General features: G+C 52.1%; 2 protein-coding genes across 2 annotated transcripts in view; both read right to left on the bottom strand.

Annotated features, from left to right (window-relative positions):
• Positions 1-14832, bottom strand: part of ATP8B3 (ATPase phospholipid transporting 8B3) — a 25649-nt gene extending 10817 nt beyond the window's left edge. Inside the window, exons 1-14 of the mRNA XM_041467143.1 lie at positions 14640-14832; positions 14143-14328; positions 9799-9873; positions 9234-9325; positions 7631-7744; positions 6936-7034; positions 6463-6524; positions 5837-5909; positions 5678-5748; positions 4505-4587; positions 3127-3291; positions 2442-2530; positions 1678-1871; positions 771-979 (exon numbers count right to left, since the gene is read on the bottom strand). Coding sequence (XP_041323077.1) covers positions 771-979; positions 1678-1871; positions 2442-2530; positions 3127-3291; positions 4505-4587; positions 5678-5748; positions 5837-5909; positions 6463-6524; positions 6936-7034; positions 7631-7744; positions 9234-9325; positions 9799-9873; positions 14143-14328; positions 14640-14832 — 1705 coding nt within the window. The remainder of the gene's footprint in view (positions 1-770; positions 980-1677; positions 1872-2441; positions 2531-3126; positions 3292-4504; positions 4588-5677; positions 5749-5836; positions 5910-6462; positions 6525-6935; positions 7035-7630; positions 7745-9233; positions 9326-9798; positions 9874-14142; positions 14329-14639) is intronic.
• Positions 14833-20035: 5203 nt separating this feature from the next.
• Positions 20036-64925, bottom strand: REXO1 (RNA exonuclease 1 homolog). The gene is made up of 16 exons (XM_041467120.1): positions 64352-64925; positions 47560-49316; positions 43900-44001; positions 41394-41595; positions 40561-40724; positions 38557-38694; positions 37002-37125; positions 35812-35925; positions 33810-33947; positions 31710-31823; positions 31045-31118; positions 27354-27464; positions 26913-27028; positions 26584-26722; positions 23228-23348; positions 20036-22502 (listed from the first exon to the last, which is right to left on the bottom strand). The coding sequence occupies exons 1-16, from the start codon at positions 64539-64541 to the stop codon at positions 22414-22416; spliced, it is 3693 nt and encodes a 1230-aa protein (XP_041323054.1). The 5' UTR covers positions 64542-64925; the 3' UTR covers positions 20036-22413.
• Between the last annotated feature and the right edge of the window lie 4979 nt (positions 64926-69904).

Below are 69904 nucleotides of genomic sequence, written 5' to 3'. Positions count from 1 at the left end.
ATACAAATATTAAACAAAAATCATTAACATATAGTTCTATAATTATGAGTAAAAATACCTTAAATTAATAAAAACTTATACTAATAAAATGATTAAAATTATTATAAAATATAATTATATTAAATAAAATAAAATAAAAATTAAAAATAAAAACTAAAACTAAAACTAAAAATTATAATAAAAACATATATAAACATATAACAAAAACACATTAAACAAAAACATCTACAGTACAACAAAATTAAATAAATATAATAAAATAATAAAATAAACCTCATAACAACTATTAAATTAAAAAATTACATATTTTCTTATAACAAAAAACTTATAACTACTTTAAACTATAACCAACTACTTACTCCTTTAAAATCTAACAACCACTAAAACTAATATTTATCTATTCAATAAATGATTCTTAACCCAACAATAATCCCATTCCTTCATTAAAGACAACAACAGCCTTAGGTTGAAAGATGTTAGCATATCTTTGCCTGAGAGCCTTTTAATTTCAAAATGATAACAATTCAGAGGGAGGGGGTTTACATTTTCCATTTCAGGGGAGACTCCTGCCTTCCTCAGCACACACGTGTCTTGTCAAACCAAGACACAATAATAAATGGAGTGCCTGTAATACCCCAAAAACACGGGGGAATAAGACAAAGAGAATTCCTACCAGCACCAATCCCCCTGTCCCAAGCACTCAGGAGGGGTGGAAAGAACCAGCTCCAGGTTCATCTGAGCCCCTGCAAACCAATCCCAGCCCAGGTTACCATAGATGGTCCCGTTGACACAGCATTTCTTGAAGCTCATGATGTTCTGGGTCAGGGTGCCTGTCTTGTCTGAGAAGATGTACTGGATCTGGCCCAGCTGGTCGCTGAGGCTGGTGCTCCTGGCCTCGGCTGGGATGTCCTTGGCACCATAATACATCTCCAGATCCCAGTTAATGAAACAGCTGTTCACCAGGTAGATGAATTCAAACCTAGGGAGTGCAGGAGGAGACAACAGGGAGAAGGAGGTGGTGTTCCTCACAGCCCAGGGTGCTGGGGACCTGACACAGGAAGGAAAGGCAGGTGGACATCCCCACCTTGATCCTACTGCTCTGGGCTTGGGGGAGGCCAGAGGGTTTTCATCACCCACTGGGTCCCCTCTGGAACTGTAGCCCTTGCTGACCAAATTCACAGGTCTGGAGGTCCAGTGAAGGGCCCAAAAGTTTGGAAACAGCTTTTTCCAGCATGAATTGTGATTGTTGGCTGCACAGACCAGCTGTGCTCTTCTCCTCCCTGCTGCTGTCCATAGGAAACCCAGGAATATCTCAGATCCTGCTCCTAGGGAGCTGTACCTTCCTCAGAGCCATCCTCAGCCTGCCCACGATTCCCAATATCCCATCCATCCCTGCCCTCTGGCAGTGCAAGCCATTCCCTGTGTCCTGTCCCTCCATCCCTTCTCCCAAGACCCTTTTCAGCAATGCCCAGGGCTCACATCCCTGTTCTGCTTTTGCCCTGGGAAGATCTCAATCACATCCTTGGTGTTTGTAGGACACACACCCCATCCACCCTTCCCCTCTGCTGGCTAAGGGAGCCCCTGGGAATGACCTGGGCCACACCTGGACCTTCATTTTGGGGCTGTGACCCCAGTTCCAGGTGAGGAGCGAGGGCAGGGGGGGTGCTGGGCCCTTACGTTATGTACATGGACATGGGGATGATGATGCTCAGGAGGATGGTGAAGCCCCAGAAGTTGAGGAAGGCCTGCTGGGCAGGGCTCGTGTGCTGGTAGAGGGCAGCCAGGTAGCTGTGCTTCTCCTGGAACGTCCTGGCCCAGAACCCAGAGGCCACGGCGAGGCCCAGGGATGTCACCAACAGCAGCAGGAAGATCTGGGGTGGGAAACCAGCATGAGAAGGTCCCAAGATGAGAAAGCCCCAGGATCACAGAGCCCACCAGAATCTTTTCTAGAAGGCTCCAGGGAGAGCTCAGAGCCCCTGGCAGGGCCTGAAGGGGCTCCAGGAGAGCTGCAGAGGGACTGGGAACAAGGCCTGGAGGGACAGGACACAGGGAATGGCTGCCACTGCCAGAGGGCAGGGCTGGATGGGATCTTGGGCAGGAATTGTTCCCTGGCAGGGTGGGCAGGCCCTGGCACAGGGTGCCCAGAGCAGCTGTGGCTGTCTCTGGATCCCTGGCAGTGCCCAAGGCCAGGCTGGGCAGGGCTGGGAGCAGCCTGGGACAGTGGGAGGGGTCCCTGCCATGGCAGGGGTGGCACTGGATGGGCTTTAAGGTCCCTTTCAACCCAAACCATTCTGGGATTCTCTGAAAACGTTAAACACAAGATATTTTGGGCCAAATATTGAAAGATGAAGAAAAGCAGCACCACCCAAGCAAGAGGCCTCTCGTGAGGAGTCTTGTGAGCCACCCCAGGAGCAGAGCAGAGGTGTTGGTCCCACACCCACCACAATCACCAGCCGGTCCATCAGGTGGTCCAGCTTGGTTTTCTTCCTCTTGATTTTCCCAGAGTTCCTCATGATTTTGGAATCAAACCCTGGGCAGGAAACATTTCCAAAGTAAAAATGCAAGTCCCCAGAAGGTTCAGGTGCAGGTCAGTGAGGCTGCTTCCCTCCGTGATGACACCTCCCCTCACCTGAGGAGACCCTCTGTCCCTCAGTGTCCATGGAGCCGTGGTTGCAGGCTCCAAAATGTGATGTTCACAGCAGCTCTCACCCCTCCCTCTCCCCACAGCTCCCCAGAGCCTGAGTTGGGTGGGTTGGATCTGGGATGAGTGGAAGTGTCCCAGGCCAGGTTGGACTTTGGGGCTTGGAGCAGCCTGGGACAGTGGAAGGTGTCCCTGCCATGGCAGGGCTGGCACTGGATGGGCTTTGAGGTCCCTCCCAACCCAAACCATTCTGATTCTCTGAACATGTTAAACCCAACACATTTTGGACCAAATATTGGTGCAGCTGGGGGATAACCCGGGATGAGGAGAGGTTTGGTACCACCTCACCTCCCACCAGGACACACCGCGGCAGCTCCTCCACCCTGTGCCAGCTGGGAACGGCACCTGCCGCTGCTGGAAGCGCTTGGGCAGCCTAAACCCCCCGTGCTGCCGGGGCATTCCTGCCCTTCCCGGCCCGCGGGGACACTCGCCTGCGTAGAGCACCAAGCCGTAGCAGCGGGCGGTGTTGCGGACGCGGCAGCCCCGCAGCAGGATGCGCTCGCCATCCAGAGCGTGGCTGCGGCCCCGCCAGCGCAGGGTGCCCGTGAAGGTGTGCATGCGGCTGTTGGGCTCCTCGCACGTCACTCGCCCTGTTGGGGTACACCAGGTTATTTGGTTGTTCTCTTGCACTGGGTGGTTGGGAATTTGCACAGAGTAGTTTTATATTGCACTTTATAGCTTATGCTGTATCACGTGGTTTGTTTCCCTTTCCCCCATCTCATGGTCTTTCCCCCACCCACCCCAGTACCCCCTGGTGGTCTCTCCCCTGGGTTACCTCTCCCCTCACACTCCTCACTGGTGTCCCATCGGCTGTGGACCTCTCCCTGTGTCCCCATCCCGGGGTATAAAAGTTCCCTGCCACCAGGGAACGCCCTCCTTTTCCCATGGGCTTGTCCAGCTGCTGTGTCTCTTGGAATAAAGGACGTTTCCCACGTGGAGAAGAGCGCTTCTCAATCTTTTACCTCCGTCTGTGAATTACGGTGTGGACAAGGGTCTATAGCTAGCCAGAGTGGACCCCCACGATATCTCATCACCCTGGCACCGGGAAGGGCAGGGCACAGGGAGAGCCCTGCTCCCCTCTCAGCCCCATGAGTCCCCCCCAAAGAAGGGTGCTCGGGTGTGAGAAATGGATTTGTAATGGTAAAAATGTAGGTTATTAGTGTTAAAGGTGTTAGCAGCGTTGTGTGGCAAAAGGTAACAGGCTGAAAAGGTTATAAAGTATTATAAAATGAAAAATTATAAAAATGTGTGGTTTTTTATGAAGCATTATAACCATCTCTTATGTCTCACTCTTCATCGAGACTGATAATGGAATAAAATCTTTTCAAACGCCTCTCAGTTACGCTGTCTGTAAAAAGCTGACAATAATCCAACACTTGGGGCCACTCAGGGAGATCCAGGGATTGTCAGGGCATCTCTAGGTGGGATTTGGATGGCTCAGATTAAGCCTAAGGGAGGTGCTGGGAGGTTGGGCAGTGCAGGAACCTCACTGGAGAAGGTACAAACTCAACCCCCTTCATCCCCAAGGCCTTGGAGAGGGGAGTTCTGCTCCCTGTGGAGGAACAGCAGGGGCTGAGCTCAGGTTTGGGCACCAAGAGCTTGGTTCCAGCTGGAAAATCAAGATCCAGGGCAGGGGGAAGGTGCCCAGCCCTGATGGATCCATCTCAGAAGTGATGGGATGTGCCTCCCCACAAGGCCTTTGGCTGCCTCTTGCTGGACTGATGGGGAGCAGAGAATTCCCAAGGCTGAGTCCATCCCATCCCAGTGGGATTGGCCATGTCCCTCCCCAGGCAGCAGACTCACCATCAAAGGCAGCCATGCTCTCCTCACTCTGCAGCTCCTGGTGGGTGATCAGAAGGGCCTGTCTGAACTTCAGGTTGGTTTCCCTGTGAGCAGGAGCCAGGGAAAGGAAAATAAAACAACCCTGTGGGGTGACAGAGCTGTTCATCCTCCTGTCAGGCCCACAGGACAGAGACAGGTCATTAATTATCAGCTAATTACACAAGTGGTGGCAGTGACATGCCAGAGAGGGACCTGTTGTGCCACACGTGCAGGAAGAGCCCTGGCCCAGGGACCCTGCCCTTAAATCATCCTGCACAGGGAGGATGGGTTGGAGGGAGCTGGGAGATGGAGACACCAGCCTTAGGTGCCAGGGGCTCTGTAGAACCCACACCAGAGCTTCTGGACTCCCACTTTCAACATTTGTGGGTTAAATCTGCATTTCTGGGGTGTCTGCAGGTTTGGGTTTTGGAGGTTCTCCCACATCCTGTGGTTTCCACTGAACCCTCCCAGTGCTGGGGGGATCCCCAAAACCAGGGTCTCTGTCCCCCTGAGACCTTGGGTTTTTAAGTTTTTCTGTTCTGTTTTGGTGTGCAGCTTTTAGCTTTATATTAAGGATATATATAGGGTATATGGTATATAGATAGATATAGATATATCTCCTATATATCCTATATATATCCTAGCTATATCCTAGATATCCTATATATATATAGATCTATCTCCTATCTATATATCCTATATATAGGATATAGGATTTATACTAGGATCTTTTCACAGCATGGTGAAGACAAAACAATTCTATTCTAGTTGGAGACTCAGGGACAATCCCTTCAAACTTCAGGCCCAAAGCACAAACAACGTGAAAAGAAGAGGGCAGGCAAGCAAGCAAGGAGGATGAAACTTCATCATTTGAAGTTGTTAATTGGACAGTTAACTCCTGCATGCAAATGGACTAAAACTTACAAAAATGAGAGATCTTGTGACCAAGCCCTTTTGCTTCCATCTTGGAGCCATCCAGGCAGAGCCACAACTGTGGCTCCGGCACTGCCAGGGTGTGGCCTTGGAAGGCACGGCAATAAATCCACTTTATTCCTCTGAACTCTGTCCAGCCTCTGTTCCAGCTCCTTAAGGCATCACCCCCACAGCCAGAGGGTCCCTGTCCCTGTCCCTGTCCCTGTCCTGTCCTGTCCTCACCCATCAATGTCAGCGGTCTCCACGTAGCACAGGCTGCTGGGCTCGGAGCTGCACAGCAGGAGCAGGTCAGCCTTGAGGAGCAGAAAAGGGGGAGAGCAGCTGGGTGAGCCCCTGGTCACCGGTGTCCCCAGGGCACAGCCAGCTCTGGTCCCCCCTCACCGGGACGACGCTGTCCTTGCGCAGCCGCACGATGTCCCCGACGCAGATGTCGCGCCACTCCTGCCAGCAGAACCTGCGGGGGACGCAGGGGACAGCTTTGTGTCCCTGCAGAGCAGTGGGACTGGGGGCTGGGGCTGTTTCAGCCCCTGCCTGTCCCGAATTCCTGCAGGATTTGGGTCTCCAGGTTCTTGTGCCACCTCCAGAGGGCTGAGCACCGAGGGTGGCACAGGAGCCGTGTGTCACATCCATGTCCCTGTCCCCACAGGTGACAGGAGCTCTCAGCACCCTGAGCACAGCTGGGAAAAGCTCATCTTTCCCTGGAGCAGTGCTGGGCAGGGACACAGCTCCGTGGGCTGGATCTGATGGCCTGGAGGAATTCTGTGGCCAAGGAAAGCCTCCCCCAGCATATCTCAGCAAACTGGGGCATTTTTAAACCCGCTGCCCATGCCTGGAACATCACCAATCCTACAGGAGGACCGGTGGCAGGTTTTGGGAGGTGGCAGGAGCTTGCAGAGCCCAGGACAGTCCCACCAAGCCCCTCCTCAGCTGCTCAAGGGCTCTCACTCCAGCTGCTCCATGGGAGCACAGGCGTTCCGGGGTGTGGCACAGCCCCCCGAGCCCCTCACCTCCTGCCAGCCAGGATCTCACAGGGCCTGCTGTTGATGCTCCTGTCACTGCGGTGACGGCCCTGCACAGGACAGACAGAGAGGCCAGGGCATGGGAACGGGAATGCCAGGCTCTGGTGTCCCACAGAAACACCCCCCTGATGCCACCACCTCCCTCCTCACTCCAGAGCTGTGTTCCGAGCCGTGGGAAGGTTTGTTCTGGTGAATAAAGGGGCTGAATTCCCCCCAGGTGTTTCTGGGGACCCAGCTGGCAGTCCAGCCCGTGGTCAAGCTATTAAAGGTGACAGAAATGAGGGTTTGGACCCCAAGGGAAGCGGCCAGGGCGTCACATCCTTCCCGAGGGAAAACAAAACCATGTGTGGATGTGGTGGAGGAGGTGATCCCTCAGGAATGAGGGGTGGCAGCAGCCCCTGAGCCCAGCTCTGAGCAAAGGGCCTCTCCCTGCCCATGTCCCCAGGGCCACCCCCACTCACAATGTCATCGATGAGGTCTCGCAGCCCCCGGATGATGAGGAGGCAGCTCAGGGGGAAGAGCAGAGTGTACCAGGGCAGCGTGGAGATCTCGGGGAAGGTCTGGAGAACGAGGATTGTACAGCACTGACACAGCTCCTGTCCCAAACTGGGGCACTTGAGGTGACTGAGTGACTCCCTGGCTCCCAAACCAGCGCCCAAGGGTGGCAGGAACCCATCTCAGCATCACCAAATCAACATCTCTGCTAGAGACACCTCTTTTGCTGGGTTTTCACCTCTTTTTGAGGTGTGAAATGTTCCTGAGTCTCTGACTTTGGAGGGATGAATTTCTGTTTTGGTGTGGTCAATGTGACCTTCACCTCCATGCAGACCCAAACAATTTTATAGAATCAAGGAAAGATTTGGGTTGGGAGAAGAGAACTGAAAGAAGAAATCAAAAATTTGGAGGAGAGAAATAAAACCAGAAGAGAGGCTCCCAGCTGGAGGCCTGGAGCATCTCTGGCCTGGCCCCAGCAGCCGCACGTCCTCCTGCTGCTGGGAGGCTTTAATTTAAATTAACCCCACTGAACGGGGCTTCAACCCCTCAGAGCTCCTCACAGACAGCCGGCAGCACAGAAAAGCTCCCGGGGAACCTTTCAGGCCCAATTCCCTGCCCTTTTCCCCGCAGAGAGCCCTCCCTGGCACACAGCCCGCCCCACCTGCAGGAGGATGACGAAGACGAAGTAGACGTTGGCCATGCGGTGGAACTGCTCGTAGAGGTTCAGGGGCAGGAAGGTGAGCACGTTGTACTTGGCTGTCCTGATGGCATTGCCCTGCGGGACAGGGGCACGGGAATCAGGGACACGCTCTGCCGTGCCAGAACAGTCCGCTCTTCTGAGGATGCCCACAGCACAAGAGACGCCTTGAAAAATTATCAAGGCCGTGAGGGAAAATGTTGATTTCTTATTAATATTGATATTGATATTGGTATCATCATCAACATAAGTATTATCACAATTATCATTATTATTATAATCAGTAAATCATATATTAAATGTTTATTATTAATACACTTTATTCATTATTTACTATTATTTTTATTTCTATTATTTCCATTATATAATTTAATTTTTATTACTTATAATTTAATTTATTAATAATAAATATTATTTAATGAAAATATTTTAAAATATTTTATTTTGATAATATTGTATATTTTATATTATTAGTAATACCTTTAAATTTAAATATATTATTTTATTTTATTTTATTTTAATAATATCATATTGTATATATTCATTATTATTTTTTATTATGCTTTCATATATTTTTATTTTAATATATTCTTTTATTATTACATTATTTCTATATTATATTTATTATTAATTTTATTATTCTTTTATATCTTTTTAAATTTTAATAGATAATTTAATTTTTATATTATTTTTAATTTTAATATTGTTTTTAAAATATGCTATTTTAATAATTTTTTTGTCCCTCACATGGGGCACCACTAATGCTGAGTTTTTATTTTCTTTTCCTGTTTTGGTTAGCGTTGGGATTGAAAGTGTTTGAGATGGTATTTTGTGTTCAGATTTCAATGTTCATTATTTTTTATCTGTATAGTTTTACAAGCTCTGAGTTTTAGTGTTTTACTAACAAGGTACAAATGGCATTGTATCTATTTTTATAAGGTTTTTTTAAAGAAAAACTATTTAATTAAGAAATGACAAATTATTTTTACTTCTAACTTAATAAATAATTACTTACGGCTTGTAATGTGGACTTTAATTATAAAATACAACTTAAATTTGTGAAGAAGAAGGTGAAGAAGGATTAGTTTTTGCTTTAAAACTTTCATTTTGTTTTATATCTATTACTATATTTTAAAACTTTAAACTAACTTTTCTACTATGTGATATTAAACACTTTTAATTAAACTACACACTTATAATTTTAATTTTATTATTTAACTTCGGAAGCTTTTTTATGGCTTTAGGTTAAATGTAGTGGTTTTGGGGGGGTTAATGTTTGTGAGTACAGAAAGTTTAAAATTCTCAGCATTTAAGGTTCTGACAGGAAAACAGGAATTTATCAGATCCAAGGGCAGCTTAAAATTCAGAACAAAACCGTTTGCTGCTGGGTTTGTTCCCCATGTGGGCCACTCAGCAAGAGCTGGGCTCTTGGATTCCTGTGGGTCCCTTCCAGCTCAGAATATTCCGTGATTCTGACCCTGATCTAAAGCCCAGCTCACTGACCTCCATGTTATTTAGCTAGGGAAGGGAAGGGAAGGGAAGGGCTCCCCAGGGCACCCTGGCTCACCGAGTATTTCCTCTTGCTCAGGCAGAAGCCGAATCTCTTCCTGGCCTGCCTGTGGTAGCTGCGGTCGTTGGCCCTCACCTCCCAGGTGAAAGCTGGAAAACCAAGGGGACATTCCCAGCTCCAGGGGAGCCAGGCCAGCCACAGGGAGCAGGGGTGGCCTCTGCTGAGGTGGCTTCCCAGGGCACAGGACCTTGAGAGCTGCAGGCACAGCTGGGTCTCAGGGTCCGTGACAGGGGACAGAACATTCCAGAGCTGCAGGAGTGCTGCCCATGCCTCCCCCGAGCCTCAGGGCCGCTCCTTGGGCTCAGGCTTTGGCTCACAGCGGGCTCAGGCCCTGCAGGGTGAGCCCCCAGCCTTTGGGTTCTGCTCATTCCTCTCCCAGCTCCGTTTTTGCCATCCCAGTGCAGACCCTGCAAGCAGGGAGCATCCCAGCCCTGCTCCCAGCACCTGCCCCTGCTCACCCCAGATCTTCTTCCCCATTCCACACCCGTGTCCCACACTCAGCTTCCTCATAAACCATCTGAAAGCAGGGAAAATCCCCAAACCACACCCTTGTCACACTGACCTGGCAGCTGCTGCTTCCCACGTGGGCAGCCTGTGGCCGGGTCCTGCTCAGCCATGCTGGCACCGCTGCCAGGCCCTGGGGACAAGGACAGCCACAGGGCTGTGAAACTGAGCAAGGACAGCAGGGTCCAGCTGGGATGCTCCAGCTCCAGCTCCCCGAGGCTCCAGGACAGGAATGTCCCCTGGGAGGGACGTTCTCCCATCAGCCTTCACCCATCCCAGCTCCCTGTGACAGCTCCAAGACATTTTTGCCCTCTGGGGAAGTTACAGGAAATCACTGAAGTCCTTGGTGAGGAGCTGGAGCTCTCCCTGTCCTGCCACCCCAGCCCAGCTCCATCGTGCTGGGGGAGCAGCCACCTCCATCAATGACAAGATTTCCCTCATGCTTGGTGGCCCTGTGGCCTTCCTGCAGGATGGTAGAGAAGATTAATTAATGTTTGTGAAGAGCTTTGTGATCCTCACACGAAAGGAGGCAGTGAGGGATAAAGCATTAATTACCTTATTATTAAATAATCCCACCAGAAGTCAGCCCCTGCCCTGATTTCTTATCTCACTCCTTTGATCACTTTTTCCATTCTTTTACCCAAAGTATGAACTTCCCTCTTGCTCCTCGTGGGTATTGGTTTGTCCCAACACCTCACAGATGCCACTGGCTGGGCATCCATCCTCATTCCAGGTCAAAGACATCCAAACAAACACCTGCAGACAAGAGCTTGCCCAGAAGAAGCTTTGACCCACAAAATCCTCCTTTACCACCCAGGACTTGGTGCTGTCCCTGTCCTTGGATCCTAAATGACACCCCTGAGCTCAGCACACACAATCCCAGAATGGTTTGGGTGGGGAGGGACCTTAAAGCTCATCCCACTCCACTCCCTGGCGTGGGACACCTTCCACCATCCCAGGGTGCTCCAAACCCAGCCTGGCCTGGGACACTCCCAGGGATCCAGGGGCAGCCCCAGATGTTGCTTTCTTTGTTTTCACAAACAAAAAGGAGGAAGGAAGGGTTTCAGGGAGCTGCTGGGGGGGTGGGACACTCCCAAAGGCTCCGACTCCCATTTGTCCCACAGGTGAGGGGCAGCAGGAAGAGCAGGTGGACACCTGCAGGGATGGGATCTCTCCCACACAGAAATCCCTCAAAGCCCCTCGGTGCTCAGACTGGCTGTGACCACTGAGTTTAGGCAAAGTAGGATTGACACGGAGCAATGCCAACCTCCCCTTCCTCCCTGCTGTGCCCCCTCGTGTCCTTGTCCCAGGGGGCTGCCAGCTGGGCACAGCTCCCTGCAGACACACAGGTCTGATCCCAGGGACAAAGGAGGACAAAAACACCCTCTCAGCTCTCCATGTAACTCCTCAACACGACAGTTCCACAGAAATAACGGCAGCAGAGCTCACCAAAAGGCCACGTTTAAAGTGTGGAAAATGGACATAAAACAAAATATTGCCCAGAGTCTGTGGAAAATGTGACAGCGCCAAATCTGCCCAAGGTGCAGAAAAAGGAGACACTTTGCAAATCAGTGCTATTCCAAATGTGACACAGATGGAAATCTTTTACTGTGAAAAGTGTTTCACAGAGTGAAACCACCGTGTAAGGATACAAGTGTTAGTGATGATTCAAGTACCCAAAATGTCTCTGAAGACAGAGCATTTGGGCAACTTTAATCAGATCTTATCTGCAGGGTCATCAGCTGATCCCCAATGACTCAGAGTTTTGGGGATTGCTGGCAGTGAGCTTGTAGCCTCTCTTATTTCTGTTTTCTATAGGTAACATTGATAAATAGTGACTGTTGTTAATATTGCATAAATGTTTAAAAAATATTGTCTGAACTCTTCAAACACTCGCTGCTAATATATTGATTGTATAACGTGGATCACTGATTTTTGTGATAAGAATTATTTATAAGGCATTGTTATAGTGTTTACATCTGGCTTTCATACGTTTTACTGTCTCTTTGTGTACGAAGGGACAAAGGAGGGACAGCAGAGCCTCCGTCCCCTGCTCCTGGCAAGCACACTGCCCTCTCTCCTCCTGCCAGGGATGGGCTCCCCTGGCACTGGGATGTGGGGGATCCCCTCAGAGACCATAAACAGGCCAAGGAACACTGGCCCAGGGGAGGCAGCTGCTCCACAGGGAAAATCCTACAGGAGACAAGACAAAGCTCAGGGGATGGAGAACACTGAGTCAGCTGCTCACAAACCCTGATCCCATCCCTGGCAGTGCCCAAGGCCAGGCTGGGCTGGGCTGGGAGCAGCCTGGGACAGTGGAAGGAGTCCCTGCCATGGCAGAGGTGGGATGAGATGAGCTTTAAGGTCCTTCCCAACCCATTCTAAGGTCCCACCCAGGGGTGCCACCCAGGACAAGCCCTGAGCCTCAGCCAAGCTCCTGGTGGAGAGGTCCAGGTTCAGGTGGGGAAGTCCAGAGCCAGGACTACAAAGGGGACAAAGGCTAAGGTGGGACACAGCCCATCCACTGGGACGAGACAGCTCCAAGACCAAGCTGCAGCCAGACCCACGTTGGGGGCTTGGTCTAGATCTGAGCCCTGGCTGAGCTTCCCGAGCCCAGGGTGATGGGTGGGGGGTCCCAGGGGACTGGTCAGGGCCAGTAACCCTGGTTGTGCCCTCGGGGCTCTGGTCAGTGGCTCAAAGCATCCCCTGCCCTCCCTCCTCGCTCCAGGACACCGATATTTAGGGTGAGGCTGACAGTGAGAAATGCCAAGGCGTTTTCCTGGGCTCTCTGCTTCCAGATCAGCCTGCCCTGAGTTCCACACTGGAATTCCGGGGTTTGTTTGTGGTTATCCTGGTCCCCTCATGCTCAGGATCGGGCCTGAAGCTGCTGATCCATCATGTTCCCGCCGTGCTGGCATCTCTGAGCCCCTCTGTGCCCGGTCAGGATCACCAGGATGCCCAACCAGGCTCCACTCAGCAGCTCCAAGCATCCCTGTGTCCCAAACAAAAGCAGAGCTTGTTCAGCACCTGCAGCTGGCACGGGCAGGACACTCCATGGGGCTGAGTGCCCAAGGAGGTATCCAAGAAATCTCGGTTCCAAGAAAGCTCTTGACAAACGTCACTCACCAGCTCAGTAATTAGAGATAAAAACTGCGCTTTGGGGAGGCGGGAACAGGCTGGAATTGGTGCCAGGGCTCCCTGCCAGCCCCAGCCACACCGGGGACAGCCTGGACAGCCGAACCCTGCTCTGGCCCCAGCCGGGGGCTCCCTGGGGGGCCAGGGAGCGCTAGCGATGGCAAAGGCACAGGACATGCCGTGCCCACTGCCCCACACCTCAGCGAGCCCAGCAGTGCGTTCTTACCCCAGGGGATGTTCCCAAAATCCCCCCCTGGGATGGAGCCGCGTTCTGCCCGGCCCCGCGGGACTGTCCCATCCCGGGAGTGTCCTTAAAGCATCCCCGCGCTGCTGCCGGGGCTAAGGAGCCCCAAAGCAGAGTTTTCTCACACCAGAAGAGCCGCCCCGGGCTCCCGCAGGTTCGCGGGGCTGAGCCGAACCCGGCTTGAGGGAGGGCCGGGCACGGCGCCACCGGGGCTTGGCGCAGGCTGCTGAAACCCGCCGAGATTTATGTCCCTGCCTGCTCCGAGCGCTGCCACGGGAATTCTGAGGAGGTTTTGTTCCTGAAATCACCGGCTCAGCGCCGAGCTCCGTGCAGGAGCTGTGTGAGAGCGCTGGGAGCGCCCGGCCCGGGCAGTGCCCACAGCTGGGGGTTCGTGGTGCCCTCTGTGCCCTCCTGCTCCTTCCCACGCAGAAACCGGCGGCGACAGGACCAGCCTTGGTCCCTTCCCGGGCTGGCACACGGCCCCGTCACCCCTCCCGCGGGTGCTGCTGTTGTTTCCCTGACCCCAGTGTCCCACTGGGACCGCAGCCAGAGCCACCCCGGGGTGTCCCCACCGCCAGCCCCGCTCCGGCATCGCCCCCGGCCCGGCCCGTGTCACCCATCACGACAGGCGACAGTGACAGCGGCCCGGGCCGGGCTGAGCGGGTGGGTGGCTGTCACCTCCCGGCCCCGGCACGCCGGAAACGCCCCCGCGCTCGGCCGGGCGGATCATCAAAGCCTCTCCGGGGTTATTTCCCCAGCTCCCAGGACGTGCCCGAGCCATGAGTTTCCCTCCGCTCGCCCCATTTTCCAGCCGCTTGGATGTGGTTTGGGGTGCAAAGGCGGCTCCGCCGTCCCCAAACGCTGCTCCGTGCCCGGCGGCATCGGCCGGGGGCTGCCCTGGCACCCCGCTCCTCCCGGGGAGAGATGCGGCTCCACCGCGACCCCAGGGACCTGCCAGCCGTGTCCCCCCGCTGTCCGGGCCCTGGATGTCACCGTGCCACGCTCCCCTCGGGGTCCCCGTACCTGCCCCGATGTCCGGGCACAGCCCCGCGCTCCTGCGGCTCCGCCGCCACCGGGACTGCTGCCACCGTGCTGCCACCGTGCTGCCACCGTGCTGCCACCGTGCTGCCACCGTCCTGCCACCCGTGCTGCCACTGTCCTGCCACCGTCCTGCCACCGTCCTGCCACCCGTGCTGCCCCACGCGGGACCTGGGGACAGCCCATGCCACACCCCCGCGGGCCCTGCCCGCCTCCCCCGCTGCCCTCCCTGCCCGGGTTTATTGTCCCGTTCAAACCGAGCCGAGCTGCTCTCCCGTGGGACTGTCCGGGCTCCGGGACACGGTGACACGGTCCGGGTGTCCCTGCCACCGTCCCAGTGGAGAGGCAGGTGGATCCCGGCTGGGCACGGGGCTGGTTTGGGCAGCCCCGGGGCTGGACTGGTGTCACTGGGGTTCTCCGGTCCCCCCCGAGCCCCCCGGCTGTGGCAGCAGCTCGGGAGGGCTGGGCCGTGCCCTGGGCACCGAGGAAGGCGGGAGGAGGGGACAGAGAGGAAGAGGAGGCCGAAGGCACAAAGGAGCCACTCCGGGCAGTGCCAGCACCGCGACTGCGAGCCCAGCTGGGGACAGAGGCCACCTCGTTAGTGACGGCAGCTAATGAGGCCAGAGCCGGTGTCCGCCCCGCTCTCATCCTGCACACCCGCAGTGGTCCCGCCATCGCCGTCATCACGTTAATTACTGCCTGCAATTAACGCGGGGACCCGGAGGCGATCACCCAGCGCCAGCCCCGCAGCCCATAAAGCATTTACTGCACAGCCGGGAGCGGCTCCTGCTCTGTCCCTGTGTCCCATGTCCCCATTGGTGTCCCCACACATGTCCCTGTGTCCCTGTCCCCTCATCCACATGTGCAACCTTGTACACGAACTTTGCAATGTCAAAAATAACAGCCCTAAACAAAACAAAAACCCTCCTGAACGTTTGACCGAAAATTTGAGTAAAAATTTAGAAGCCCCAACTCCAAACCAAAAAACTGTTATACGAATGTCTTACATCATTACTGAACATACTCCCTTAAAACAAAACAACAGCACCCTACAAAGAGTTTCCATACAACAAAATAACAACCCTCCATGCCAAGCACGCACAGCACCACAAACACCATTTTATAACCATCAAAACTACCAACTTCCCACTACAGCACCCCCTCTAACCACTTCTGTTATTACAAAGAAAAAGAAATACAAAAACTTCTATACAGAAACACAAACAAAAAACCCAAATCTACAGCAAACAACTCACACATGTCCCCATGTCCCCATATGTGTCCTCATGGGCCTGTGTCCCCATACTTGTTCCCTCACATCCCCTTGTTCCCACACATATCCCCATGTCCCTGTGTCCCTATACATGTCCCGATGTCCCCACATGTGTCCCTCCCTCCGTCCCTCGGGCTGGGTTTGGAGCAAGGACAGGGACTTCCAGGTCCCACTCCTGTGTCCCCGCAGGCCACCGGGCGGGTGGCTTTGGGCACCCGGGAACGAGAACGGCCGAGGTCACCCTGGCAACAGAGGCCAGTGAAGATGACATTTTCCCAATCAATCGCCCTGTGCAATTAGCGGGCACCCCCCCTCCCTTCCAGTGTAATTAAGTGAGCGCCGGGAGGCCGGGGCGGAGGGTGTCCCTGGGGCGCCGCGGTGGCTGTCCTGGTGTGTCCCCTCCCCAGGCACCGCGGGGTTTGTCCCCGTGTGTCCCCTCCCCAGGCACCGCGGGGTTTGTCCCCGTGTGTCCCCTCCCCAGGCACAGCAGGGTTTGTCCCCGTGTGTCCCCTCCCCTGGCACTTCGGGGTTTGTCCCCGTGTGTCCCCTCCCCAGGCCCCGCGGGGTTTGTCCCCGTGTGTCCCCCCCCGGGAGCTGCCCCTGCGCAGTCCCTGCGCTCCCAGGGAAGGGTTAAACCTCCGGGCCAGGCTTTCCGCTCTCCTCGGGCACCGAGCGGCTCCAGGTGCCCCGTTCCGAGCGGCCCCGTTTGTTCGGAAATACTAATGCTAATACTAATACTAATGCTAATACTAATACTAAATACTAATACTAATACTAATTTAGGAGCGTTTCCCTGCGGGACAGGGGTTGTTCCCCAGCCTGAGGGCAGCCCCAGGAGCATCCCCCGACCTCCAGCCGCCACCTCCTGGGCTCCCATTCGTGTCCCAAACTGCCCGAAGGTGGTGCCCGGAGTGAGAGATGCCCTCAGCACGCAGAACCTGCTTCCAACGCCCAAAACCTCCCCTCACTCCCTTCCCAAAACCTGCACCACAGCGGCTGCTGCCCTCCTTCCTGCTCCTCCACGCTCCTCTTCCTCTTCCTCTGTCCCCAGCCACCCCACAGCCACCCCAGCCAGGGGACAGCTCCAGGGGGGACAGGGCTGGTCGCTGTGCTGACCCTGTTTCTTGCCCACCACCAGCCCCTGCTCCCCAGGGTGGGCAGTTCTCCTCTCCCTGGTGGCTGGAGGCTGCAGAAGGACCCCGGTCCCTGAGGTGACACAGGTGTCACTCAGCAACAGGGACCCCAGTGCCTGGGGAGCCCCCCAGCCGCCCTGCCCTGCACTTTGGGCACAGGGCCACCCCTGTGGGAGCACGGGCACCCCGCGCTGGCACCCGGGAGAGCCCAGGGCACAGAGCAGTGGCCGAGGTGCCCGGGCTCAGCACCACGGCCAAGGACCAGCCCTGCGCCCAGCCGAGAGAAGTCTGGAGTGAGGAGGAGAGCAGAGCCAGCCCTGAGGGGCTGCCCTGAGGTCCTTGTCCCCACGGGCTGTGGCAGAGGGGTGTCACTCACTGATGTCACCAGTGAGGAGCTGTCCTGCCTGCGCACACAGCCATGGGACACGGGAGGGACTCACCCCTGCCTGGGCCCAGCACTCCCCGTGCTGGAGGGGCTGGACAAAATGTGCTGAAAATCTCTTTAACGAGAGGATCGATGAGATGGTCACCTCTGAGCTGTGCCAGGTGGCTCAGGGGCAGGGAGTGACGCACAGACACCAGTGGATGTCCCTTGCTGGGGGAGATGCTGCAGGACAAGTTTGAGGAGGACTTTGGGATGCTTGAGTGCGTCTTGGACTTGATGATCTTGAAGGTCTCTTCCACCCCAGTGATTCTGGGAGTCTGTGATTCTATTCTGTGAAATCTGTGATTCTGTGAGTCTGTGAATTCTCTGATTCTATGATTCTGTGATTCTGTGGCAAGGCAGGCCCTGTTGCCAATCCTGGAGCCCTGCAGCCAGGGCTGGGTGTGCTGAGTGCTCGCTCTCAGCTGAAGGAGGGATGTGCAATGACCCTGAGCATCCCACGGGCCCCGGGCTGCCCAGAACCTCCTCCCCTGTGAGGGGGCAGCTTTGGGACCAAAGCTGCTTTGATTCAGGTTTGGGATATCCCTCCATCCTTGGGAAGGAAAGGGTGGGGGCAGGGGGCAGGGAAAGCCAGGCAAGGCCCTCCTCCAGGGCTGGGACTCACAGGGCTGTCAGGGACCCTGTGGGGCCCTGGAGCTCTCAGGACCAGACCAGCAGCACCAATTCACTGGCAGAGCTCAGACTGGGGACAGAGGTGACTTCCATGGGTATGGACACAGCGTGGAATCAGAGCTGCCCCCCTGTGAGGGGGACAAAGTGGGAGGATTTGTGACCCACCAGCACCTCTGAGCTCACCCCTCTCCTCTTGCTGGGGTGGAAATGGAGCCTTTTCCCCAGCAAGCTGCTCCCTTTCATCTCCTGGGTTTCAGCTGATCCCAGAGGGTTTTGGGAAGAGGAAGGAATGGGGTTCTGGGGTTCTCTCTGCTCCTTTGCTTCCCCCAGTTCAGCTGCAGCATCCGAGCACCAAGGTGGGAATGGGCAGTGCCAAGCCCTGGAGCCACACTCAGAGCCAGAGGCAAAGCCACCCAAAAGGGGCAAAGGCTTCAGAGAGCAAGAAAATCCCTTCTGCTGGTGATGCCCAACTCTGGCAGTGCCCTGGGAGAAAAGATCTTCCAGGGAAAAACATGAGAGATGGACACTTGAGACAGATCCTGAGCATGCTTTGGTGTCATGGAACCCCAGAGTGGTTTGGGTTGGGAAGGGACTTAAAGCCCACCCAGTGCCACCCCTGCCACGGCAGGGACACCTTGCACTGTCCCAGGCTGCTCCAAGCCCTGTCCAGCCTGGCTTTGTGTCCTCCTGTCCCTCCACGTGCCTGGGGCTGGGTGAGTGCTGCTCCCTTGGGACAAGGGCTCTTATAACCCTGCAAATCCTGCCTGCCTCCACCCTCGCCCTGGAGGAGGCTCGAAGGATCCCTGTCACACCCCAGACCCCAAAAGAGAGAGAGGAAAAAAAAAAAAAAAAAAAAAAAAAGGAGAAAAAGAAGCAAAATGTTTTTTCACTGCAGGGGTTCCCTGGTGTCACCTCGGGCCATCAGGTGAGCTGCAAGGAGGGGGAGCAAAGGGACCCTCGGGGATGGGGAGGTCACTGCCGGAGCAGGCAGTGCCACAAAAGCCACCGGAGGTGGCTGAGAACGCGAGCCAGGCGTGACTTTCGCAGCCTCCGGAGCAGCCGCTGCCATCGCCGAGCCATCAGCCGCGCGTTAAATAAAACACATTGCCTGTGAGGTCATCTAATGGCCCATTATTTTTTTATTTGAACTTTTTACCTTCACCTCTTCCTCCGTGCTGAATCAGCTCCTTGGCTTGGCACTTTCATTCCTGCCCCATTTGGGAGATTGATTGGGGCTCGGGGGGAGCCTGGCAGGGCTGGGGATGAGGCTCGGGATGGGGCAGGAGGAGCCGGGATGTGCCCGGGCACCCTCGGGATGCGGGGTTTGCACAGAGCCGGGGTCCGGCCGCTGCCCCCCGGCCCCGTTCGGTCCAGAGCGTTGGCATCGGGTTCTGTCCAAAAGGAGTGGCACCGATTTCATCCCTTTTCCTCGGGCTCTTCCCGGCGGGAGTGATGTCCCGCAGGGGCAGGGAGCAGCGGGAGCCGCGGGAGGCCGGGCTGGGCTGCAGAGCCGGCCGGGGGCACTCACAGGAGTGACTCACAGAACCAGAGCACACAGCCTCAAGCTGCACCAAGGGTCGCAGGCTGGATATCAGGAAAAAGTTTTTTACAGAAAAGGTGATACAGTTCTCCAATGGCTGCCCAGGGAAGTGCTGCAGTCACCATCCCTGGGTGTGTTTAACAAAGCCTGGATGTGGCACTGGGTGCCAGGGTTTAGTTGAGGTGTTGGGGCTGGGCTGGACTCGATGAGCTCGAAGGTCTCTTCCAACCCAGCCCAGAGGCTGTGATTCTGGGATTCTGTGAAGAGCGGCTGTGAATTGAAGGGGTCGAGGAGTCACGGAATGGTTTGGATTGGGCAGCAGCCAGGTTCCAAAAGGGCAGAGGGGGGATAGGATGGGACCCCTTGGGACTGGGTCACTCTCCTCTCAGCCCATGCCTGGGGGGCACCTGTATCACCCTGTGCCAGAGTGGTGGGGGGGAACACACCTGAGGGGCCACACTGGGACCCCACAGGGCCACCCCCAGTCCCAAGCAGCAGAATGGGGTCTTGTCCCTGCTGCTGTCACAAAATCATGGAATGGTTGGGGTTGGAAGGGACCTTAAAGCCCACCCAGTGCCGCTCCTGCAGGGACACCTTCCACTGTCCCAGGCTGCTCCAAGCCCCCTCCCTCTCACCCATAACACCCCAAGTCCTTCTCCCCAGGGCTGCTCTCCATGAGTTCATTCCCCAGCCTGTGCTCAGGGCTGGGATGCCCAGACCCACGTGCAGGACCTTGGACCTGCTGAACCCACTTCTCCATCTTGGGAAGGATCTCCTGAGAAGCCTGTCCAGCCCCTCCCAGCTGCAGGATGGCTCCAGCACCCCCCCTCCACAACCATCTGCAGGCAGAACAGTCCCAGACTCAGGAATGTGCATCTAGTCAACACTCTTTTATTAAAAACAATTACAAAAAGTTACAGGTTACAATCGTTCTGTACAACCCAACCAAACCTCTGGTGCCTGGGGAGGTGATGGCAGCCCTGGGCCAGGACTGGCTCTTACCACACCCATGGTGTGGCTGGATATGGTTCCACTCTCCCAGGGACATCCCTTGACACAGGCAACTCCCCCACACCCCCAACCCAAAAGCCTCACTTTAGGCTGGACCATGGGGGAAGGAAGGAAATGATGGAGGTCCACGGCCTGGCAGGATTCCTGCCTGCCCCAGCCCCAGGAGGTGGGAGGGAGCCAAGCAGCTGCCGAGCAGGACACAGCACACCGTGCCCACGGCAGAATGCCTGGCTTTCCCAGGGAAGGAGCTGCTGTGGGAAGGCTGGGAAGCAGGGGCTGCCTGCTGAGGAACTGGCAAGAGGCAAGAGCCATATCTGAGCCTGGCCTGGCTGCTCCAGGGACATTCCATCCCTGCAGCCAGGGGTGAAGATCAATGGGGGATAAACATGGGAAAGAGGCAGGAGCAGGAACAAACCTTCCCTCCCCAGCTGGAAGCACTGAACTGTCTCCCACAGCCTGGGCAGGACCAGCGCTGTTCCCTGCAGGCAGTGGGACACAGGGACAGCCCAAGGTGTCCCAAGGCTGCTTGGGGTGGAAGCCCCAGGGCAGGGAAGGAGCAGAGCTGGATGTGGAGCAGTGGGGGAGCAGCAGGGAGCTGCATCCCCAAAACCTGGGGTAAGGAACTGGCTGCCAGGGGAAACACAGATGGGCTCAGCAGTAGCAGGAGTCTGTACAGCCCCACTGCTCCTGGTGGCTCCTGGAGAGCCTGGCAGAGAAGTCACCTCCCTGCCTCTGAGGGCAGCAGTGGGATGCAGAGAGTTCACCAGGCCCAGCGTGGGGATGGAGCAGGACATCCCTGTCCTGGACCACAGCCCAGCCCACGCTCCTGCCCACAGCCGGGGACGGCTCAGCAGGACATGCAGGGGACACACAGCTGTCCCCAAACCAAGCAGGGGCACAAAGGAGTGAGCAGGACCTGGCTCTGACAGGAACCAAACCCCAGCAGCTGCTCTGCCCCACTGCCCCCAGACTGACACAGCCAGCCCCTGCAGGGACACAGGGACACAGCAGCCACCAAGGGACAATTCCAGCGCTGCCAGGGAGGGTGAGGGGTCACTGCTCTGGGGTGAAGGTGCTCCCTGACCCCAGCTGACAGACATGGGGTCCATGGGGACGGTTCCCCTCAGCTCTGCTGTCCCCAGCCAGCAGCAGGGGCTGGGCAGTGACCCACCAGTGCCATCCAGTCACCCCAGTGACAGTCACACTCAGCAGCTGCTTTAGTCCAGGTGCCAGACACACAGCTGGGTCCTTTGCTCTCTGCAGAACTCCCAACATGCAAACGAGGTGAAATGAAGGATTTTCCCCTTTTGCTTTGGCCTGGACCAGGTCCCTGCAGCAGGGCCAGGCTGGTGGGGAGTCCTGCACTCTGCTGAGACCACCCTTAGGTGCAACCTTCCCTGCACACCCAAAAACCTTGTTCCCTGAACACAAGCTCACTGGAGCCCTGCTGGAAGCTGAGGGTCAGGGAAGGACCCTTGTCCTACCCTGCAGTGATGGGATGCAGGCTCTCCCTGGCTCTGGGAGCTGTTTGTCCCTGTCCTGCCTCGTGGCTCCCTGAGGTCTGGGCAAGGTGGGACACTCGTGGTTTCCCCCTTTGCACTGACTGCAGAACCAGGTGCCAGCCAGTCCTCAGCAAGGAGATCACCTGGGGCACAGCAGGTGGCAATTCCCAGATCCCCTCATTCCTCTCCCTCAGAGCCTGCCTCCCTCTTTTGCAGCTCTGCAGTGGGATTGCACCAGGATCTCTTCCCAAGTGCTTGATCCTCAGCTCTTGCTTCCCACCCCAGCTACACAATCCACTCACAGCTTCCTGCCCAACCTTCTTCCATCTCCCCCCTCTCCAAACACTGCTTTGGAGTACAGAGGCAATTTAAGTTACATTTGGGGAAAAAAAAAAGTAAACAATCTACCTTGAACTGAACCAGAAAGAACCTTCTGCACATCTCCAACCTACCTCTAACAAACTTCTCCTAGGAACCAAGAAGTTCTGGTTGTGCTACTCAAAACCACCTTGCCAGGCCCAAAAGGCAGTGCTTGGACCACAGAGAATCCCTCAGGTGGAGTCTGAGGATCCGAGAGCCACCACCTGGGCAGGGGGGCTGCAGGTGTGAGTCCAGGAGTCCTGCTGGGATGGCTGGGGAGCAGGAACATGCTGCTGGCACGAGGGGACAGAGTGGCTGTGGGCATTTATTGCACTGCTTCTTCACAGAGGTGCAGGAGGACAGCAGAGACACAACGCAGGTCATCGCTTCACCTTGGCATCCTCTCTGATCTTCCACACCATCAGCTCCATGCAGGCTCTGGCATCCTCACTGGAGTCGTGTCCTTCCACTGGGGACACAAACACAGTGGCAGTGACCCCTCTGCCTGCTCAGCTCAGCTCAGCTCAGCTCAGGGAGCTCCCCAGGCGGAGACAGCTGCTCCCTGGCCCCTGCAGCCCCAGCCACACCTGGGGGCACCCTGAGCCACAGCTGGGGACTTAAAGATTCCACAGAATCACAGAATGGTTTATGGTTTGTTCTCCTGGAGCCCCTTCAGGCCCTGCAAGGAGCTTTAAGGAGTCCCCAAAGCCTTCTCTTCTCCAGGCTGAATACTCCCTATATTAAACATGTATTTTTTTCCACTAAACCCACACTTTTTGCTGGGCTTGAGCCTGACACCATCAGCTATGGAACAGCTGGGAGCTTCCCCAGCAGTGTTTACAGTGTGCTCAGGGAAGACAGGAGGGAACAGGCCCCACTTCCAACAGGAGGTTCCATCCCAGCTGGCCAAAGAGAGAAGGGAGGGCAGGACCTGACCTTGGCAGAGCCACCCTTGGCCTTCCCACACCACTTCCTTTGTCCCACTCAGCACAGGCAGGGAAGCAGGGAGAGCTCTGACCTCGGAACAGGGGCCATACAAATGAGCTGTGGCTGAGGCTTCTTACGCCAGCACATTCCCAGCTACCACACTCATGCAGGGCAGAAAACACCAGGGGCAAGAGAACTGGGGAGAGCAGAGGAAGGCAGGGCTGAGGAGAGCAGAGCAGGAGGAAGGGGGTCCCTGCGAGGCCTCACCGTTGTCCTGGATGATGCGTTTGAGGTAGTCGGCCATCAGCGTGCGCAGGGCCCGCTTGTAGGGCAGCCCCAGGCGGTGGGGGAACACGATGGCTGTGTCCACCACAGTGCCGTGGATCAGCTGGGGAGGAGCAGAGGAACAGGGTCATTTCTCCACTCCCACAGGGACAGACAGGCACTCCTTGGGATTAGCCATGCTGCAGCAACCTTCCGGTCACCTCTGGGCTCCGTGACCGCTCTCGGCAGCTTCCAACCCAACCAGTCTGGCAGGAGGCTCTGGCTGGATCCAGGATGATTCCCCTTGCAGGGTGTGGGCACACAGCATTCCCACTGCTGTGCCAGCCCCACAGCCCTGGAACCTCACATGCAGGAGGTTTCCTGAATCTCAGCAGAGACTGGGGCTGATCCAGTTTGTGTAACTCCAGCAGGACAGGTCAGTCCTTAATGCCCCAGCCGGGAGAAGCTGGAATAGCTCTGGAGTCTTTCCCAATTAAAAACTAAACTGAAGAACCAGCTGACTGCAGAATAGCCCCTGTGGGAGTTGTAGCAACCTTTCAGCTGCTTCTCAGTCTAGTGAGTGGCACCCTGCCTGTGGCAGAGCACTGGAACTGGGTAATCCTCGTGGTGCCTTCCAACCAAACCATCCTGGGATTCTAAGATGGGGACAGAAGTGGGCAGGATGTGCACACATGACAAAGCAGGATGTACATCACACTGCTGCTACAGAGCAGGCCTGGCCTTCAGGGTGCAAACGAACCCCAAATCCTCCCATCCACCAGCAGTGACTCAACAGGAAGTTTTTAACCAGCACCAGCTCAGCAAGGGTGGAATGGGACAAGGAAATTCTATCACTGAATCATAGCAGAGAGTGTTTCCAGTTGGGACTTTTCAAAGGGCTTCCATTCCATCCCTGCCATGGTGGGACAGCTTCCACTGTCCCAGGTCACTCTAAGCCCCAATGTCCAGCCTGGCCTTGGACACTGCCAGGGATCCAGGGGCAGCCAGAGCTGCTCTGGGCACCCTGTGCCAGGGCCTGCCCACCCTCACAGGGAACAATTCCTGCCCAAGATCCCATCCAGCCCTGCCCTCTGGCAGTGGCAGCCATTCCCTGTGTCCTGTCCCTCCAGGCCTTGGCCCCAGTCCCTCTGCAGCTCTCCTGGAGCCCCTTCAGGCCCTGCCAGGGGCTCTGAGCTCTCCTTGGAGCCTTCTCTTGTCCAGGTGAGCACCCCCAGCTCTGCCAGCCTGGCTCCAGAGCAGAGGGGCTCCAGCTCTCTAATCCAACAGCTCAGCTAAGAATTGTCACCACGGTGGAGGAACTGAGGATGCTGAACAGATCAAAGTGCTCCCTGCCCTGCACCAAGGGGGCTAGGGACAGCCAAAAGGCCCCACCTGATAAAGTCCATAAACACAGGGCAGGCTGGCTTTTTTCTAACACTGATTTCTTCCTCTCAGGCTAAGACAAGAAGAATTCTCTGCTGTCATGATCTGCATTCAGTGGGAGCTGAAGGAATGTGGGTGAAGGCAATCCCATATCCTGAGCACAGGAGTGAAGGGCAGGGCCTAAGAGATAAACCTGTGTCCTGTCCCAACAGGAATGACTCCAACAGGACCCTGATAATCCCCTCTCCTCTCTGCCTCCAGGCACCAGCTCACGTTACAGGACAACCCATAACTCCATCAGTAACAGCTCCACAACTGCACTTTAACAGGAACAACCTGCTCCACTCCTCGGAATATAAAACTGCCAATGTTATGGATAATCTCCCCTGGACTGCACTCAGCCCTGGCACCCTCCCAGACACACTGGTAATTACTTATGTAGATCAGGAAGAGTGAGGAAACAGGATAATAAAGCTTTAAATAAAACTTGAAATGCCATCAGCACTTGGAAGTTGCCACAGCCATTAGTGAGATATGGCTTTAGTGCCACAGCCCTGGGCCATTCTGCTGTGACACCCCACGGCTCTGCTGGATTGCTCTGGGCTCCTCCTCTTGGCAGCAGCTGAGGTGCTAAGAGAAAATCAAGCCTCTAAGAGGCCAAGGCAGTCATCTCGAGCTGATCTAACTGGAAATAATGTCTTTCTGATTATGATGAAGCCTCTCCAAGGCTGGGATAAAGGGTGCCACGGAGAGGTAAAGTGTTTTACAGGCCTTAAAAGCTCCTGCTTCCAACCCAGCCCTGGGAGCTGGCAGCCACAGAGGCTTCAGCAGGAGAGCTGTGGGACAAAGAATGGTTGAGGGAAGTTCTGGCATGTGAGCACAAAGACTTGGCTCCTGCCTGCCACACGCTCTCCTGGTGACCCAGGACAAAGCCCTGGGGCCTCAGTGCAGGACAGATTCCCTGGCAGGACAGCAGAGGTGGCTGAGGGATGGGCACATCAGGCTGATGAGGGCCAGGCAGGAAACAGGACAGGTAAAAGGTCGAAGTAGCTTCACCAAAGTAACATCACAATTGCTGGAAAAGCTGGCACAGAGCAGAGAACAGATCAGGCAGGGGTGAAAGGCAAATGATTTGGGATCAATCATGGAATCATGGAATGGTTTGGGTTGGAAGAGACATTAGAGACCATCTTGTTCCACCTTCCACCAGACCAGGCTGCTCAGAGCCCTGTCCAGCTCTGTCACCCTGGGCAGCAGCAGCCACTAAAAGCTGAGGTGACACCATGAGTGACAGACATGACCCCACCCCCCTGCACTTCCACCACAACCAGCTTCACACAGGCTCAGAGACTGGACAAACCATGGAATCCTGGAATGCTCTCAGTGGGAAAGGACCCTCAGGGATGCTCAGCCCAGCCCCTGTCCCTGCACAGCCACCCCAACAAGCCCACCCTGAGCACCCCTGGCAGCGCTGTCCAAACGCTCCTGCAGCTCTGGCAGCCTTGGGGCCGGGACCATTCCCTGGGCAGCCTGGGCAGTGCCAGCACCCTCGGGGCCAAGAACCTTTCCCTGAGCTCCATGCCAAGCCCTGGCACAGCTCCAGCCCTTCCTGGCCTCCTGTCCCTGGTCATGAGAGTGAAAAGATCAGCCCCTGCCCCTCCTCTTCCCCCATGAGGATAGTGAAGACCACAACGAGTCTCCCCTCAGTCTCCTCTAAGCTGAACAAACCAAGTACCCTCAGCTGCTCCTCATGAGGCCCCTCCAGACCCTTCCCCATGCTCACAGCTCCTCTGGACACTCTCTAATGCGGGCATGGCTTTTTTACATTGTGGTGTCCAAAACTGCACACAGGACCTGAGGTGAGGCCACCCCCTGGTCCTTGGAAATAAACAGTTCCTAAATTTGAAGGAGACACCTAACACCCCCCAGGGTGGGAAAGCACCACAGGGAGACATGAAAGCAAGAGCCCAAGTTACCTTTAGTGCAAATAAGTCGCTTTCCAAGCTGTGCCCTATCAGTATGGTGTCTGCACTGAACATGTTCAGTAGGACAGCTTGGACATCCCGCAGGGTGATGCTCGTGTTCTCCAGGTCCTCTTCTGTCACACCTGAGAACCTGCAGAGCAACAGCACACAGGTGGGGGTCCTTCACTTGAAGAAACACCTCAAGGCCCAAAGCCCCTCAGCCCTTAGGGAGTGGTGGTCAGTGGAGTTTCAACAAGTGCTGCCAGCCACACCAAGTTCCTGAGAGAGCACAAAGCTCTGTCCCAAGGAAGACCATCCTCAGCTGGTGTTACAGCCCTCACCTGGTGTTGTAATCCACCACCTTGGAGTCAGGCTTGACAAAGGTGTCATACACCACTTTCAGCTCTGAGTTGATCACAGTTACTCTCGTCAGCTCCAGTCCTTGCTTAGTGTAGCACTGCAAGAACAGGGCAGATGTGATGAGGGGCACAGGCCAAAAAGTGTGGGATCTGTGGAGCCCCTCCCCCAAGGGCTGCAGCTCCCAAACTGCAGCACATCTGGTGCAGCAAGGCCAGGCAGCAGCACTGCCCAGCGTGGGCCAGTCAGAGCCTGTCAGGGCTGCACAGCCCTCAAGCCAAACACACCAATCAATAAGAGCTCATTTACACCTCCAGCACCAATATTCAGAACAGAGAGAATGAGGTCAGCAAACAGCTTCCCTTCAGCCACTCGTGTCACACCTCAGGCAGCCCCAAAAAGCTTTGTTTTGGCTTTAGACCCACCATTTCACAGTCTAAGGCATAGATCCCAGGGTAGCCATCAGTCGTGGGCAGCTTCTCAAAAGTCTTCACAAAGCCATCCAGGCTCTCCTTGCGCCCATCGTGCACGTGTTGCTGAAAGGAAAAGCCAGGGACAGCTGGTGATCACAGGAATAAGAAGCCAAAGAGCCCACTCCCACAAACCTCCACTTCAACAAAAGCGGGGTTTTAATAACTTCTTAATGAGGAATAAATTTTGAGAAGTTCACAACCACAGAAAACACAGCCATGGGCAGCCCTAATTCCAGTGGCACATCAGGGCTGGTGGCATCCTACTGACAGCACATGCAGGAGCAGGACATCACGAGTCTGGGGAGAAGGAGTTTTCAATCTGGAGCAGAATTAGTCAGGAAGGGTCACACTGAGGCCTGACTCTGCTGTAACTCCAGCTCCTGGCTCCAAGACAAGGCCAGGTGCAGGATCCTAAGCCCAGACATCCCTGTGTGAGCAGGAGCAGCCAGCCAGCTCCAGAGCGATGTGTGCATCCACACACTGCACTCCACACCCAGCCAGCCCACACCCACAGGAGCTCCAGCCCACCAGCTCTTGAGGCAATAAAGGGCATTTCCAAGCACTCTGCACTGTTCCCAGCTAAAGCTCCAGGGTCAACAAGATCCAGCAGGAAAACTCAGGGAGTGATTTCACAAGTGGTTTTAGCCAGTGCATGATTGAGCTGCTGTTGCAACACAGGCACTCCCACACTCCTGCACAGCACAGACCCACTGGTTCTCCTGAAACCTTCCTGGCAAGCAGGGGTTCTGAGCTGGAGGAAGTTTAAAGGGGAAGCAGGAACAGGTAACAGAGAGCAAGGCAGAGCTGGGACTGTCCTTCTACTTGCTGACACAGTTCTAGGTAAAACCAACCTGCACCACACCCAGGGGTGATGCTCTCCCTTCCTTATTCCCCAATGGAGTTTTCTGTTGTGTTTAAATTTTATCTGTCCCTAAATCCCCTTGTATTTGTGTACAACCACAGCAACGTGGGCACAGCCTCCTTTGCCATGTCCAAAACCATGGAATCACTGAATCCCTAAGGCTGGAAAGGACTCCCAAGATCATCAAGTCAACCCAGCAGCCCCACAATGGTCACCACCAAACCACATCCCCAAGTGCCACACCCACACGGTTCCTGAACACTCCCAGGGATGGTGACTCCACCACTGCCCTGGGAAGCCTCTTCCAATGCTTTACAAACCTTTCTGTGAAGGAATTTTCCCAGTTTCCAACCTAAACCTCCCCTGGCCCAGCCCGAGGCTGTTCCCTCTCCTCCTGTCCCTGTTCCCTGGAGCAGAGCCCGACCCCACCCCGGCTATCCCCTCTTTTCAGGGAGTTGTGCAGACCCAGAAGGTCCCCCTGAGCCTCCTTTCCTCCAGGCTGAGCCCCTTTCCAGCTCCCTCAGCCCCTCCTGGGGCTCCAGACCCTTCCCCATTTCCGTTCCCTTCTCTGGACACACTCCAGCCCCTCAATGTCCTTCTTGTCATGAGGAGCCCCAAACTGACCCCAGGATTTGAGGTGGGGCCTCAGCTGTACCCAGGACAGAGCTTCCCATTGGTCTCACCCTACAAAGAATGAAACTGTTCTGGTTTGTCCCAGGATTAAAGGCTGGACAGAGGAGGAATTGAGGTCCTTGTAAAGCAGCCGTGTGTGGGCAGGGAGGAAAGCAAAGCAGGATTTGCATATTTTCCTGCACAGGTCACTACTGCAGGTGCAACCAGAGCACAGGAACTGCATCATTTGAAGTTAATGAGGCAGCTGGGCCAACACTGAGGCCAATCTCTCCCTGATTCCACAGCCAGCACTGCTCAAAGGCCTCATGGATCACTGCTGCCCTGGTGCAAGGGGCTGCACTTGTCCACTCTGCACCCATGGCATGGAACTGCTCTGTGAGGGAATGGGGAGAGCAGCTCAGCAGCCAGGAGACACCAAACACTTCTCCCTTGCAGCTTCAGCCTTCCCTCCCTGTGTAAAACAACAGAACTGGGCAGTGAAGTGAGGAAAAAAAAAAAAAAAAAACACAAACCAAAACAAAAAACCCCAGGTATTTTTTATATTAGTTATTTTTGTTGTCCTAAAAATGCCCAATTCTTCCTGGCTGGGAGGAGGGCAGGGAAGTTGCTCCGGTTTTTGAGAGCCAAGGAAGCACAAAGAGCAGCCTGTGCAGGCTCCCTGGAGCAGCACAGCTCCCTCCTGCCATCTCCTGCCTCTCTGCCTAACTGCAGCAAACCCAGCTCACTCCACAGTGAGTGTCAAACACCGCATTTTCCTACCATTGCAGAGGAAAACAATTTAAGTTGCACTTGTTTTATCCCCATAAAGGAAGCCACTGTTCTTCTAAAGGCTTAAGCAAGGATTTCCCACCCTTGTGCTTGGACACACACACACAGAAGCTTTTCTAACCAGCTTACTGCTCCAGTTACTGAGAATGGTCTCATTACAAACATTTTCTGCTTTCAAAGCCCTTCTTCAACACTGAAGGATTCTGTGCTTCCCAATACCCCAATATCCAAAAATTTCACTGCATGCTCTGATGCTGAGCAGGCTGTGGATTCAACCTTGAATCTACCAAAGGGTGCTGTGAAAACTGGGGACTTATAAAAAGGAGGGAGAGGGACTTTTTATACTGGTATGGAGTGACAGGACACAGGGAATGGCTTCCCACTGCCAGAGGGCAGGGATGGATGGGATATTGGGAAGGAATTGTGAGGGTGAGGAGGCCCTGGCACAGGGTGCCCAGAGAAGTGATTAAAAAAAAATCCTAAATTCCTGTGGAAAATAAAGAAAAGTAATAACCTGATCCCATCCAATCCAACTGTGCAGGGCAGGCTTTTATGGTGTAAACAAATAAATTATAACAAACCTTGAATTTTGCCCAGAATCACCTTCTACCTCTAGCTTTTGCTTCTTCCCTGTGTGGCAGGTGCCAAATATAAAAATGCCACTAAAACAAGTGACAAGGAACATGCCCAGAGACCTGAGAGAAAGGCACAAGACAGACTGGGGATGCTGGCTGGGACACCAACTCTCCTGCTGCCTAAGGGCAAGAAAAAAGCACCTGTGCAAAGGTACCCAGACAGTGCTCTGCTCTAGCAAACTCCACACCTGAGAAGCTTCTTCATTCTTTTTTCTAGTGCTGGGCTTCCTCAAAAGAAGTTTTGTGATATTTTGGAGTTACAACAGGCTCCTTGGGAAGGTTCATCCCCTCACTACAACCAAGGACAGGCAACAAACAGAAAACTTGTCAGAAAAGATTTGTCCACCAGGATAAAGTTACCTTAGCATGGGAATCTGGAAAGGGAAAAAGGGTTTGCCACACTGTTGCCAAGGCCCTGAGACTGCTCCTTAAAAGGAAATCCCTTATTTCTCATTCCTTCTGTGATCCACTAAAGAACATGAGCTTTTCTATGTCCCTCAAGCAGATGAGCTGGGCAGCTCAGGATAAATGAACCCAGCTCACTCCAGACAGCTGAGTGTCAAATACTGGATTTTCCTACCACTGCAGAGCCAAAAAAAAAAAAAAATTATAGTTGCACTTGTTTTATCCCCTTAAGAGAAGCCACTATTCTTCTAAAGGCTTAAGCAAGGATTTCCCAGCCACTGCCACTGTGAGCAGAGCACAAATGTCACTGAGAATAAAGAGGTGTTGTTCCATCACTTACTTTAGCAACCTGGCAGCCTGGTGACCCCACAGCTCCGGAGCAGCAGCTGTAGTGAGTTTCCCACCCACCTGGCACTGAAAGAGTAAGAGATGAAGGGTCAAGGAGAAGGCTCTTGTTAACAAGAGACCTGAACTTCAGCTTTCACGTGCAGATCCCCTGGATAAGCATGACAAAAATGTGTCAAACACAGGGGGAAAATAACTGTGCATTCACAGGCAGCAATCTAAAGGGTTTAAGTCTCTGGTACTCAGCCAGACAAACTCCAGAAGCCACTCAGATGCTCTGATGGAAAACCAGAGCAGAGCTCAAACTAGGTTAGTGCCTTGCTGCAAATGAATTCAACCACGATCAGTGAACTCTCCTGGGAGTGACAGACCTCTAGTGCTCCCAGTCAGCCTTTTAAAGGTCCGATTCTTTCAAAAAGCACAGGAAGGTTTTTTCCTTTATTTTTCTGAACAAAGATGAAGCACCTCTGCTGCAGCCCCAGTGTCACATTCTGAGGCAGCCAAGCCCGGCAGCTCTTTGCGAGGTCATTGCAGTGACAGGCACAAAACTGCCACCACCTGGGAGCGTGACAAGCCCCAAAATCAAGCTCAAAGCTGAGGGAGACCCTGTGTTAGGAGCTGGAGCAGGCAGCAGGGGCCACTCCCCCGGCAGGGCTGTACCTCTCTGCTTGCGCAGCCGCCCCCAGTGATGGACGCACTCCTCCTTGCGGATGCAGCTCCCCGAGGCTGACACCATGTACTCGGTGCCACAGCGACAGCAGATCCTGCACGAGGCTTGGGGACAGGAGACAAACAACAGCCAGGTCACTGGAAGCAGCCCTTCCTACCCCTCACCTGCTTAACCTGGCCAAAGCAAAGTAAATCACCACCACTCCAGCCCCAAGTGCTGTTAAATGATGTTTTCTGTTCAAAAGGATTCCAAATGTTGTTGCAAACTCCTGCAAAGGCACAGCAATCCCTCTGAAATCTGCCCCTCCAAACATTTCCCAGAGGCAAACACAAAGACTCTCCAGTGGCTTTGGCCCACATAAGCTGCCCCCAAGGTTTGCTGCATTGTTTCTCCATGCACAGCAAATTACGTTGGAGTGTAACACAGTTATTTTAAGAAACAGGATAAATAAGTCATTCTTTGGACACCAGAGCTAATGAAGCCTGGTTTCCAGGGGATCTGTGCCTTGTCACTTCCAAATGACATTTTAGCTCTTCTAGGGCACAGCTTTTCTGTCAGGATTTTCCAGCAGCTAAATGAAGGAGCACTTAGGGCAGGGCCTGGCAGTCTGCAACTGTCCCCTCCTACCACCTCTGCTTTTACTGCCCAAAATGTGGGGAAGGGAGATGCAAAAAGCCACTGGGAAGGAGCTATCATTCTTCTGATCTCCATGCAACTCCATGATTCCACCAAAATGCCATTTTGGTGTGAGCATTAAAGCTGTTAGCACATTTCCAGCTCTGCCCAACTGGTCACAGTGGCATCAACAGCTTTAGTTAAACAAGGAGAAATTCAAAGATCCTGCAACATCTGCAGGAAACTACAGGAGCAAAACCAGGAACATGAGCAAAGGTTCATATAAAGAAGCTGGCTGGTTCCCGGGAAAAAAAGGACTCTCACAAATACAGCACTTGACAGTGTTAATGCAAGAGAGCTTTTGCCCAGGTTGCTTCAGCAACCACAGGACAAATGTAGGCACAAGGTGTTAACATGGATGAGCACTTAACACACTTTAGTGAGGTCTCTCCACACACATGCTCAGGGGAGCGTGACAAAGCACCTCAACAGAAATCACCAGTCTGGCTTTTATCCCTGCTGCAGCACAGGCTGCTTTAGGCAGGGGCTGAGGAGCAGAAATCTTGCCATGAGTTCAGGAAATTCAGAGGAGGACCCATCCTGTCCTGAGGAAACCTGTGGGTTCAAGGCCAGCTTGGATGTGGCTTGGAGCAACCCAGTCTGGTGAAGGTGTCCCAGGGGGTGGAATGAGCTGGGCTTTAAAGTTCCTTCCAATCCCAACTATTTTGTGATTTTATGATCACTTTGTCCAGCTGCACAAAGGACTTTGGGGAACTATTTGGCCCAGCAGTGCCACGAGATCAAATAGAAAACTCTGCAATCCAGAGCAGCACAGCAGGACCCACTGCAAAGCCAGTCTGGCCCAGTGTCAGTCCTCATCCCACCTTAACAGCAGCTCACACAGACAGAGACGGAAAAAAATCCTTCCCCTGGGAGAGGGGAGGGTCACCAAGTGCAGAACAGGAGCCTCTTTCCAACCTGCTCAATTGCTGTTCCTTTGGCAGCACAGAATCCTGGAATTGCTGAGGTTGGAAAAGACCTTTAAGATCAAGTCCAACCATCAGCACCCACCACCATGGTCAGCACTAAACCATGTCCCCAAGAGCCACATCCACACATTTTTTCAACATTGACTGGGTGATGACTCCACCACTGCCCTGGGCAACCTGTTGAATGCTTCACAACCTTTTCCAAGAAGAAATTTTCCCTTATATCCCATCTAAATCTTCCCTGCAACTTGAGGCCATTTCCTTTCATCCTGTCACTTGTTACCTGGAAATCAGAAATTAGAAACTTCCCTCAGCCCCACAGACTATAAACTCTGGGTCAAAAACAGCATTCTCAGGATGTGAAAGCTGAAGAAACTCTCCATGCAGCAGAGCTCTGCAGCCACACTCCCCATCCCAACAGGACCAAGGGGCAGCTCCTGCTGTGTTCAGCAAACCCTGCAGTAGGAAAGAACCAGCAGAGCTTACAGTCAATCACTTTCTTCTCCTCTGCAGTGAAGAGCACAGCCCGTCCAGCCTTCTCAGGGTGAGGCATTGGGTACCCGTTCTCCTTGAGCTGCTCCTCAGTCATCAGGTACTCCTTGAGGCGTCGGTACAGGGCAGCTCCTGCACACAAACACAGAGCTCAGCTCTCTGCACCAAAGCACTGCCTGTTTCTCTGCCTTTACCAAGTCTCCTGCCTTCATAAACTGAACTTCCCCCACTATTCTGAACTTGCTTCTACTGCCTCAGCTCAGGATGGACAGGGGAGTAGGTGTTGGGTGGCACTTTTAGTATCTGGCCCAAGTTGATTTTTAAACACCTTCAACAAGGAGCATTAAGTCTGGAAAGCACAGCTGGAACAGAATTCCTCCAAAAGGCTCATCTTCAGCCTTGCTGTTACTGATAGAACCAACCCAATCTGGATTGCAAGGGACCTTGGAGATCACCCCATCCCATCCCTGCCATGGCAGGCACACCTCCCACTGTCCCAGACTGCTCCCAGCCCTGCCCAGCCTGGCCTTGGGCACTGCCAGGGATCCAGGGGCAGCCACAGCTGCTCTGGGCACCCTGTGCCAGGGCCTGCCCACCCTGCCAGGGAACAATTCCTGCCCAATATCCCATCCAGCCCTGCCCTCTGGCACTGGGAGCCATTCCCTGTGTCCTGTCACTAAACATGAGACTTCTCCCATTTCAGTGTTTAAATGCAACAGCTGATAATTGGTAACACAGCCCTCAAATACCCCTCAAAGGCCACCCACAGCTCCCTAAAAACTTAATTATCAGAAGTTTCTTCCTGCTACTGATTTCAGGCTGCTTGTTTAATTTCACAGAATAATTATAACTTCTTGCACTCTGCTCAATATCTCCTTTGGCTGCTGCATTAAACCCTTCCAATATTCCTGGGTGCCCTTTGATGTTGCTTAGCTGAGCTATATTGGCCCTTTTAAGCTTTCTCAATGTCAATTCCTTCTGCTCCGTGGCCTCCCTGGCTCTTCTCTGATCTCCTCCACAATTTGCCTACATCTCTTGGCAACCAAAATACCCATAACTGATTTGAGCCCACATGAAAAATGCTCGTGGCACAACCCTTTGGCTACGATACGACCTTACTGTGACATTGGTGAAAGTGAAACTGAGCCCTGCAGAGATGGAGATTTTTAAGTTTGCCTTTTAATCTGACAGGCACATTGTAAAGAACTGCTTCAGGGCAAGAAAGTTGAAGTAAAATAATGCCCAAAGCACAAGAGGCAGCTCTGAATGGTTATTGATGCTCCATCAAAGCCAGCCAGGCTGCAGCAGTGACCTCAGAGCCCCAGCGAGGACACAAGGAGGGCACTGGTCAGTGGTGTCACCATCTCCCAAGGGACTCTGCAGCCCTGTGATACAGGCAGAGAACAGAGAAATCCCAGCACTTCAGGTCATAAAATCCTGAGTGGAAGGGACCCACAGGGATCACTGATCCAGCCCCTGGCCCTGCACAGCCACCCCAACAAGCCTACCCTGAGCACCCCTGGCAGCGCTGTCCAAACGCTCCTGCAGCTCTGGCAGCCTTGGGGCCGGGACCATTCCCTGGGCAGCCTGGGCAGTGCCAGCACCCTCGGGGGCAAGAACCTTTCCCTGAGCTCCATGCCAAGCCCTGGCACAGCTCCAGCCCTTCCTGGCCTCCTGTCCCTGTCCCAGAGCAGAGCTCAGCCCCTGCCCCTCTGCCTCCCCTGGGGAGGAGCTGCAGCCCCCGAGGAGCCTCCCCTCAGTCTCCTGTGCTCCAGCTGAACGAGCCAAGTGCCCTCAGCCGCTCCTCAGAGCCTTCCCCAGCTCCGTGTCCCTCCTTTGGGCACTCTGCAACAGCTTTGGATCCTTCTGACAGTGTAGTGGTTAAAGTGCCCCCACAACTCGAAGTGAATGCATCAGCCTGATCCTCACCCCCCAGTCAGTGTCACACCTCAGCTCTCCCCTCACAAGTGACAGCCCAGCAGGAGCAGGGTCTGACCTGTCAGATCCTCGGCTCTCAGGCTCCCTGAGCGGTTCAGAGTGAAGCTGGTCTTGGCAGCAAGCTTCCCTCCCAGCACAGCCTCGTGGGACACCACCTTCTTGTTACTTGTCTCTGCAAGGAGAAGGGAACAGCACAGGGGGACAGAGATCAGGTACCCAGTGGGTGACTCCAGTCCTAGTTTGGGACACTACACATGGGCAAGAGGAGGACAGTGTTTATTCTCTTTAACTCTTGTTTTGCTCCAGAAATGGATTCTTTGTGCCACATGCTGGCCCAGCATTTCCATTCCAGCACCACAGAGAGTATTCAGTTCACAGTGCCAGCCCACAGCCATTTTAAGGGCAGCAAAGACACTTTTCCAGTTCTGCTAGAAACTTGTACCTCTCCCTGCTCACTCTGCACAGCAAGCCCTCCAACTGACCCAAAGCAAGAGAGGAGACAGCACAGAAACAACTTGACCCCTTCATGTGCTGTGTGAGGGTATCACCCACCCCCAGGAAGCAGCTTTGATTCTGGGGCCCTGCAGACCAACCTCCCACGCAGGATCCTTCAGCTTCTTTCAGAAAGGAGCTTCAGAGCTCTAGAATATGCTCAACACATCAGACAATGGCAGAGAGGGGCTTTTTACTAATCATTAACTGGCAGCCCTCTCCTAAAGGCCAGCCTCCAAGTTCAGCTGCTCTGCCTAATGGCCAGGAACGTAATGAAGACAGAGGGGAGAAAAGGGAAGAGACCAAAGAAAAAAAAATTCACAAGAACAGCACAAATTGATTGTTTAATGTACCCTCTCGAGAGCCAATAATGAAATGTCTTAACCCTCTTCGTTTCTCTCTTGAAGCTTAATGTGTGTAACAGATTTCTGTGGTGATGGACGAGTCTATCACTTTGAAGGCATCATGTGAAAGTTACTCCATTAGCAGGGCTTTTCATTTGAAAGAACTTGTGCTAAAAAAAAAAACCCACCCGTGTGACATTATCTCCATTTAGGCTGAGAAAGCCAACAAAGCATTGCAGGACCTGCCTCTTGAAGGCCCATTAAGGCTTGCCAGGCTATAAAAAGCTAAACTGGAGCTGTTTGCCTTTCAGCATAATGCTGCTGAGAAATGGGTTCTGGCTTTTCAAACAAGTTTCTCTCTGTGGTTTGTAATCCCAGCAGGGCTCCAGCTGCTCAGCTGCAAGGTACCTACTGTTGGTGCTGGCTGGGGAGTTGGGCACGAGGCTGCGGAGCTTCTTCAGGGTGTTCACGGCCACGTTCAGGTAGATGTTGCGACTGGTGCTGCGCTCGTAGGCCACCTTCTCCTCTGCCAGGGCCTGGGAACAGCACAAGTCATCACCACACACTCTCTTCCACTGTTCACAGAACCCCAGAATGGTTTGGGTTGGGAGGAACCTCAAAGATCACTTTTTTCCACCTTCCACTATCCCAGGTTGTTCCAAGCCCCATCTGACCTAGCCTTGAAAACTTCCAGGGATGGGGCAGGCACAGCTTCCATGGCTTTGGGAGAAAAGAAATGTTTGGCTCTTAAATACAGACTCCAAGTAGTGATGCCTCAGGTTTGAGCTTTTCTATTTTTCAGTCCCTATTTTATTCTTTACCTCTGCCCAGCCTCTGTTCTAGGTCAGCCTACACTATCAGCAGAGATTAAAAAAAAAAAAAAAAAAATTGTCTGACAAGGAATTGAGTAATAAAGCAGAATATGGCAGCAATATGTACCTGTTCAGGTAAGTAAGAAGAAAAAGAAGTAATTTTATTTTAAACAAAGTGCTGGAAAAATCACTTTTATGTGAAACTTTCCTGAAGAGATTAAAAAATTCAAACTTTAATATATTTTAAATTGGTATCATCCCTTCTCTTTCCCCCAGTATAAAGTCTGCTGCCACCTTGGCTTAAGTATTCCAGAGCTGCTCTTGCTCCCAGGAATATCTAACCTTGCCATGTTTTCATCAAGTAATTCTTTATTCTTGTTCTTGGAACTGCCTGGGCAAGGCAGCTTTCCCCACTTTGGTGCAGTGCAAGATCTTAACTGATAAGAAAAGCAGGTTTGGCAAATGGTGACTCCTTGGGAAGGTGGAATCCCACAAAAGAAATCCTCGTGATGTCTGCTTTGTTTTGCACATACCACACAATGTCCCACATTTACCCAACTCAGGGCCAAGCTTTTCCAAGAAAATGCATTACTCTCTCCACTCTGCTTCTGGAAATCCTACTATACTGTCCCTACTGCTAGAAGGCTCCTTAATAGTCTCCTTAACAGCCTTCAGAAGCAGCAAGGAACCAATTCCCAACCAAACACATCTATCCCAAACACTTCCCTGTGCCCAACACTTTGATTCCAGGAGGTGTTTCTGGCTGCACCAGAGTAGAAGGTCTTTGACCACAATGCACATTCCTCTGAACGTCTCTGTTGGAGTTATTAAAGGGTTCAGGCAAGCTTTCCAAATTAAGAGAAAGATGGGATTTCCTACTGGAAGCCTCCACAGGAATGACACTTGCTGTTGCCCAGTCTGATAATATTTAATGCCAGTTTCCTCAGTTGTGGATAAGGGAATCTTCAGGGAATCAGGGAATGGTTTGGCTTGGAAGGGACCTTAAGATCATCGAGCTCCCACCCCCAAGTTTCTGCAAGCATAAATGCAATTCAGTTTTCTGGATTTGCTATCATTTTAGAAGGTCTTGGCCAAGGCAGAGGATGCCATTCCCTGCTGCAAACGTTATTCCTGAGAAGAGGGATCTGTACAGACCTTGTCGAAGGCTTCCTGGGAGGAGGAGCAGAATTTCAGGCACTCATCAATGAAGAGATTGAGATACCTCTGACGAATGTTGGTTGGGACTTTAGCACCAAATTCTGTGGGAATAACAGGCCTCTGTAAAGTGGTGCTCTGGAGGTGAGACAGAGAGAGAAAGAGGCTGGTCAGGCTCCAGGAGGTTGCTCTGAGGCTCTCCCACTTCCTGTTATTAATCATGGGGTGACTTCCTTTTTGAAAATCTGCCCAAAGCCAAACTTAACACACAGCACTTTTGGTACTAAAAATACCACTTGAGGCTTCACCACCTTCAGAGCTCCAAGTCTTTTAGAAAACAGCTGTATTTCACTCTGAAGTCAGCCAGGAGCCAAGGACTCCAGTGGCATTAGTCACACAGCACTCCAGAGCAGGGCATGCTGACATTTCCAGTGAGAGGTCCAAGGTCAGGATGGCACCAAGCACCACTGGAGCCATGAACACACACCACCAGTTATGGGAACCATAGACAGGTTTGGTTCTCTGGCTCTGAAGAGAGAACAGAAGGCCCCTCCTGCCAGGCTGGCAGTCACTTATCCTACCCCCACCTCCTGGGGCATTCCTGCAGATTGACTGCACTGGTGGTTTTCTTCCTTTTTTAATGCCAATCGTCATGTTCCTAAAAGGATTTACCCCTTCAATTTAATGGTAGGTTCTTCAAAATCTGCATGTTGGACTGAGCTATGACCCACCACTGCAGCTTTCCATTCCACACCAGTTTATCCCCCACATCACAGCACACTTGCCTCCTTTTCAGAGAGGAAAATGTTCATTCATCTCTAAAACACCCAATTGTTTTGTCAGTTGTTCTCCATCCCACCCAAGAGATACCCATAAACCAATCCATCTGCTGCACTCTGGAATAAAAACAGCTCTGTGGAAGATGTGAGTTTGTTCCAAGGGGAGCAACTGGTCCTATCTCAATGGGAAAAGTGCTCATGTTCTCCTGAAGACTCTCACCTTGATGCCCTGTTCAAGGGGATTTGCTATTTTCCATTAAATGTATAAATTCTGAACCTCTAATATTATATCCTTAAGCACCTCTGTAACTCTGCTAAATATTGCATCTTTTCAGTGATTTCTCTTATTTTTAATCAGCTTCAAGTTCTATGTTACTATGGTGGCAGTTTGGGTGGGAAAGGAAAAAAAAATACTTTTTACTCTTCTAGAAATAACCAGAGCAAGTTATGATAGACCTTGACACAAATGATCATCAATAAAGGGATCTTTAATCAAGTCCTGGCATTAACCAGTTCTGCCATCCACTCCAGCAAACAGCTCCTTATGGAATCCCCAGGCTGCTCCAGGAGGAATTCTGCTCTCAATTAGCAAATAACAGCTTCCCAGTGCTCATGGAAAGAGGGACTTAACAGAATCCCAGAATGGTTTGGGCTGGCAGTGGCAGCCATTCCCTGGGTCCTGTCACTTTGCTTAGGAACTCATAGCAAAGGTACCCAAATGCTGGGCTGAGTTCCCAGGGGGTAAAGAGAAACAAAACAAAAGCAGCTAACAAAGACAAAATAGTCTTTTCCTTAAAAACCAGCAGCAGCATGAAGTTCATATTCTATATCTAGGTCACAGAGGGACATTACTCATAGCCACCAGTGTGGCCCACAGAGCCTGGGAAGGCCATGAATCCATCCTTGGCTTTAGAGCACGGGAGGTTCCAAGCCCCTGACCCAAACACATCCAGGCCAGTCAGCACAAAAGGCTCAAATTGGAGACAAGTGATCAATATTCACAGAGATCAGAGCAGCATTTAAGTATTTCTACCTTTTTAAGCTCCTACTCCTTGAGTGTTTAATTTTTTATACAATGCTATCTAGGAAAACCACAGGAAGAAACAAACCCACTCAATCAACATAATCAAAACACCACTCTCAGGGAGTGCTAAGTTTGGAACAGCAGGATCAAACATTCCACCCTCCCTGGGGAATGACAAGAAATAATTCAAATTCCCCTTACCTGTAAGGAGGGAACATGTGCTACCCTTTTGGGCACGATGGTGCTGGTGGTCTTGGAAGCCATCCCAGCCAAGGTGCAAGGCTTCAGAGGAAGGGTGGGGGCTTCAGAGTCATTGGAAGGTGTGACACTCCTGCCACCAACAGTCGTCTTACTGCTCCCGAGGCCTGCAGGGAACACAAAACACTCAGGTGCAAATCCTGCCACCGGGCTTCAGGCTGCCAGAATGAACTCACTATCAAAGGCCAGCACTGCAAGCTGTGATTTTCTCAAGTCCAGGTCTCCAAAGGGATACAAATTGGGCAATTTTACCACCTTGCAGGCAAGGATGAAGAAATCTTCTGCCAGGAAACGTGTCTCATTTGGGTTTGTTTTGGGGTGACTGAGTCAGCAGAGTTTAAAGAGGTAACTCTGTCAGCTGGAGGCACTGACACCCCACACGTCAGCTCTGAGTCCTTCCACTACAAAGGCACAGCAATGAGCCTTCATTAGCACTTCCCTCCTGCTCTTGCCAGCTCCAGGCTTAAACGGAAGAGGGAATGAAGAGCAAACACAATCCAAGGAAGAAACAGAAAAAGGAGAGGCTGAAGTGAGGGAGGCCGGGCGAGAGACATCAGGCTGTGCAAGTCTGACCTGTTGCTTTTCACAACAGGGTGGAATTTCTCAGGGAAAGACCTTCCACTGGACACCATCAGCAAAGATTCAAGTCATGGACAGTCCTACACATCCCCTGACAGTTTCACACGTGCCCAGGAGAAATGTAAACACATGACAGAACCTTTGACCAGGGGGAGGACAGGACAGGACAGCGACCCCAAATCCCACCGCTGGCTTACTTTGCTTGGCTGCTGCGGTGAGGGCTGCATTTGGCACGTGAGCAATCCTCCTCTTTTCTCCTGGCAAACAGAGAGAGGTCTTTTGAACAGCCCCAACCAGCTGTGCTGCCTGCTGCTGAGCCAGCTGGATCCTCTGGTAACACACCTCCTGGGCTGTGGGGGGACGGTAGGGCCGCACTACCGGCTTGCTCGGGGCCTCTGCCTGCACAGACAAACAGCGTTTAGGGCCAGCAGCCCCCTGCTCCATCCACACCCCCTGCCTTCCTCTCACCCCAAGAAGGTCTCTCCTCCTCAACCCCTCTGTTAGCAAGTACAGGGTATTGAGAGGACAAGATCCCAAGTGCCTTCCAGAATGAAATAATTAAAGAGTCATCCTTCAACAAACATGGCATTAATGATTCACGCTCTGGGAAGGCCTCCCAGCTCACTGGCACGTTCCTCAATGGGCAGGTGGTATTCATGAGCTGCTTTTAGTGGCTGTGCCCAGCCCAGCCCTGGGCTCTAGCAATACCCTCAGCCTTGCCCTAGCACACAGACCTAGCCCTGTGCTGTCTACTTTGCTTTCCACTGCAATAAAAAAGTGACACCAATTCTCCACTCTCTGGCACGTGACACTGAGCTCCACTGCTCCCTCCCTGAGGACACCTGCATCCACCTCTGCACCACGGCAGCTCCCACCTCTCTGCAGCCCTGGAACTGCTTTAAAGGCTCACAGAGAAGTATTTATGGGATCAGAGCATTACATAAACTGATTTTCTGAATTTCAAACAGGCTCTGTCCCTGCCCACTTCTGGAGGCACCTCAGTGCCTCAGCCATTACAGCACAAACAGGTTCCACACGAGCTTCCTTTGATGGCCAAATTTAGGTTTGCAGGAAAAGTGCCAGAAATTATGTCAGCAAAGAGAGAAGTTTCCTAGCAGCAGAAGTGCAAGAGAAGCAGCAGTAGTACAAACTTCTCCCTCTACTTAAAAGCCTTTGAAATGTGAGGAACAGGCCTTCCCGAAATCTCCGTGGAGGAGTGTGACCCAGTCTAACACCTGGGGGCAAGCTGGCACCTCCTGCATTCCCAGCCTCTGATGCTGACAGCAGCTTCTGGATACCAAACTGGGTGCAGTCAGACATTAAATTATAATTACAGACTTCCAAGCAGGACAGGCCACTCATTTTCTGCCTCACCTGTAATTCCTTTGGCCCCCATTTCCCCTGGCAACCAACTCTGAACTCAGCTCCCTCCCCTTCTCTGCTCAGTCCCTGAGCCATAAATCATGAGCAAGACTGAGCAAATATTCCACTTGGAGGGACACAGCAAAGCACATTCTGAGGTGAAAAGTGGCAGCTGAGGTGTTACAGCACCTCCTGGGCAGAGCTGGGAGCTGCTCTGAGCTGAGATCCTGCAGGGAATGCAGGTCCTGGAGCTGCCCTGGCACCTGAGCACACCAGATCAGCTCTGTTTGCCCAAGCAAAGGCTCTGCTGGGGCTCCCATCCTTGGGAAGCATTTTGGGATCAGCTGTCACATTAAGAAAATATATTTAAAGGTTTGTACATGTCTAAAAGGTGCCTCTTTGCAATAAATATTTGAGTTAATGAATTTCCAAGCCATTTGCTTCAGTCTCTTATCTCTTCACTTTGGAAGAAAAGGCCCTTATCAAACCACATGAACTGGCTGGAGAGATGTAGTTAAATAAAACCCATTGTATTGACCCCAGGGCTTCAAATTATTAAAGGCAAAAAAACCCTTCCTAGGCAGAGAGGAAAGGCAGAACAATTAATTTGGACTACCCAGCTCAAATTAGTGCACAAGCCTCCACTCTTATCCTGCTGCAACATAAAACTAATCTGTGATCAGCACCTGGAGGGAAACACATTAAACCCTCAGAGAAAACATGAATTAAAATCCCAGGGAGAAAGGAATAAAAAAATCAGAACTTTTTGCTTCTTCTTTGCTTTTTTTTTTTTGTTTGTTTGTTTGTTTTAATTCTTCTCCTATGTATTTGTACAATTGGGAAAGAAGAGTATCCAAACAAATACTGCAGAAATTTTGGCTGATTCAGAACAGATGTAAGATAATGGTTTTAAACATCTGACCAAATTCCTGCAGTATCTTTTAGATCCACAAGGCACAGAAAAATACTAGCAGACACGGAGTGACCTTGTGTCCAGTTAATTTTTATTGAAATCTCTAAATTAAGCTATACTGGAGAAAAATGAAACACCCCAACCTATCCCAAAGGGTTACCAAGAGCACAATCCACTCACTCTTCCCAGCCTAGCCTTGGTTTTAGGAGGGTTTATTGAGAGCTCTCCTACCACTTTTTAGAGATCCTAAACATGGGAGTTTTTTGAGAAATTGGAAAGAGAGGAAATAGAACTGCCAAAGACTGATTCCAGCACAAACAGCTCTCATGCAGCTGCCTGGCCCTGGGAGTGCAGCCTTTTCCAGGGTCAGGACAGAAAATCCTCACTTGGAACAACCTAAACTAATCTGCTTCTAAATCTGCACTTACATTTCCTTGTTTGACAAGATGAGAGATCCTTCTTTTTTGGCCAGGAAACAAGGTAGTTAAATTATCTTCTGTCTTTTCTTCATTTGCTTCTTCTTTGGATGGCTGGAAAACAAAAGAACAGAAGAACAGACTTGAAGATCCCTCACAAGAGGGAGATGTGGCAAGTCTCCTTTTGGGTTAACCTAGCAGGGGGCAGGTGAGAACACCTGGCCAGCTGCTGGGCCAGTGACAAGAACCTTGTTGTGAGCCCAAGAGCCACCAAAGAAGCCAACAGCAGCAAAACATTCCCACCCCAGCAGCAGCTTCAAAAGCTGGCATGGGGCAGATCAGCCTTACCTGCCACAGGAGCCTTGAACAGCCCTCCCCTGCCAGCCACTCACACACCTCACCTCCCATGGCATTTTCAGAGTCCAGGGGGTTTGGGATGGGTTGGTTTTTTAAGAAGTTGGGAACTGACTCATTCTGCCCTGGGCAGGTGCTGACACGTGCTCAACACCAAACCACAGTGCCCTCACCCCACATTTAGGGAAACATTTTCTGCAGGTTCAGCCACAGCTGTCACTGCAGGAAGACTCTGGTGACACAGTCCAGGACACATCCAGAAACTCAGCTGGAAGCAGAAGCACCTCTCCAGCCAAAACTACTCCAAACTGACACCTCAGACCTCCTTCTGGACAAGGAGAGCCACTTGGAAATCTGCTTGAAATTTGAATCAGTTGTTAATTGATACAAAACACTTCACAAGTTTCTTTCTCAAAACTCCAGCTGTTCTCCAGACAATCTTGTTTTCAGTTTCTCAAAACAACTCCTGGCAAAACTCTGACATGAGCCTGACAATCTCTGAAATTCAGCAACAGAGCCAAGGTTGGATTTAGGGATGAGCTTGGGCACCACTCAGGATAAGCCTGTGTTCGTCACCACAAGGGCACTCTGGATGAGCACCTCACCCTGAATCCCTTGGCTCCCCAGGAACCCCAGAGTCTGTTAATTCACTCACACCCATAATAAACTCTCACAATGCAATTCTCCCAGGCAGAAAAGCACTGCCTTGCCCACATGCAGCTCCTGCAATCACAGAATCCTGGAATATCCTGAGCTGGGAGGGACCCCCAGGGATGCTCAGCCCAGCCCCTGGCCCTGCCCAGCCACCCCAACAAGCCCACCCTGAGCACCCCTGGCAGCGCTGTCCAAACGCTCCTGCAGCTCTGGCAGCCTTGGGGCCGGGACCATTCCCTGGGCAGCCTGGGCAGTGCCAGCACCCTCGGGGGCAAGAACCTTTCCCTGAGCTCCATGCCAAGCACATTACTGTGCCTGCTCCAACTGGCACATTACTGAGCCCAAACAACCCAGGGTTGTGCTGGTTTTGCATGGTCTGGTGTTTGGTAGTGGGGGGATGCACAGAGGTGGCTTCTGTGAGAAGCTGCTGGAAGCTTCCACCATGCCCAGCAGAGCCAATCCCTGGTGGCTCTGAAGATGGACAGGCTGCTGCTCAAGGTTGGGCCAATTAGAGGTGATGGTAACACCTCTGTGATAACAGATTTAAGAAGAAAATCAAAATAAAGTGAGGCATGCAGTTTTAATTCCAGCTAGAGAAGAAGACGTGAGAACATGTGAGGGAAATGACATGGAGACACCAAGGTCAGTAGAGAAGGAGGGGCTGGAGGTGCTCCAGGGACCTGAGCTGAGATTCCTCTGCAGGCCGTGATGATGACCATGGTGAAGCAGCTGTGCCCCTGCAGCCAGTGGGGATCCACGGGGGGATGCAGAGATCCACCCACAGCCCATGGGGATCCATGGGGGATGCAGAGATCCACCCACAGCCTGTGGGATCCACAGGGGATGCAGAAATCAACACTCAGCCCATGGAGATCCATGGGGATGCAGAGATCCACCCACAGCCCATGGAGATCCATGGGGATGCAGAGATCCACCCACAGCCCATGGGGATCCATGGGGGATGCAGAGATCCACCCACAGCCTGTGGGATCCACAGGGGATGCAGAGATCCACCCACAGCCCACAAGGATCCATGGGGATGCACAGACCCATGCACAGCCTGTGACAGAGGTGAATGCCAGAGCAGGTGAATGCCTGGAGGAGGCTGTGCTCCAGTGGGAGAACTGGTGGAGAAAGGGGCCCTGCTTCCAGGCTGGAGCAGCCTGTCCCAGGAGGGCTGCACCCTGTGGGAGAGTGACCCATGACACAGCAGTTCTGGGAGGGCTGTGTGCCCGTGGAAGGGACTCACATTGCAGCAGTTTTGGGAGGGCTGTGTGCCTGTGGAAGGGACTCACATTGCAGCAGGTGCAGTAGGGCTGCTGCTCATGAGACTGGACCCACGTTGGAGAAGCTCATGGAGAGCTGTCTCCCCTGGGAGGCACCCCACAGACTCACAGGGGAAGGACTCCTCTCCCAAAGCAGTGGAAGAAAATCTCAGTGATGAAGTGACCAAACCCCCACGCTCTGCCTCCCTCTGATGTCTTGGGAAAGAAGGAGGGGCTGGGATGGAAAAAGGTGTTTTAAGAGCTTATTTTACTTCTCATTATCCTCCCCTGATTTTGTTAGCAATAAACTCACTTTGTACCTCTAAGTTGAGCCCTTGGACTATTCACTTCTGGTCTTTATCTCAACTCATGAACCCTTGGTTTGAACTTTTTCTCTCCTCTGTGCAGCTGTAGCAGAGGAGAGCAAGGCAGCGACTTTTGTGGGTTCCTGGTGTTTGGCCAGTGTCAAACCACAATGGGTCCATCTAGGAAATCATTCCATAAACAAAAAAAATGTCCCATGACCAATCCCACCCACAGACACCCATGTCCCAAAGAAGGATCCCTGCGCTGCAGTGAGCCTCCTTCCCCAAGGAGCAGAAACCAAACCTCAGCACAGGGATGCAAAGGAGCCACACGTGGCTGCTGACAACTGAGCTTTGTCACCCCAGGCCACAATTAACTGTTGGCTCTAAGTGGCAACCCCTGGTTCAGCACTTTCTGAATTCACTGATCAGTAATTCCTGCTACAGATTACGTGCCCTTCAACTATTTTCTTTTTATGTAAATACTGTCTTTTTTACTTCCTTAGTCTGAAGCCCCCAGTACCACTGGAAGAAATTTTACCTTCCATTTCTTGCTTGCACCACCCACAAGGTATCCAGAGATCCTGAGGAACTACCTGTAGTATGCATTTAGAATAGGAAAGATGAATCTGGGGAGTCTCCAAAATGTCTGACAAATACTGGACGGACTTACACCAACACCCTGTCCAGGTTCTACCTGCCCCCATGTTCCTTAAACTGTGGTGCAACAAGAAGGCAGTGCCCAGGCTGGCAACCTTGGCTTTGAAACCCCCAAAACTCACTCCCTGTAGCCTTTTGTCCAGCCATCAACACCCTCAAGGTTCTCAGGCCAGATGGAGACAGAAATAATTGATAACCCTGAAAGCCTCCCACACAAAAGGGGACTGAACCCTTGCATTTCACAGGGGCTTTCAATCCAGCAGGTAAATTCAGGTGCAAACACTTCCAAGCACTCAGTCACAACAAGGAAGAGATTCTTCCAACACATGGAGTCTCCCTCTTCACATACTTGAGATAAGCAGCACCACTAAACCAAACCAGAATCCTTCCACCTTTGGAGGGGAGAGAACCAACCACCCCAAACCCAGCATTACCTGTTTGCCCAGCCTTCCCTTGTCTTCAGTTTTTACATCTTTCGATTCATTAAAGATCCTGAGACACTCCTCCATGGGATCTGACTCAAAGTCCACATCTTTCTCAAGGATGGAATAATCAATGTCATCAGATGTTGAGGAAGATGATGATGACTTGGACAACTTCGAGCGCTTCACTTTCTTTGTCCTGTCCTTGTCACTGTCAGAGGCTGAGCCAGAGTCAGCCTCATCCAAGTCCGAGCTCACATCAAGCAACGAGGAGGACAAAGGCCGGCCTTTGTCATCCTCATCTCCACTCTCATCTCCAAACAGGTCCACGTGACTCAAACTCTGCTGCTTCTGACCCTTCTTGGGTTCTCCTTGTCCTGCACAACTGACCTTGTCCTTCTTTCGCTCCAGGGAGCTCTTGGTCCCTTTCTCCTTGTTTTTACGACCAGAGCTTTCCTTGCCATTTTTCACATCAGTGGTTTTGCTCTGCGGATCCTTCTTGCTGCTCCCCACTTTCTCTGTGCCTTTGGTGACACCCTCGCTCTTGCTTTTCCCTGAACTGCTGGTGCTGGACTTGGATTTTTCTTTCTTACACCCATCCACTTTTTCTGACTTCTGTTTTTCAGGTTTCTTCAAGTTCCCATCTGTTTTCACTTTGATGCTTTTGTCTTTGCAGTTTTTCTCTTCATTCTTGGTTTTTAATTTTTCTTCTTTCTTGAGCACTTTGTCTTTGTCTGCATTTTTATTTTTCTCCTTCTTCCCAGCCTCACTGAGGCCTGGTGCTTTACTAACATCGGTTTTCTTCTTTTTTGTTTTGTCTTTGGAGTCTTTGTTTTTATTTTCAATCTCCTTGTTGTTCTTACCAGAACACAACTTCGCTGCCTTTGAATTCTTGTCTGATGAATTCTTGGCAAGGGTTTTCTGTGAATTTGGAAGGTCCTCCCTGTGCTTTCCTGCTTCTTTGCTTTCCTGGGAAGCAGAGCCATCCACTTTTGTACTCTGCTCTTTGCTGGAGAACTCGTTTGACTCACTCTCAGAACCGGCTTTTGAGGGTGAACTACCAGGAGCTGTTTTATATTCCACCTCAGCCTCATCTTCAGAGGAGGAGAACCTGGCCAAGACCTCATCATCATCGGGATCTTCACAGAGCTTCTTCCGTGATGGCGAGTAGGAGTCCTCATAATCAGAGGCCCTTTCCCTTTTGGACCCCTTGGTTGTGGCTTTGCCCAACAGCCTGGCAGAGTAATTGGAAAGGGGGTCATATTCCAAGTCTGTGGAGGGCTTGGAGTCATCAATCACGTATTTGTTGTTAGTGACAGTGCTGCTGTATTTTTTATTCTGCACCACAGCCTTGGGGACGTACTCCAGTGAGCTCCCTTTGGAGCGGGAGGAATCCAAAGTGTATTTACTGGAGCGGCCAGCAGCAGCCAGAGGAGTGGGGTTGTAGTCTGAGTTATTACTGAAGTTGTAGCTCCCTGGATTATACTCCAAGGAAGCAAAGGAATCATTCTGAGGCCCAGCAGCTGACACAGGTGTGTTTGAAATGAGTGAGGAGCCTTCTGAAGCACCAAACTCCTTCGTGGTTTCCAGCAGCTCCTCATATTTCTTCTGCTCCCTCTCCACTTCATTCTTCACTGCCTCAATGGCCTTGTTGACCAGCTCCAGCTCCAGAATTCCAGGTGTGACATCTGTAATGTCAGCCAGAAAGCCATCCTCCACCTCCAGCGAGGGCCTGGGCAGCTCAGGGTTGTAGGGATCATAGCCTCGCTCTGGAAAGAGAAAAAGTATCATTTGCTGCCAGCAATTCAAGTAAAATTTAAAAGAGGTCTTTTCAGGGTCTGCTCTCTGCTCTGATCAAACCCCAACACTGAATGACACAACCAAAAGCCACATTCTGCACCACAGAATAAATAAATGTAGGATACCTAAAGCCACCAGTGATGTTCTCTGGCCTAGACTAAACCAGATTGTACAACCTACTCCCAGGACTAAAGATCTGTTAACAAAGTGCTTTTAAGACTCAAGGAAAAGCTCTATAAATTAAATATTCTTCAGGGCACCAAAGAAAAATCATTCTATTAGGCCCAAGGGGAGCTGAATGTGCACAGAACTATCTCCTAAATTCAATGAAGCCACCAAGGAGGAAAGAGGATTCCAGTGAGAAACTGTGGATTAGGATTTCACTTCCCAATGCCAACACCTAAAGCCCACCAAAAGCCTCCAATATTCCTCAAGGCTCAGTGATCCTCACGGCAGATGCAGGAAAACCACTCTGATCTGAACTGACAAACTGAGAGCTGCTGGTAGGAAGGAAAAACTAAACCGGGCAACACAACTCAACCATCAGAGCAATCACCAGGGCAAGAACACTGAACAACCAAAATATTTCCCCTTTCCACATTCCCCTTTCCAGAAAAGTCCCTTTGATGGCCTCTCTTCCACATCCAGCTGGAGAGGAGAAGGTTCCTGAGAGACCTGAGAGGCCCTTCCAGAGCCTAAAGGGATTCAGAGCTGGGGGTGCTCACCTGGACAAGAGAAGGCTCCAGGGAGAGCTCAGAGCCCCTTGCAGGGCCTGAAGGGGCTCCAGGAGAGCTGCAGAGGGACTGGGGACAAGGCCTGGAGGGACAGGACACAGGGAATGGCTGCCACTGCCAGAGGGCAGGGCTGGATGGGATATTGGGCAGGAATTGTTCCCTGGCAGGGTGGGCAGGCCCTGGCACAGGGTGCCCAGAGCAGCTGTGGCTGCCCCTGGATCCCTGGCAGTGCCCAAGGCCAGGCTGGGCAGGGCTGGGAGCAGCCTGGGACAGTGGGAGGTGTCCCTGCCATGGCAGAGGGTGGCTGGATGATTTTTAAAGTCTCTCCCAACCCACACCATTCCAGGACTCCAGCAATGACAGAACCTTCAAGAACATTAACAGCTGCTTTTTGACTCTGAACTGTTTTCAATCCTTGTTTTATCACAGCATCTCAAGATGCTGACATTCCAGAGGAGCTTTTTGTTCTCTGCTACAAGGACAGTACAAAACTGGCTCTCCAACATGGATATGCATAAGAACCAAACAAAAAGCAAAGAGACAGAAAACAGAAAATCAAAAACCTCTCAGGTCTAAGAGGGATGAGAGAATTTCTTGTAACAGTCAGAAACAGACAGTGTTAAAAGGGCTGTTTCTACCATTCTCATAAGACTGAGCGCTTTGGGGTATTTTTGGGGGAGGCAGGGGTAGGTTTGGGGTTTTTTAGAGAAGATACATAAATGCAGAGCTTCCTTTGGCAACAGGAAAAGGATCTGTCTAGCAGTTGGCAGAACTGGCCCCCAAGGAAGCAGAATGAAAGAGGCTGGGTTAAAATAAAGGCAGCAGTTTCAGAAAATACTTTTTATCCCTTTGGGTTTGCAAGGTTTTTTTTCCAAACCAATTAGCTCCTGATTGAACAGGGACTCTGGGCAATGGCAGATGATGTCACCACCTTCCACATGCTTGCCTGAGCCCTGCTAAGAGCCACAAACGGGGAAAGAGGAACAAGGTGCTATTTCTACAACCAGTTCCCCTGCAGCTATTGCAGAGAGCTGTAATGATGACACAAAGAACATTTCCAAACCCAGGGTGTGCTCCTCCCTGGGACACAGCCAGGGACACAGGGAGGGAGCAGGTGACAAACCAGGGACAGAGCAATTCTTGGCTACAAACCTTGAAGAAAAGCAGGTAACAAGGCAAAAACATGAACAAACCCATATGCAAACAGCAGCAGCATCAAGGCAAGGCTATGTACAGGTTATCAGAATTGTTAGGGATAAAATCAGCCTAAGAAGTGAGAAGGAACAGACAGCTCATCTCTGACCACGGTATGAAACATCAGCTCCACACTGGCAGAAAGGATCTGTGCACTGAAGCCTGCAGGAGTCAGCCAGTGCTCTCTAAATCAGCACTGAGAACTAAAATGCAGCACAAATATTTGAAGGGAACAGCTGAAAGTCTGATAATTCATGCAGGGCTAAATATCAGATGGCCTGCAAACAGAGAACACAGAGTATGGATCTAGAGACTTGCCAAAAAGAAAAGCAACAAATCCTAACCACACAAAAGCCATCTTGTACATGCAGAAAACCAAACTATTTTAAATGTATCAGGATCAGGGAAAGCAGCGGGCAACCCCAGCACAGATATGGTGGCTGCTGTTCTCTAGCACAGAACTCCTGGCACATTTTCTGTAGCCTGCAGGAGTCAGCCAATGCTCTCTAAATCAGCACTGAGAACTAAAATGCAGCACAAATATTTGAAGGGAACAGCTGAAAGTCTGATAATTCATGCAGGGCTAAATATCAGATGGCCTGCAAACAGAGAACACAGAGTATGGATCTAGAGACTTGCCAAAAAGAAAAGCAACAAATCCTAACCACACAAAAGCCATTTTGTACATGCAGAAAACCAAACTATTTTAAATGTATCAGGATCAGGGAAAGCAGCGGGCAACCCCAGCACAGATATGATGGCTGCTGTTCTCTAGCCTGGAATGATGAAAACACACACTGTAACCTCAGGACATGCCACAGGCTGTGAGACAGGGCAGGGAAAAGCTCTGAGAGCTCTGTGGAAGTGTGGGGGAGGCCTGATGGATTCTCCAGCACTGCTGATCAAAGGCTGCCTGCCCATGAAAGACTTGTGTAAGTGGCTCCAGGTGCCCATCAGCACCACCCCTCTGGCCTCGAGGCATCTGCAGAGAATGCAGCAGAAACACTGCAGGAGGGGTTTTATTTATATAAAACCATATATAGACAAAAATCTATAATTTTTTATATATAGCATTATATAAATATATATAAAACAACATTTACACAAAATATTTATAAATAAAAATATATAATCTCTAAATAAATATAAAATATAAAGATATATTTATATACTAAATATAAATATATATTTATATATAATATATTAAATACAAAAATATATAAAATGTTTATATGCTCATATTTTAATATTATTTTTATATTTATGTTTATTCATATTTATATATTTAAAAATTATGTGTGTGTATTTATTTATATATTTATATATAACTATTTATATTTTATATAATTATATATTTATTTTTATATGTATTTATATGTATACATACATGATGAGGTATAAACACACAAGTCTCCAAACCAGAGATGTTCCACCTGCTATTTGAAATCAGGTTTTCATCTGCCAAACTACACTCCCAGGAACCAGGAAAGGGAAGGATCTTCCTGCCCCTGGGATCTGACTCTCAAAGGAGTCTGCTTCATGTTTTCCTTCATTCCTGTTGCCTTCACTAAGCTGGGCACTCAGGGTGAGCAGGATGAGCTGCACTGGGGCTGCTGCTCTGATGCAGCAGATGGACTGAGAGGCACTCCAAGTGAAAGAACTCTTTTTGGAGGGATGGAAAGCTGAGTCTGCTCTGACCCTCGGGAATCACGAGATAATGAGACTGGAGATGCCAACTCCTTGCAGGATTGTGAACTAAACACTTTTTAAAGTACAAACTATTTTAATAAATTAATGTACCTCAGATACATGAAATAACCCTCCTGAGAAACAAAAGGTGAGGTTACCATTAATATTATAGAAAGCAAGTTATTAATATTAAACAAGTTATTGACATTAATATTATTAATATATCATTAATAATTATATCTATTATAGTAATAGAGACACAGAGGTCTCTATGCAGCACCTCAGTGACCATTATATTTAACCCAGAACTGCTTTAGAACACACCCAACTGAGCTGTGCTTAAATCAGCCATGGCAGCACAGAAAATATAGAAGCACAGAACAAGATTCTACCTAAAAAAACCAGGCTGATGGGTTTTTTTCCTGGTAACTGTCAGGATGACTGAGGGACACGAGGCTTCAGTTCCAAGGTGGAGCTGGATTATTACAAAGCTTCTCTGAGCCAGACTCTTCACTGGTCCTTCTAGTTTGGGCAACAGGCAAGGGCAGTAAACAAAGCTGACATTAAAGAAGAGTGGGAGGACAAGGTCACCTGTGTGAAGGTAAAACTTATTTTACAGTGAATCATTCCAGAGAAAAGTCTTTTTTTTTTTTCCTTTGTCCAAGCCTACCACAGCACATAGCTGAGATGCTTTGAATACAGAAAAGCCCAAATGTGTGACAGGTGAGCTGTAATGATCATGCAAACCTGCAGGTTTTGGAAAAGGACTCCAGCTCTTGAATGCATGTGGAAGACAGAATCCCAGACTGGTTTGGGTTGGAAGAGACCTTAAAGCTCATCCAGTGCCACCCCTGCCATGGACACCTTCCACTGTCCCAGGCTGCTCCAAGCCCCATCCAACATCGGACACTTCCAGGATGCAGCAGCCACAGCTGCTCTGGACAACTGGATGACAACTGCTTCTCCCAGATCCAACAGAGCTGCTGCTGCTGCCAGATAAAAAGGCTGCAAAAATCAGAAACTTTGAAATTTACAGCAATTAGGAGTTCCAAACAAAAGGCTTTGCTGGCCAAGCTGCAGAGGGACCAGCACAGGTCTAAAGACATTGAACATTTATTGCAGTGAACACAAGAAGGACACTGAGGGGCTGGAGCGTGTCCAGGGGAGGGAACAGAGCTGGGGAAGGGTCTGGAGCCCCAGGAGAGGCTGAGGGAGCTGGGAAAGGGGCTCAGCCTGGAGAAAAGGAGGCTCAGGGGGATCTTGTGGCTCTGCACAACTCCTGACAGGAGGGGACAGCCGGGGGGGTCGGGCTCTGCTCCAGGGAACAGGGACAGGAGGAGAGGGAACAGCCTCAGGCTGGGCCAGGGGAGATTTAGATTGGAAATTGGGAAAATTCCTTCATAGAAAGAGTTGTCAGACATTGGCACAGCCTGACAGGGCACTGATAGAGTCCCTGTCCTTGCAAGTGCTCAAAAATTGTGTGCATGTGGCACCTGGGGACGTGGTTCAGTGGTGACCATGTTGGCTGGGCTAACTGCTGGACACAATGATCTTACAGCTCTTTCTGATTTTCAAGTCCTGCTGCTGAAGTCACCCACTGCCCTGGGTCACCTGCAGCTGGCAACAAAAGGTGCATTCATGGGAGGTGGGGAAGGTGAAAGCTGTTTGGAGACTCTTTGGAAAAGGAAAAAATGAAGGCATTTTTATTTCACGTCATCGGAACAGCTTTGTTGGCTTAAGGGCTCGCTGTGTTTACAGTGCCAGCACTCAGCAAAGGGACAACCTCTGTGATTGCAGAAAAATTATCACCACTGGAAAATCATTCTGAGCTTTGCATTTAACACTTCACAGAAGGGGCAGTGGTGCCTCAAGAACAGAATGTTTCAGAGAGGTTTTACCAGCAGTCTGAGTTCTGCTACTCTTCAGAATTAAAGAGCACACAAGAAATGGCAGGTTTTGGCACAGAGCTCATTCACCAGGACCCAAAGCAAATTTCCAACAATTAATTTAACAATAATATGCAACCACTTGGAAATAATTAACACTGAGATTTAAAATAGTACATTTCAAATAATCATCCAGAGGAAATGGGTTAGGAGGGCAGAGAAGGGGAGCTAAGAGAAATGTTTCTTCAACTTTAAATTCAACCCTAGTGCAAGGATTTGTTTTGCTCCTTTTTTGTGTTTTTGAAAAAGTAAATCTAATTATAAAATTAAGTGTTAAAAGCAGAATAACCTTGTGCTGGTCAAGGAACACCAGGAAGCAAGGTTTGAGATGCATGAGAGGCAGAAGAATCTTTGTGCACCCCACTCCTTGGATTTGTTCCTCCAGGGGAGGTATTTAGTGCCACAGCCTCAAAGTACATCATAAACCTCTACAGTCATTTCTTTAATGGAAAAAAGGATGCAAATATGAGAAAAGAAAGTCTGATATTAGCAAGGCTGAAAAAACATCTAACAGTCATCTCTCACTCCAAGGTATTTTTAGCCCTCCTGGAACCCAGCAGGGCAGTGCTGGTTTCCCCAGGTGTTGTGGCCACCATGGGCTGAAGCCCAGGGGTGACACCGAGGGACAAGAGCAGCCAGACAGCACCTCTGTACTGTACTCTGAGCTGTCTCCCCACTCAGCCATCCCACACTGAGGGCAGGCAATGCCCAGCAAGAAATCATGGAATGGTTTGGGCTGGAAGGGACCTCAAAGCCCATCTCGTTCCTGGACACCTCCCACTGTCCCAGGCTGCTCCCAGCCCTGTCCAGCCTGGCCTTGGGCACTGCCAGGGATCCAGGGGCAGCCACAGCTGCTCTGGGCACCCTGTGCCAGGGCCTGCCCACCCTGCCAGGGAACAATTCCTGCCCAAGATCCCATCCAGCCCTGCCCTCTGGCAGTGGCAGCCATTCCCTGTGTCCTGTCCCTCCAGTCCTGATCTCCTGGGACAGGGACCTGCCCAAGGGGGTTCATTCAGCCAGGGCAGCTCCACAATGTCCTTCCAAAGCTGGAAGCTTTACTGGGAAACAACTCAGCAGGAAACTCATCAGGGCACATCCCACAAAGCAGCTCAGACAGAAACAACCTGGGATGCAGCACCCACCTCCTCAATTTATTCAAGGCAACACCATTTTGGGCATGTGATGGATGAGTAATGTGATACTTGACTCTCACAATTAAAAGGCAAATATCCTGTATACGTGTTAATGGAAGTTTTATAGATTTATAGTTGTGTTTTACCCCCTTGTGTTGTTCTCAGGGGGTGGCCTGGGTTTGGGATATTTGGGAGGGTGGGATTGTTACCATGGCAGCACCTGACCTCCAACTGAGATTTAAGGAAGTGATCTCCACCACTGGACAGTGAAGAAGGAGCCAATGGACAGAACTTTGGGAGGAGCTAAAGGGTTAAAAGGTGAAACCTCCATTGTGTGGGTGAGCACATGGTGGGAAAAATCCTCTGCTCCTGGCACCGTAATATTTTCTCTATTCAGTCTTCTGTTGTATTTTTGATAACGTTTTAATAAACCTTTTACATTTTTGGAAGTGAGTATCATTTCTCACAGGCAGTTTTGTCTCTGCTGCAGCAAAACAAGAATCTGAAAGGTCCCCAAGCCACTGAGCATGGCAGCTTCACCCTCTTGGTGGCCTCACAGGGAGTCCTCAAGGACACCTGGGGCTGACACTGCCTCACACAGCAACATCACCTCAATCCAGGGATGCAAAAGCCAGGACACGATGACCTGGCCCACCTCAACCCATCACTGCCCTCCCTCTCTGCCAACCACTGACACTCCCACCCACGCTGCTGGAAAACAGCAAACAGCATCAAGGTCTGTGAGACATTTTCCTAAGAGGAAATCACACCACTGGCACATTTCTCCCATAATTTAGGAAAGAATATCAGAATCTCAACTGGCTGGATTGGCCAGGACAGGCAGAGGATAAAGACTGGCACCTAAAATACAACCTGACCCCACAGCCTGTCATGCACAGGCTGGAAGGAGTCTCACCATTTGAAAATCTGGATATTAATGTTTGGGTTCTTTGGAGATCTTTCCATCCCCTCCTCTCATTTTAGCTATAAAGTTACTCCTCAAAATACAGGAAAAGTTTAAATTCTGTTTGGGGAAAAAAAAATCAAACCAAACTTAACAGTGACTTTTTTTTTTCCTCTGAGAAAAATCCCAGAAACCATTTCCACATCACCTGTGTAAAGTGCTGGATAAAACTAAGGATCTACTAAAAAATGCAATTAGCAGAGTAAGTCTTCTTTTCAAAGAAAAAAAAATTAAATATTTCAAGTATCCTGGTGACTTCATTCAACTGCACCTTGAAAACTTACTCCAACCAGCACAGTCACAAGCAGCAACACCAACCAGTCCTTCAATTTTCCAGCCTTTCTCTGCATGCTCCAGATAAGTTATCTTCTCAACACCTGTCTGATTCTTTAACTAGTGTGGGTGAAAAATTCTGAGAAGAGAAGAGAAGAGAAGAGAAGAGAAGAGAAGAGAAGAGAAGAGAAGAGAAGAGAAGAGAAGAGAAGAGAAGAGCAACTATTTCACCTTAGTCACAACTAGACACTTGGAAAACAAAGTTAAAAGCTAAAGAAAAGCACCTATCAAGTTGCATTACATGAAAACATTTCAGCTGTGATGTATGAAAGGCTAAAAGTAAAACTTAAGCTGTTTTTAAAACCTGTCTGGCTTTAAACAATTCAAAAGCTGGAATTAAAACTCTGCAGCTCCTTTAGGTCTCGGACACCTGCAGCTCCACAGCCCCTTTTAACCACAGAACCCAACACCCCCAGCAGAATCCTCTCTCCAGTAAAAATCCAAAATCCACAGGGGAATGAAAACTCTCATAAACCAAGCCCTCCAAAGCCAATGTGGGCTTTTTGCACAGTGCACATATTCCAGAGGCAGGTGACCCCGGACTCAGGTCTCCTGCTCAATGAATGGTGACCACGTGAAAGCCGCCCTGGAGAAGTCGCTCCTCTCCAGCTGCTCCTTCCCAGCCGCAGCCCCCAAACCTCCACCTCACCCCGCGGGACGCCAAAAACTTCAGAAAGAGTTACCTGAGCTGCCCGGGGTCGATAAACACTGCAGGTATTTGTTCATGCTGGAGCCGGCCGGTGCTGCCGAGACACCCCGGCACGGGCTGGAGGCAGCACGCGGTGCCCGGCTGCTGACACGGCACTTCGTGGGAACCGGGGCAGGACCTGCCCCAGTCCCGCCTTCACCCTCCGCTGCTCCCAGCTCGGCGGGGTTCAGAGCGTCTGCAAGGGCTTCCTCACCCCGTTCCTCTTTGCTAGCGCTGCTGCCCTCACCTTGGGGGAGTTTCTGACCTCCTCCTCCTCCTCTCCCCACTCCCCACCTGCGGCTGCTTTCGGCTTGCTCTGAGCTCCGCGCGTTGCGCGCAGTGGTTCCCCAAACATCCATCCCTCAGCCCGACACAAACCCCCCCCGCAGCTCTGCAGCCCCCCGGGCCAGCAGGGCAGGAGGTGGCAGGGCTAGGACACAGCCTGGGCCAGCAGGGGAGGAGGTGGCAGGGCTGGGACACAGCCTGGCCCTGCCTGTCGCTGCCTGCCCCAGCCCACGGGAGCCACCCGGCGCCTCCGCCTCGCCCAGCGCACAGAACGCGCTCCGGGAAGCTCTGGATTAGTGAACTGTGCTTCCCACTGGCGCGGCGGGGCTTGGCTGGAGATTAAAAACATAAATTAAAGGAAGTGTTCAAATGTCACGGAAGAGAGGAATTTTTCAATCCCGGGACTGCAGACACAGGACTCCTGGGTGGGTGGAGAGGAGCCGGGGACTCACCAGCACTGGCACAACTCCAGCTGTGCCAAACCCAAAATCCTGCTCGCTTGATGGAGATCTGCTCCCACCTCCTGCTTTTCACACATCTGGAACTGCCCCACGGGGGGAGATTCAGATGCAGGGCGGAATCTCCCCACAGCCACAGAAAACCCAAATATAGGAAGTATCCTGTGAGGCCACACTGAAAACCTGGCACAAAGGGCACCTGCACCTGCCCACCCACAGGAACGCCCCAACCGACAGCGCAGGGAAATCACCACAAATCCCAAACTGCTGAAAAGACACATCTCGACCTCACCACCAATTGGTTTTTCACTCTTCATTTCAAAACTTGGTTAAAAATAAAATCCACTGGTGGCATTTTGGTAATTATTCTCCTAAACACAGATGTGGGGGGGAAAGCAGAATTGATGCCCCCTCCCAGTTCACGGACTGGAGCACCCAGTACTGAACACCTGCTTTGCTCTGTCAGTGAAATGATACTGAAAACACTTGGGTTTCCACTTCTGCTGCAGCAAACACAGTAATAAAAGCTCTTTGCTGAGATGATCGTGCACAACATCAGTTCCAGGAAGGAAAATGCACTGGGAAAGACGTTTTTTCATCCCTTCTACAACACAGTATGAACATGGCCTGCAATGTGAGTCACACCAAGGCTCTAAATCCCAGCCTGTGCCTGGGCTGCTCCCACAAACAGGCACAGCCCCTCACAGAGTGCTGTGTGAGGAACCTGACAATGGCCCTGACCATATGGGGTGATTCAAGCTGGGGTCTAACTTCTAAAGAGCCTCTTTAGGTTTTACCGAGTATCACAGAACCACAGAATGTCCTCAGTGGGAAGGGACCCTCAGGGATGCTCAGCCCAGCCCCTGTCCCTGCACAGCCACCCCAACAAGCCCACCCTGAGCACCCCTGGCAGCGCTGTCCAAACGCTCCTGGAGCTCTGGCAGCCTTGGGGCCGGGACCATTCCCTGGGCAGCCTGGGCAGTGCCAGCACCCTTAGGGGGATCATTCTGGTCACAGCCATCCTCTGTGGCTGCTTTTGAGCAGAAGAAGGGAGAGGTGAAGTGCCTCCCTGCACCAGTGACAGGATCCAGGGTTAAAGCTGGGGAGATAAGCCCAAGGATTTCTCCACACTTGACTTGAGTCCAACAGTATTGCAGCAGCTCACTGTGCCAAGCACACAGAGGAGCAGAATTCTGTCCCTGACACCTTCCACAGATTTGATCCAGGTCTAACCAGCAAAGCTTTGTACACCCAGATAGAGCATCCACACAGCCAGAAAACTTCTCCACAAACTTTGGACCACATCAGAAAACTGCTGAGGAGCTCAGTACACTCCACTGCAGAACAAAGTACTTCAGGCAGGGTGCTGAAAGCCTGGCTGGCTCTTCCCATCCCACAAGAACACAAGGATCAGGACCTGAGGGAGTGGCTGGAGCTGTGCCAGGGCTTGGCATGGAGCTCAGGGAAAGGTTCTTGCCCCCGAGGGTGCTGGCACTGCCCAGGCTGCCCAGGGAGTGGTCCCGGCCCCGAGGCTGCCAGAGCTCCAGGAGCTGCCAGGGATGCTCAGGGTGGGCTTGTTGGGGTGGCTGTGCAGGGACAGGGGCTGGGCTGATCATCCCTGTGGGTCCATTCCAGCTCTGCACATTCCAGGATTCTGTGATCAGTGCAGACAAAAGAGCTCAGAGCTCCAGACCTGGAAGCAGCTTTCTGCTCTGGGTTCAAAAACACCCAACTCCAAAACACCCCCTGACAGCATCAGACCAGCAAACCAGGGCTGCCTACCTTAAGATATTTATGAAGAGCTGTATTATGCCTCTTTTATGTCTTTCAGCATACTCAGGACCTCGACTTTAAAGAGAGACCTATTTTTCCCCTCTACAGCTCTTGAAAAGACGCTTTTAGGACTGAAGGCAGCTCTTCCCTCCTCCTTACAGCACACGCTTTCAAAGCACTTCACACACATTCAATAATCTTTTCATCCTGCTCTGAAGCAGGTGGGTTTTAGTCGTCTCAGAGATGGAAAAAGCACTTCAGCCAAGTCAGGATGAGAATTTGCAATCTGCAGATTCCCAGTCCTGGACAGAAAACCCCATCAGCCTCAGTGCTCAGCCAGCAAAGAATTTTCACAAACCTTCAAGGCAGGATGAGAATTTGCAATCTCCAAATTCCCAGTCCTGGACAGAAAACCTCATCAGCCTCAGTGCTCAGCCAGCAAAGAATTTTCACAAACCTCCAAGACACCCACATTATGCTACCACACAGGCAATCCCTGCAATAAAACATGGGAATGGATTTCCCACACCAAGTATTCCATGTTTCAGACCCCAGCTCAAATGTGCCCCTCACTCAACATGTTTGTACATGGAGCTGCTTCCAGACAGGAAGGAAAGGGAACCCCTACCACATCCAGCAGCAGTCAAGGAAAACTCAGTCCTGCTCCTGCAGATCTCCAAGGGGCATGGAGGGCTCTGCACCACTGTCCCCCAGTGCCTGGGAGCACAGCAGCACTGTGTGTACAAAGCAGGGATCATGTCCTCAACACCTGAACGCTGGGAAACCTGGAGCCGTGAGGGTGGGCAAAAAAAAGGTGGGAACAGTGCTACATCCCACTAATTCCTCTTTCCACATCCTCTCTGCTCCACCTGGCACATGGCCCCCCCTCCCACAACCTGCCAGGGCCAGCTCCACTTGCAGTTTTCAAAAGCTCCTTTCAAAGCTATGAAATTGCACCAAGAGTTTCGGGGTTCCTGCCAATCCTCTGGTGATCCTCAAACATCAAAGCCAGCCCCAGCCTCGAATCAATATGCTTAGCAGGCTGCTCCTTTAGATGTTATCCTTTTTTTCTAGGCACCATCCCAGAAAACACCAATCTGTGCTGTAGCTCTTGGTGTAGAAACCCACCTGCCTTGGCAAAAAAATGACACTTTTAAAGCTTCTCTATCGAGTGATGTGATTAAATAGGTCAGACCTGCCCACGTGCATGGTTAGGAGGCTACTTCAAAACAAGACAGGCAGTTCCCCCGGTAGGGAGCAAGCCCTGGGGGATGGAGAACTTGCTCCCAGAAGATGGTTGCCTGGTTGTGGCTGAGCTACTACACCCTCTAGTGTAAATCCTACAGATCCTTCCAGGCCAGGAGCCTCGGGCAGGCAGGGAATGAGAAGAGCACTTCAGCCAGAATCCTTCCCAGGAAGCTGAGCCAAGCACTGCAGAATAACTGCAAAAGTGTCTCCTGCTCCTAAAGGAATCAGGAACGTTTTGTGACCTGTTGGAGTCTGTTCTAAAAGCCTGAGATTGCAGCAGGTCCATTGCTCATTTCCCATTTCTCAACCGTGGCCTCCTCTGGCCTGGCTCCAGCAGCTCCACGTCCTCCTGCTGCTGTTCCCCAGGGCTGGGGCAGCTCTGCAGCTGGGAGCCAACACAGAACCAACATTAAAAAATGGCTGGAGGCGAACCCTGAGCTCAGACAGAACTCACAGATCCCTGTCATGCCAGCTGTGCCATGTGCTGGATGCCAAGAGTTTGGGAAGAGGCAGGAACGGGCTGTGAGCTGGCTGCAGGGAGCAGTGCCTGGAGCTCTGCCTCGTCATCCTGCTTCTTTCACAAGCGGCAGAACCTTCCCCTTGGGAAACCAGGCCCACACTGGGGGTTTTACCTGCCAAAAAAACTCTTCTCTAAGCACTGTAGATTAAGTTGGATATTAAGAAAATGCAGAAATTATACAGAATAGATTCTATATAAGAATTTATATTAAGAAATAAGAATAATAATATAATAGAATATTAAGAATATAAGAATAAGAATTTCTAATAAATTTTATAAGAATTTATAAGAAATTCTATAAATAATTCTATAAACAAATTAAGAATATATAGAATATAGAATATATAGAATATAGAATTAAGAAAATACATTTCTTTCATATAAAAAGTTGTCAAGCACTGGAAGGGGCTGCCCAGGGCAGTGGTGGAGTCCCCATCCCTGGAAGTGTCAAAACAATGTGTGGCTGTGGCTCTAGAGGACAGGGGTTGGATTTTATTAACTTGGAAAGCTTTTCCAACCTTTACAATTCCATGATGGTAAGGAAATTCTTACTTCCCAAAACTCAGCCTGCTCCCCCTGTCTCTGACATGCCCAGGCCAAGCCTAGCAAGGCACTGGGGGATTTTTCTTGCCTTTCACACTCAGGTTACACCAACACTTCCAGCCAGCTCTGGGAGCCTCACACACTTCCCAGGGGCATACAGAGGTTTTCCCTGCCCCACTGCAAACTCCAAACCCAGGCCCAGCTGTAATCAAGCACAGCAGCACCTGGTGCAGGCCAAAATGAGCAATTCCAAAACTCCAAAACTGACACTCCACTCAGATATTTAAAGACATTCAGGAACAGCACACTGAAAGGTAATTATAACATCATCTAAAGAACCATCCTAAAGCATTCTAGGGAGCTCTTAAAATTCAAAACACCAAAATTGGCAAAAAAAAAAAACCTTTGTCTTTCTAACAATTATCTGCCTGTGACAGCCCTGAGAATACTTCTTTTATTTTAAACTAAACTGGTAGTGGTGGTAAGCTGGCCTGGTAACCAGGAGACATCAATAATTAATCCTCTTCCAAACTTGAGAGCAACCCAAAGTTAAGTAAGCACACATAAAAAATACAAACTAGGCTTTGTTTTGGCAATTTCTGCTTCAGATTATTAGACTGTCCACACCAGCATTAATATCCCATCATACCTAACAGAAATAACAAAGCTTTGACACAAAGAAAGCCAGCAGGGCTCTTCTGGGGAGAAGAATGAAGGTTTTTTTCTCCCAATAAATCAGCAGAACAGCAAATAATGTGTATAAATAAAATGACAAGAGCTGCTGAAGGACGGCCAACAATAGCTCACTATTGATCCCTGTGGGTCTGTTCCAACTCAGGGTATTCCTGATTCACTGGCTTTTTGTGCCAGCTGCCTTTGAGAAGCCTGGCAGTGCCCCACAAGCCCCTCACGGGGGGATCTGGCTGACCACAGCCCCCCGGAGAGCCCAGCCCGGGCCCGGCCTCCCGCTCCAGGCAGCTCTGGCTCTAACGGAGCTGTCAGCAGCGGAGCAATTCGGCGCTGACGCCTCAGCGCCACGTGAGCCCGGTGCCCGGGGCGACAAAGAACGGGAGCGGGGCAGCCGGGGCTGTCCCGGAGCCTCGGGACGCTGCTCCCCAACACCCGCTGAGCAGCGGCCACGGCGGGACCCCACCGAGCCCAGCCACCCTCACCCGCTGGGGCCGCACAGCTCCTCCCAACCCTCGCCGGGAGCGAGGCGAGCTGACAGCCACGGCCGGGCCGGGCACACGCAGCCACAGAGCCCCGGCACGGCCGGGACACACCGACAGAGCCCGGGATCGCCGCACTGCGGAGGGGTGACCCGCGCCCTGAACGGTGGGCAGGCGGCAGAAGGGGAGGCCAGGCCGGAGGGAAAACACATGGGGCGGGGGGAGGAAAGCACGACCGGGCTGGGGGCGGCGGGGACGGGAACAGCCGCAGCCCGGGGACGGGGTCGCGGGAAGGTGAGGGGGCACCGCGGCCGGGCCGGGCCGTACCTGCGCCGTGTCCGAGCGGGAGCCCCACGCTGGGGTCGCCTGAGGCTCCGGAGGCTCCGCACGGCGCCGGGGCCACCGGGGGGTGGCGGAAGTGGCAGTAGGGCCTGCGGCACCCCCGGCCCGGCCCCGACCCCCCGGCGTTGAGGAACGGGCAGTCGATGCCGCGGAAGTAGCCGGTGGATCTGAGCATCCCGCCGGCTGCGGGGCGGGAGCGGGGCCGGGCGGGCGGAGGAGCCGCGGGCGGCCGGGACGCGCTCCCGCCTCACACGGCCGGTACCGGGCCCGCCGCCATCTTGGGAGCGCCGGGCGCGGCAGCGAGGACCCCGCGACGCCGCTGCCCGCACAGGGCTGCCCGCGGCGCGCCTGAGAGCGGGGCGGGGCGGGCGGGGCTGAGGGAGGGCCGGGAGCTGCCACAGGATCCTGGAATGGCTTCAGCGGGATCCGCAGCGAGCGTGGATCCAGCCACTGTCCCCGCACAAACACCCCAACATCCTCATCCTGAGCACGCCTGGCAGCGCTGTCCAAACGCTCCTGCAGCTCTGGCAGCCTTGGGGCCGGGACCATTCCCTGGGCAGCCTGGGCAGTGCCAGCACCCTCGGGGGCAAGAACCTTTCCCTGAGCTCCATGCCAAGCCCTGGCACAGCTCCAGCCCTTCCTGGCCTCCTGTCCCTGTCCCAGAGCAGAGCTCAGCCCCTGCCCCTCTGCCTCCCCTGGGGAGGAGCTGCAGCCCCCGAGGAGCCTCCCCTCAGTGTCCCGTGCTCCAGCGTTCCCGTTCCCTGTGGGGCTGCAGAGCCGCCATCCAGAACCAGCGCTCCCCGGGGTGCTCAGGGTGGGATTGTCGGGGTGTCTGCGGGGCCGGGAGTTGGACTCGACGATCCTTAACGGTTCCCTCGCGGCTCAGGATATTCCAGGATTCTCTAATCCAGCCTCGGCTGGGTTTGGCTGGGGGCTGCAGCCACCTCACCCTGCTGTGGGCCGAGCACCCCCGGCTGTGGGCACAGTGATGGTCACGGGCTCCTTGCTCTGTGGCCCGTCAGCGCAGCATCCCCAGCACAGACCACGGTGGAGCACCATGGAGCACGCCGGCAGAGCCTGCAGATCCCAGCATGGACCACTGCCCCTGCACATTCCAGTATTCCCAGCATGGACCACTGCCCCAGCACATTCCAGTATTCCCAGCATGGACCACTGCCCCAGCACATTCCAGTATTCCCAGCACGGACCACTGCCCCTGCACATTCCAGTATTCCCACCATGTTCCACCATGGACCACCAGCCCCAGCATGGATCAGTCCCTAGCAGAGACCACTGTTAAAAATAGGTTAGAAACGGTTGTGAAATAGTTGGTAATTGTTAAACATGTACTATTAGTTTGGTTATTGTAAAAGAGTTTAAAAGGGTAGTTATAAGAAATACGGTACTCAACGTACCATGTTACCCCTGAGTAAAGTGCACCACCCCCAGCCAAACCAGCCAGCCTGGAGTGAACTGTAATGGGCCAATCAAGCGCCTTAAACCTTCGTGCAAATGAAGGATCCGAAAAGAAACCAATCCAAAGGGACAAAAAACAGGATGTAAAGGGACATCTGACCCAGTGAACGCGTGCTGCTCCACCTGGAGCATCGGGGACATTGCTGAAGAAGCCCCATCCTCGACGGGAGCGCTCCTGCTCGGCCTGCAAGCCCGCCTGCTTTAGGCCTTTCTTTTTATTATAACAAATGCTGAAATCACTTTCAGTACTGGGAGTCTGGTCCTGTTTTTAACACCACTACGGACCACCTTCCCAGCACAGACCACTGCCCTGGTCCCAGTACACCCCACTGCCTCATGCATGGACTGCCACGGACCACCAGCCCCAGCGCGGCCCATCCACCCCAGCAGGGAGCACCTCAAACCAGCGCCCTGAGCCCCAGCACGGCTTCAGCTCCCTCAGGAGCAGCAGGACACTGGACGGGTTTGGGCAGTGACCTGAGGCTGAGGCCAGGCCAAGAACTGGTTCCACATCCCATGAGGGCCCAGCCCCCTCCTTGCCCCAGGTGGTCACCACAGCTGCATTCACCAGCGGGGAAACTGAGGCACGCGGTGACAGCACTTTGGCTGAGCTCAGAGCAGGGGCCTAGAGCCTGTGGGGATCAGTCAGGTGAGGGGCTGTCTTAGGTTGGAAGATGTGGCTGGGGGTGTATGTTCTGTTCCCATCTGTCAGAGGTGGGGCAGTTATCATCTGTTCATGGGGCAGTTTTCTTTATCTCTCCCACAGCCAACCCTCCCTCCAGGAGATCTCTGCTGTCCATGGCCACTGAGTGTCCCTGCATGGCTGATCAAATTCCAGCATCCCATGGGGAGATGCTCTGCCCAGGGCAGGAGCCAGGCATTCCTACCTGGATACAGTCTGAGCCTAGAACACCCCAGCAGCCTTTGCCCACTGCATGTTTGTATTATTGCATTTATATTTTTAATTTCCCTAGTACAGAACTGTTATTCCTACTCCCATATCTTTGCCTGAGAGCCCCTTAATTTCAAAATTACAGTAATTCAGAGAGAGGGGGTTTACATTTTCCATTTCAGGGGGGGCTCCTGCCTTCCTTAGCAGACACCTGTCTGTTCCAGCCCAGACAGGGGCATCCACAGCTCCTGGGAATCACTGGCACTGCCCCTGTCTGGGTGTGCAGAGCAGGGAGACTCCACCTGCAGCAGGTGAGGCTGTTCTCGGGCCAGCAAGGACCAAGCCCTCCGAGGGGAAATCCCGTGGAGTGGAACAGGACAGCCCAGCCTGGAGAGACAGGACGATCCAGGAGAGCCTCACCTCTTGTGCAAGGAGAGATGGGAAGCTCAAGGGCAATGCCAGGAACAATTGGATGATGCAGAGGAAGGTGCACGAGGAGGAGCTGGCCTTGGCCAAAGGGAGGGACGAGGGAAAGGTTGCAAAACTGTGTTTTGTAATAGTCTTAAGTGAAAAAAAAAACCCTTTGTTTTCCAAATTGGACACACGCTGCTGCCTCCTCCTGCCCATCACTCCCACGGCATCCCAGCAGAGCCCAGGAACCCAGCACTGAGCAGAACCAGCAGCTGCTGACCCTGGGAAACCTGAATAATCCATAAAAAGCTTCTAAAAAGCAGGAGACCCCAGGAGATAAGCTGCCTTCCCTCGGGCAGAAGCCTGGTCCTGGCACGAGGTGCTCTGCAGGTACTGGGGGAGGGCTGTGCTGAGACCCCCTCCCCACCAGGCCTGGGAGGCAAGCTCATCTTCCCCCCACAAAAACAGAGTGGTTTTATTTTTATGGTGTGGTTAAATCTATTTTATAAAACTTCAGCTGTGACAGAGAAGCTTCAAGAAAGACACACAACATAAGAGCGGAGACACACAGGATATTTCCCTGCCTTACAATTCTCATCCTGTGCTTCCTCAACTCACAGACCAGCAAAATAAAATAAAATAAAATAAAATGCCCAGACCTGGAGGACTCCACATGGAAAACCTTCCCAAAATCGATGCTGGTCTTGCAGTTGCCTGCTCAGCTGAGCTCAGTTCACTGGGATGCCCACTCAGCTCCCAGTCAAGAGCGCTGGGCAAGGCCCCGAGGGTCCCTGTGCCCACCCAGGCAGCTCCTGTGCAGGCAGCACCCCCAAACTCCCCCATCCTGCCCAGCACTCCAGGGAATGCCTCCAGCCCTGCTCAGGACCTAAAACCCCCCCCCAGCCTCCTGGACTGAGCAAGGGACCCCCAAACCTGACCCCAGCACCTCAGAGCCCCTGAGCCTCTGCAGAGGAGTGAGGGGGACCCCCAGACAGAGGCTCTGATTCCAGGGGAGGAGGGGACGAGTGGGGCGGGGGGGCACAGGGTGGGGCTGTCACTGACCTCTGCAGGGACAAGGGGGACAGGGGTTTGGCCTCGCCTCCCCAGGAGGGCCAGGCAGGGAGGTGTCACTGCATCGGAGCCAGGGTCACCCCTGGCACAGCCCTTCCTGCTGCTGGGGGACACAGGGACCTGTCCCCAGTGACAGTACCCTGACACACAGGGGACAGGGCCTGTTCTGACTCTGGCAGGTTGTTTTGTGTTACTACATTTTAAATTTTATTTTTATTTTCTTCCCTAGTAAAGAACTGTTATTCCTATTCCCATATCTTTGCCTGAGAGCCTTTTAATTTCAAAATTATATAATTCAGAGAGAGGGGGTTTACATTTTCTGTTTCAGGGGAGGCTCCTGCCTTCCTTAGCAGACACCTGTCTGTTCCAGCCCAGACAGGGGCATCCACAGCTCCTGGGAATCACTGGCACTGCCCCTGTCTGGGTGTGCAGAGCAGGGAGACTCCACCTGCAGCAGGTGAGGCTGTTCTCGGGCCAGCAAGGACCAAGCCCTCCGAGGGGAAATCCCGTGGAGTGGAACAGGACAGCCCAGCCTGGAGAGACAGGACGATCCAGGAGAGCCTCACCTCTTGTGCAAGGAGAGATGGGAAGCTCAAGGGCAATGCCAGGAACAATTGGGTGATGCAGAGGAAGGTGCACGAGGAGGAGCTGGCCTTGGCCAAAGGGAGGGACGAGGGAAAGGTTGCAAAACTGTGTTTTGTAATAGTCTTAAGTGAAAAAAAAAACCCTTTGTTTTCCAAATTGGACACACGCTGCTGCCTCCTCCTGCCCATCACTCCCACGGCATCCCAGCAGAGCCCAGGAACCCAGCACTGAGCAGAACCAGCAGCTGCTGACCCTGGGAAACCTGAATAATCCATAAAAAGCTTCTAAAAAGCAGGAGACCCCAGGAGATAAGCTGCCTTCCCTCGGGCAGAAGCCTGGTCCTGGCACGAGGTGCTCTGCAGGTACTGGGGGAGGGCTGTGCTGAGACCCCCTCCCCACCAGGCCTGGGAGGCAAGCTCATCTTCCCCCCACAAAAACAGAGTGGTTTTATTTTTATGGTGTGGTTAAATCTATTTTATAAAACTTCAGCTGTGACAGAGAAGCTTCAAGAAAGACACACAACATAAGAGCGGAGACACACAGGATATTTCCCTGCCTTAGAATTCTCATCCTGTGCTTCCTCAACTCACAGACCAGCAAAATAAAATAAAATAAAATAAAATAAAATAAAATAAAATAAAATAAAATAAAATAAAATAAAATAAAATAAAATAAAATAAATACACTTGTTTCTGCCCAGACCTGGAGGACTCCACATGGAAAACCTTCCCAAAATCGATGCTGGTCTTGCAGTTGCCTGCTCAGCTGAGCTCAGTTCACTGGGATGCCCACTCAGCTCCCAGTCAAGAGCGCTGGGCAAGGCCCCGAGGGTCCCTGTGCCCACCCAGGCAGCTCCTGTGCAGGCAGCACCCCCAAACTCCCCCATCCTGCCCAGCACTCCAGGGAATGCCTCCAGCCCTGCTCAGGACCTAAAACCCCCCCCCAGCCTCCTGGACTGAGCAAGGGACCCCCAAACCTGACCCCAGCACCTCAGAGCCCCTGAGCCTCTGCAGAGGAGTGAGGGGGACCCCCAGACAGAGGCTCTGATTCCAGGGGAGGAGGGGACGAGTGGGGCGGGGGGGCACAGGGTGGGGCTGTCACTG

Source organism: Pyrgilauda ruficollis, unplaced genomic scaffold (assembly GCF_017590135.1).
Source record: "Pyrgilauda ruficollis isolate IOZ18807 unplaced genomic scaffold, ASM1759013v1 scaffold200, whole genome shotgun sequence".
NCBI classification, from domain to species: domain Eukaryota; kingdom Metazoa; phylum Chordata; class Aves; order Passeriformes; family Passeridae; genus Pyrgilauda; species Pyrgilauda ruficollis.
This window is presented reverse-complemented; position numbering and strand designations above follow the sequence as displayed.

What these genes read in the sequence shown, in the direction of transcription:
- REXO1 (XM_041467120.1), bottom strand. Translation starts at nt 64,541, where the DNA reads ATGCTCAGATCCACCGGCTACTTCCGCGGCATCGACTGCCCGTTCCTC. An exon ending in CACCGCAGCAGCCAAGCAAA is followed by an intron (nt 40,725 to 41,393) that starts GTAAGCCAGCGG and finishes TGTTCCCTGCAG; the next exon opens with GCCTCGGGAGCAGTAAGACG. An exon ending in CCCAGGAAGCCTTCGACAAG is followed by an intron (nt 37,126 to 38,556) that starts GTCTGTACAGAT and finishes TGCTGTTCCCAG; the next exon opens with GCCCTGGCAGAGGAGAAGGT.